The 72,089-nt window shown below is 34.0% G+C and overlaps 1 protein-coding gene across 1 annotated transcript; it reads right to left on the bottom strand.

Annotated features, from left to right (window-relative positions):
- Positions 33,236 to 40,854, bottom strand: LOC109830689. Its single transcript, XM_020398038.1, has 8 exons — positions 40,276 to 40,854; positions 38,516 to 38,704; positions 38,101 to 38,181; positions 37,835 to 37,936; positions 35,725 to 35,850; positions 35,509 to 35,646; positions 35,179 to 35,409; positions 33,236 to 33,769 (listed from the first exon to the last, which is right to left on the bottom strand). The coding sequence occupies exons 1-8, from the start codon at positions 40,693 to 40,695 to the stop codon at positions 33,377 to 33,379; spliced, it is 1,680 nt and encodes a 559-aa protein (XP_020253627.1). The 5' UTR covers positions 40,696 to 40,854; the 3' UTR covers positions 33,236 to 33,376.

Below are 72,089 nucleotides of genomic sequence, written 5' to 3'. Positions count from 1 at the left end.
TTGTTGTGTAGCAGAAGTGCTGCCGAAATTTTCACTGCGCACAACAAGTGTTTGATCTAGAGCTTGATCGATGGAGGAGATCATTAAGAAGTTGAACCCCACGGGGGTCTCAACTTTAATACAGCTGATGAAGTTGTCGGCTGGTGAGAGCGCGACAAGGCCACCGGCAAAGTTAGAGCTTCCACCCATCGATCTGAAGCTTAATGAACCAGCTACTTACCTGAGTTGGTCACGGCGGGTGAGATACACCCTTGCAGGGAGGAACCTGGAGGGGTACTTGACAGGAGAAAGGACAGAGCCGGTTGAGGGCTTAGCAGAAAGAGATGAGTGGAAGTCCATTCATATGTTGGTGTACATCTGGTTCCTCAACTTTTTGGTCCAGTCGGTCTCCGCCACAGTAGATGGCATCAGGAAGGTAAAGGATGTCTGGGAGAAGTTGAGGAGGACCTATGATGGGGTGGGGAATAACCTGAGGGTGTTCCAGATCCACAGTCCAGGGAGATAGGACTGTACAGGAGTATGCCACAGAGCTGGAGCGACTGTGGCTAGATTATGATCACTTCTCACCTCGGGCAAGCTACAAGGACCCGGAGTGCAAGGAGCGAGAGGCCTTTCTACAGGAAAGGACTACGGTGTTTCTCAAGGGGCTGGCATCAGAGTTTTCTCAGAGGATTGCATTGCTTCTAGCTTAGCCGAAGATTCCCACACTTGAGGAGGCAGTCTCGGCCATGATCCAGGAGGAGACTCGTATTAGGCTGCAGACAGGGACAGGTGGACTTCCAGTAGTGAAGTCAGCACTGGCAGCCTCCAACTCCGTGAACACTGGATCCAAGGGGGAAACTCGACAGTACTACAACTGCGGTGAAGTGGGTCATTTAAGGTATGCTTGCACTAAGCCACCCAAGGAAGGAGATTCGGGTGGACGTGGACAGTTCGGAGGTCGTGGTCGTGGTCGTGGCCGTGGGGGTCGATGAGGTGGAAGAGGAGCAAGCAACTGGGCGAATCTGATAGTAGCAGAGGGAGAGGAAGCAGCTGAGGTAGTCTTTACTAAGGAGGATCATGCACTCCTGGAGATACCCAGGAGGAAGCAGAGAGTAGCAGGAAATGGAGACAGGAGGAGTGGGATTGAGGAGGTATCCACTTCGTTCTTCGCCAGAGGCAACACTGCTACTTATGCTCATCCGACCAAAGATACTGATGACATACATGCTCTTGCTTCTATATCTCCTGATAGATCATCAGAATGGATAGTCGACTTCGGTGTATCTTGACATGTGACAGGTAATGCTAGTGAGTTCTCATCATATACTTACCTAGCATCGGCTGATAGTATCCAAACAACTGATGGTACATTTCAGCCAGTGATTGGTAAGGGTACAGTCAATTGTACAGGTTCTGTAACTTTGTCCAATGTTTTGCATGATCCTTCCTTTCCAATCAATCTTTTGTCCATTAGTGCTATCATACTCCAACTAAAATGCATTGTTTCTTTTGACATTCTCAAAGTGATCTTTCAGGAGAAGGGGACAGGACAGAGACTTGAGACTGGCACATGGAGTAGTGGGCTGTGGTACCTAGATCGTGAAGGGCTGGATTCATCATTAGTGTCAATGGTAGAGAGAGCAGGAGTAGGATCTGAGATGAGTGCTGAGAGTGTATTGATGCTTCATCACCAGTGCTTAGGACACTCATCCTTTAGTATTTTAAGTAGGTTGTATCTATCTTTATTTGAGAAAATAAATAAACAGAAACTTGTGTACGATGCATGTGAGTTTGGAAAGCTTACTAGAAGCTCTTATGTTAGTTCTGGTCATAGGAGTTCTCATGCATTTGACCTAATATATTCAGATGGGCTAAAATACCAAATTGGTATATTTATACGAACGCTTTTGCCAGTTTGGTATTTTTAAAAACTCCAGCGATGAAAAGGCATTAAAGCTCGTGCTTTTTGTCAATAAGACACTTTTCTCAAAACTCCGCCGAGAAATTTTGCATTTAACCCCCTTATCTCCCAAAATTATTAAATTTGTACCCCCTCTCTCCTCCTCCTTCTCCTCCTCCTCTCCCATTCCCCTCTCCCTCCAGCGCACCATCGTCCTCCTCCTCCTCTTCTCCGTCCCCATCTCCCTCCTCTTGATTCCATTCTCAGCCACCAATTCTCTAGCATTCTTCTCCAAGGATTTTGGAGTACCAACATGACTCTTAAACATAGATTTCTAAGAACCCAATGTACTTTCATTGCAGCTCCCCTGATCAAAGACTTCAACTTTGAATAGAATCTCATTGTCTTGCTGCTCTTGCTTAATGTTAGCTCCTGCAGATATCTTACATGGAAAAATGAAGAAGGAGGAAATCAAGGAAGAGAAGAAGGAAGAAGGAGAAAATGTTTCGGAGGAAGAAGTTATTGGGCCCTCAGCAAGCGAGGAAGAGAAGCCAATAGAAGAAACAGCAAAGGAAGTAAGTGTTGGGACCTCAGAGAAACCTATAAATGAAGCAAAGAGGGAAATTATCTAGACCTCAGAGAAAAATGAAGGAGCAGTGAAGGAGGAAGTTGCTGAGACTTTGGAGGCTGTCCAGGAAAGGAAACCTGCAGAGGCATCTCAAGTTGAGAATTTGGAGGCAGAGAAAGTTAAATCCGGTGGTGACGATGGTTCAACTTTGAAAATAGAAGGTAAAATGGCTTCAGAATCAAAGTCTGAACCTAAAGAACTGGGCAAGGATAGTGGTTTTTGTGTGGTCTCGAGCCAGATAGCAATGCAAGAAGAGGATGATCTTGGCTGGGATGAGATTAACGATCTCGGGGAACATGAAGATAAGGACAGGATAGTGGATGGATCCAGCGGTATTCCTAAAAAATTGGACTTTTGGAAGAGGCTAAACATCGCTGAAGATGATGAGGATTTGAGTTGGGATATTGAAGATGATGATGAACCTGCCTAGCCTTGATTGAGGGTATAAAGATTCCACATTTATCTAATCAGTTCTGGCATCTGAGGTTCTCCTGCAAGCATGTCAATAATCCATCTTTTATCTACTCTACTAACTTCATGTGAATATGAATTGTATGCCTCAATGGATTAAAGCTTATAGGTCATTGCTAGATTACATACATTTACATGTCCAATCGTGTTGTGCTTTTCAGTTATATTTTATATCGTTTTTAAACTAAGTCAAAACTCAAGCAACATGGTAACTATTTGGTGCTAAACTTTTATTTTCTTGCTTATAGCTTTTGTTACTATGTTCACTACCCTATTTGCAAACAAAAAAGCTTAACTGCTGTAGTTCATTGTCTGCAATTTTATATGCTATTTCCCATCTTTAATAGTTCCTGGACCCAATAACTTCTTCCTTCTTCTTCTCTTCCTTATTCTCTGTTCTTTCAGCAGCTGCCACTTTCAGCGTATGAGGAGGAGGAGGAGGGGAGGGAGGGAGGGAGGGGATGAGGGGGCCAAGGTTGACCCAGAGGAGGGAGATGAGGACGGAGGAGAGGAGGAGGAGGACGATGGTGCGCTGGAGGGAGAGGAGAATGGGAGAGGAGGAGGAGGAGGAGGAGAGAGAGGGCAAAAATTTAATAATTTTGGGAGATAAGGGGGTTAAATACAAAATTTCTCAACGGAGTTTTGAGAAAAGTGCCTTATTGATAAAAAGTATAAGCTTTAATGCCTTGTCGTCGTCGGAGTTCTTAAAAATACCAAACTGGCAAAAGCGTTCGTATAAATATACCAATTTGGTATTTTAGCCCATTCAGATGTTTGGGGGCCTTGTTCCACAAGCTCTATGAATGGATACAAGTATTTTGTTATCTTCATTGATTACTTCTCTCGCATTACTTGGTTATACTTGATGAAAAATAAGAGTGAAGTGTTTGGTTGCTTCCAAAACTTTCATAGGTATGTTCAGACTCAATACGAAATAAGAGTGAAGTGTTTGGTTGCTTCCAAAACTTTCATAGGTATGTTCAGACTCAATACGGAGCAGTGGTGAAGGTATTAAGGTCTGATAATGTTCCAAAACTTTCATAGGTATGTTCAGACTCAATACGGAGCAGTGGTGAAGGTATTAAGGTCTGATAATAGGACAGCGTATACCAACAGAACGCTTGCGAAATACTTGTTAGCTCAAGAAATACAGCACCAGACTACATGTCCATACACACCAGCTCAGAATGGGGTAGCAGAAAGGAAGAACAAACATCTTTTAGAGGTTGCTAGAAGCATGATGATCTACATGAATATCCCAAAAACATTATGGAGGCAAGCAGTGTTGACCGTAGCTCAGCTGATCAATAGATTGCCCTCGAGAGTGCTGGATTGGAAGTCTCTGTGTGAGACATTGAGGGGAGATAATGGTGGGATGCTTCCACTAAAGGTGTTTGGCTGTGTATGCTTTGTGAAGGACAACAGGTCATCCGTCGGGAAGCTTGCCCCTAGAGCGGTGAAGTGCATCTTTGTGGGATATTCTGCTACTCAGAAGGGATATGTTTACTGGAGCCCGGTGAAGAAGAGGTTGTTTGTGAGCGTGTATGTGCACTTTCGAGAACTCGAGCCATATTACACTCGGGAGGTAACTTCATCCGTTGGTAACTCGCCCGATACTGAAAGTATAAGGCGAGAGAGGGAGAATGGTGAGAGGCAAGTGAACAATGTGGAGAATAATGTCGAGAAATCAATTTCTCTATCGATTCCTTGGGAGGGAGAACTGGTTGAGGAGGAGCAGGAGAATGAAGAAGAAGAAAAGGAGGCAAGAGGTGTTAGGCTCACAGTTCAGGGGAAGCTACTTACCTATAGTAGGAAGGGGAAGCAAATTACAGGAACAGTACCTACAGTGCCACGGGTGCCAAGTCCCTTGCCAACGTCTGCCCCGACTCCTGAGATACCTACAGTGCCACGGGTGCCAAGTCCCTTGCCAACGTCTGCCCCGACTCCTGAGATACCTACACCACCACTAGATTCCTCCCAAAGTGATATCACTCCTCTCCTTACTCCTCCCACACCAATGTCAGTACGGAGGACTACTCATAGTAATGTGGCGATAGATATGGCTGGGGGTTTGCCCAGTTTGTATCATATTCTAACATCTCTACTGTACATGGAGCATTCATTACATCATTGGACTCTGTTACTGTACCTAACAATTGGCAGGTTGCTAAGAAGAACTCAAAGTGGAAAGCGGCTATGCACGAGGAGCTAGGGGCTTTTGAGAAGAACCGTACTTGGGAGTTAGTAAAACTATCAGAAGGAAAGAGAGCAGTTGGATGCAAGTGGGTCTTCACTGTGAAGTAGAATCTAGATAGACAAGTTGAACGCTACAAGGTTCGTCTGGTGGGTAAAGGGTATAGTCAGACATATGGCATCGACTATGATGAGACTTTTACACCGGTTGCGAAGATGAGCACTGTTCGGACCTTGATCTCTCTAGTAGTAAATGGTGGATGGAAGCAGCACCAACTAGATGTGAAGAATGTATTTTTTTATGAAGATCTGGTAGAAGAGGTATATATGGAGATACCACCAGGATTCAACACAGATCAAATAGTGGGCAAGGTCTGCAAATTGAAGAAGTCTTTCTATGGGATGAAGCAGTCTCCCCGTGCTTGATTCGACAGATTCAGGAGATCTATGATAGGTATGGGGTGCCAACAGATTAACACCGATCATACCGTGTTCTTTCGACAGAGTGTAGGCCACATTACCATGCTTGCGGTATATGTGGATGATATGATTATTACAGGGGATGATGAGAAGGAGATTACCCAACTCAAAGTAAAATTGGGTAAGGAATTCGAGGTGAAAGATATTGGCTTGCTTCGATACTTTCTTGGAATAGAGATAGCTCGAGGAGCGGAGGGGATTATCCTTTCCCAAAGAAAGTATGCAATGGATCTTCTCAAAGAGACATGGATGTTAGGGTGCAAACTTGCAACTACACTGATCGATAAAACTTCAAACTGGGTGCTGAGGCTGGAGAACCAGTTGATCGTGACAGATACCAGAGGCTGGTAGGCAGGTTGATCTATTTGAGTCACACACGTCCAGATATCTCTTTTACAGTGAGCGTGGTGAGTCGCTACATGCATGATCCAAGGAAGGGTCATATGGACGCAGTGTACCAGATTCTGAGGTATTGAAGAGTGCCCCCGGTAAAGGACTGATATTCAGGAAGAATGAACATGTGAGCATTGAGGGTTACTACGACTCTGATTGGGCTAGATGTGCTGATGACAGGAGGTCCACCTCAGGATACTGTATCTTTATAGGAGGTAACTTGGTCTCGTGGAAGAGCAAGAAGCAGTCAGTGGTGACGAGATTGACAGCTGAGGCAGAGTATAAAGCTATGACCTTAGGAGTTGCGGAGTTGTTGTGGCTGAAGAGTATGCTGGTAGAGCTGAAGCTGGATCAATGAGCCAAGATAAAGTTGTAGTATGACAACAAGTCAACCATCAGTATTGCCAACAACCCAGTGCAGCATGATAGAACCAAACACATCGAGATCGATAGGTTCTTCATCAAAGAGAAGTTGGACAGTTGACTACTAGAGTTAAGTCATGTTCCAACTAAGGATCAGGCAGCAGACTGTCTGACTAAGGGACTTAGCTCAGTAGATATGATTAGAGGATATGACAAGATGAGCTTAGTGGATATCTTTCGCCCATCTTGAGGAGGGGTGTTGACATATTAATAATATGAATGAGGCTATTTGTAAGTTTGTGAGGGCCTATATAAGCCCAAGAGATTTCATAATAAGATTAGGGTTTTCAATTCATTATTTGCAATTAACCCTTTTTTAGTATAGACCCATTGACATGTTCAAGAAATAAAAAAAATAGAGTTTGCATACTTCGTATTGTTTATACAATCCAAATTGACTTATCAACGATCAAGCACCAACTCCTCACAAGTGGCCTAGTCATTAGGGTTTAGGGCATTGTTTCAAAAAACTAGTGGTTGATCTGTGTATATGACATATTTATCTCCAATTTCTTATCATTAGGCATGAAGTACACAGGATTTACTTAGCTAATATCGAGCCAAGGTTCCTCGCACCCAAAAAAAATAAAACACTAATAAAAGAAAATATTTAACAGTCACCGGTTCACAAAATATATATCACCAAATGGGCATCTATCTTAGGAGCTATGACGCAGCGCGGAAGTAGTAGCATCGGAATCCACCAAGGACAATCTTCGAATCCACAAAAAGCTTCGAATCCACGAAGTAAATATTGAAGAAAAAACATAATTTTATTAATTAAAAGTTATGCCTCTAGGGCTTACAAGACTTTACTTAAATAGAAAAAGAAACGAGACTTATACAAGGACTCAAACTCCTACAAAGACTCAAACTTTACCAAAAATAGTAAAAGAATTCCTAAAATATTAAAACTCTTAAAAAGACTCCTTATGACTAAGAAAGTCCACTGGTCAAATCTGATATCAAATCGGATTTGTTTTCTAATCAATACAGACTCCTAAAACATTACTAAAAATAATAAACAACGGACAAAAATACAGATATCTCTCAAACCGTAAGGAATTTGGTAAAACGGAGAAAGCAAACCGAACCTTTAGGGTTAGTTTGGATGGCTCTGTCTCGTCGAGATAGTCGATTTTCATATATAATTCGTCCAATTCCAACATACGGTTTGAAAGTTATGATCGTTTCTTCGTAGCAAGTTATTTTCATCGACCGGGCCCGCGTTTGGGCTTGTGACTATCCCACTTTGACATAAATATGTCTATCGTGTGTTCTGCATCAAGCTAAGACTTCAAAACTTATGATGTGGTTCAAAGGAAGATATTCTTCGGTGCATAAATTAGTTGAAGTTAATAGATATTTTCTCCAATTAGCGCATACTACATGTTACCTACCTTGATAAGTGTGAAAACTAATTAATAATATCTTGATAATTGATATGTAGTGATAGGGAAATAGAAGTATTAGTCTTAGAAATGCACGGTGGCTGATTTGGATTGTTAGTTAGAAGGTTCCAATATAAATCTCACAATCTTGAGTTGGATCGGAGTTGGGTTATAAAAAATAAAATTTTCTTACAAGTAAAGAATTTGGATATTAATGCATGCCTTACAAGTAAAGTATTTGGATATTAATGCATGCCCTTATAAGGAATAAATTACCAGCAAATCTTTGCGTATCCTCTCTCTACACAACCCATATCTCTCTCTCTGTGCACGCGCACGTGTCAATGTCGAAATCTTTAGCATTAGTCAACTTAGACATTTTGGGTGTGCAATGAAGTTGCTCGTAACAAAATTTTCTAAGTGCAATAAGGGGGTGTTTGGTTCAATTTCTAGAAATTATAGGAAATGTTTTCCACCCAAAATATGATTTCCTTGTATTTCTTAAAAAAATTATAGGAAAAGTTTTGAGAAATCAAAAAGTACCAATTTTCTTGTTTTTTGTACTTTGCTTGTTTGGTTCAAAACAAGAAAATGGCTCATAACTTTATAGAAAATAACAAGATTTCCTTTTCTTTTGTTCGGTTACATATGTCAAATTTATAGAAAAGTGTCAACTACCATCTTTATCACTTTAATGGCTATGCACATATACAAAATTTTCACATCTTTAAATCTTATAAAAAAACCAACAATAGAGAGCTAAACAAGCTCGAATACAAATTGATAACTTGCCTCGAAGCTTGACAACATGCATGAATTGTTTTATATATTCAAGGGAAATGAACTTTGTTGTGATTATCTTGAAATTGCATGCATTTGTAAAAAAAATCAAGGTCCAGTCGAATGAGAAACACAAAATAAACTTCCTATTTTCTCACATCCAAAATAAACTCAATGAGCAACCGTCATTACGAGATGTTATCTTACAAACTAGATCTACAGTAGAAAATAAAAGTATACACACATCCTATTCGAGAAAATAAAGAAGGCTGGGGCGGACGGGGGTTTTTAATTAAATATGGTATGTGTCAGATTTCTGGTGATTTCCTCTCATTTTGAGAGGAAATTACTTTTTATAAAATTTGGTAGGTTTTGATATTTTATAGAAAATATTTCTGTAAATTTTTTATTGGACCAAACACAATTTACAGAAATCTCTGGAAAACTTTTAATTATAAAATTGCCATTGTCAGATATTTTGAGAAAAATTTTCTCAAAAAGTGTGCAACCAAACAACCCCTAAGTACAGCTCCCCCTCTATAATATACTTGTCGGACGTCGATAATAATATTTGAGTATCATAGCTCAACAAGAAGGAATTACATATGATTCTTTCACCGAAACGAGATGGAATTTTCATTCTTTTACCGAAAAAGTAAAATTTAAAAGACAAAAACCCCACAAGAGTAAATGTACTGTTTTTTTTAAATTACAATTTACATCTATGGAAGTATAATACAAGCCCCCCCCCCGCCCGCCCCCTCTCCCTTTTCCCTCTCCTCTCCCTCTCCCCTCTCGCAGAAGTAAAGGCCCGTTTGGTACCTGCCCTACGGAAGTGGCTCGAATTGAAATATTACTCACTTCTCATTCCCTCATACTCAAAACGAAACTAGTTTTAGATGTTGAATGGCCATTCCATGGGAATGGCCATTCCCACTTTTTATGGGAATGGACATTCTAAGTGAGAAGATAGTGAATGATCATTCCCATTCAAGGGGAGAATCAAATTAGTTAGGTTTTTTTCAATTATACCCCTATTAATAATAAGAATCAATTTAAAAAATATGGCTTTTGACTACGTATTCTCATTTTCTCCCTGTTTTTTTAGGCTCCACCGAAACAAAAAGGCCTCATTTCTATTCATCGCCCCTGAAATCGACGTGCCGCCGCTCTTTCCTTCCTGACTTCAATCCCAACCCTAATCCCTTCTCCTCCACCTCTTCCTCCGCCGCCTCAACCGCCTCTCGATCCTAAAGCCTCCGACGCCGCCTCTGCCCCAGCATCGCCTCTTTCACTGAAGTCATCGCCACACCCGGCATCACCTTTCTCTTCAACGACCGAGTCATCGGCTCTCCTTTGCTTGAGTTTCTAGGTACGATTCGGTGGTTTTTTGCTCGAATTTTCTTCATTTTTCGTGACTTTTCTTCTTCACTGCTTAATCTGTTGAAATTTGTTGAACTCTGTTAAATTTGTGACCATTATCCATATCATTTTTGCTACTTTAGCAGAATTCTTACAAGGCTAAGAAAAAAAGGGAGGAATATTCCTACAAAATAATCTTGAGTCATTCTCTTGCTTCAATTCTTCAATTCAATGGTAATGTTCGTTTTCTTAATTGATTTCAGTACATGCATAATAAGTCTTGAGGATAGAAAATCTGTACTGTACAATGTACAATGACCTGCAAACAGAATATTTCTTCTTGCATTAATATCGACTTCTTGTTCACATACGATGACCTGCACCAAGATCTTAATTTGTATTTCACGGTTATTGAAGCTCTGCTAGTTACTTTCTGATTATTGATTGTCAATAATTCCTTATTAATTTCTATGGTTTGATTCTGCATTTTGATCATAATATTATATTTCGATGATAATGAATATAATCTTTACCTCAAACCTTTGTGAATGAACTAAAAGTGAGTTCAGAAACCGCATAATGATAATGAATATAATCTTTACCTCAAACCTTTGTGAATGAACTAAAAGTGAGTTCAGAAACCGCATACAGGTCATTTAGTTGATTTCAGATTTGTTGGTAGAGATTATTTTGATTATTGTTAATACTTATGTTATTTAATAGATGAATCCATTGTGATATAACATATTAGGTATTACATATAACTAAATGACTTTCATCATTGCTTGTGTGAACTTCATAATTTTCAGTTGGAGACAGACTGTGGGGAAATTAAGTGCCGCTTCTTAAGATTTATGTGAAGGAAGCATGCCCATAAGATTGAAAGTATATAATACTAATGCAAGTTTACAAATTTTGTGGTTTAGAAGATTTTGTCAGATGACTTATAGTGAAATCTCTCCGTCTATATTGCTTTATTGGTTGGTTTTTTGACAGTCTTTCGTTGTTGGATGCTATGAAAATTATTACCTGTATTATCCTATGAATCTTGCTGCCTACGATCACACAACTCTACAAGCATTTTACGTGTATTATTCTCTTTTCATAATCAACAATATCCTTGTTATTAAGAATTCTCATTAAGAGTTTATTTAAATTGTTTACATTCCAAAATGAATATACTCTTTTACACTTATGCAGTCAAGATATATCATGTTATGGATTCTGATGACAAATGGAGAAAATTGAAGAAGTTGGTTGTTGTCCAAACACATATGGGAAATGTGCAAACTGTAGTGGCTTGGTGGTTCCTATTTTCATCTCACATAATGAAAATTTACATTAAAAAAAATCACTAAGAGAGTGATATTTGATAGATTTTTATTCTAAAAGGAAAAATGTATATCGTCTAGCATATGCTAGTGAAGTAACTTGTTATGACCAGCTTAGAATGTATATGAGCTCTTTTAGGAAGTTATGCACTATGCTGCAAAATGTAGGACTAAATGATACAAAAAATATATTGGTAGACGAGCAAGTAGCAATGTTTCTACATATCCTCGCCCACCATATGAAGATCAGAGTCATAAAACAAAATTTCCAACATTCAGGGAAAACTATTAGTCGGCATTTTACTCGTGTGTTACATGCCGTGATATGTCTACACGATATTTTGATTAAGAAACCCGAGCCAGTGCCGATTGACTCAACAGATACAAGGTGGAAATGGTTTAAGGTAATCTACAATATAAGTAGCATTTGTATTTATCAATTTTTATAAGTAATCTAACACATTAAAATTTTCCTAATGTCTAGAATTGTCTTGGAGCTTTAGAAGTGACTTACATAAGGGTGAGGGTAGCTGTGGAGGAAAAATCTAGGTATCGAACACGAAAGGGTAAAATTGCTACAAATGTTTTGGGTGTATGTTCTCAAGACATGCAATTCATATATATACTTCCTGGTTGGGATGGGTCAGCTGCTGATAGTAGAGTCCTTCGAGAAGCAATAACTAGAAGAAATGAGTTAAAAGTCCCACGTGGTATGTTACTTATAATTTATACTTCATTTGGGTTATTAATCATCAAGTCCACTGGTATTTAATTAAATACATTTTTGACATATCTACTCATAGGTCATTACTATCTAGTTGATGCTGGATACACAAACTGTGAAGGTTTTCTTGCCCCATACAGAGGTCAACGATACCACTTGAACGAATGAAGAGACAAACACCAACCTACAACTATGCAAGAGTTTTTCAACATGAAACATGCATCGGCTAAGAATGTTATTGAGAGATGTTTTGGATTGCTTAAATTAAGATGGGGGATCTTACGTAGTCCTTCATTTTACCCTATAAAGACCCAAAATCGAATAATCATGGCATACTGTCTTCTGCATAATTACATAAGGAGAGAAATGGAGATTGATCCATTTGAAGAGATTCTTGATATTATAGAGGAAACAACTCAAATGGCTAATAATGATTCAATCAACACCCTTGAAACTACAACAGCTTGGACTTCATATCGAGATAACCTTGCAAATTTGATGTATAACTAGTGGATAAGGGAAGAAGAGTAGCTTATCAGAGGATATCATTGTTGATGTGGTGTTAACACTATTTTATTAGTTAGTATTCAATTTTATGTTATCATGTTGTTTTCAAATTGTTTGACATTTATTTTAATTAGAATTAACATTATTGTGCTTTTTTTAGTTACTGGACGCATTGTTGTGCTTTTTTTGTTATAAGTTCATTATACTTGCTACAAACCAAAATATTCGCTTACTTTCATAAATCATCAAAGCAAGACTTATTTAAAAACTATCGTAATGATGTAAATTTGGAAATTATTACATGGTTTATAAACTATTCAGGAATGGATCAAGAAGATTAACGAGGACCTAGGAAGAATAAGCGAACATGGACAGTTGAGGAAGACCAGAAGTTGGTTGATGCATTATTGGAGTTACACCAAACTGGAAAGTACAATGTTGGTCATGGTTTCAAGCCTGGACACTATAATGCTATTGAGAGGTTACTTGCCATTTCACTACCTAATTCGGGGTTAAAGGCTGATCCACATATCAGATCAAGGATGAAAACTCTTAAGACACAATTCAATATTGTGTTTGATATGCTCAACTGTAGTGGTTTTGGATGGGATGAAACGAAGCAATATGTAACTGCTGAAAAAGAAGTATGGGATGAATATCTAAAGGTATTTAGTTATTCAAATTTTAATCTAGCATGTTAATTTTATTATATCCAGTATCTTCTTAATTAATGACAATTGATTTTTTAAACGAATTTAATTGCAGGCCCACAAAAATGCTACACAATTCAAGGAGAAAGCTTTTCCACATCTTGATACCTTATCTATTGTGTTTGGTAAGGATCGAGCGACATGAAAGGGAATGGAACACCCATATGATGTTATAGAAGAACTTGATAGGGAGGCTGGCCATGATGCTGATGTTGATGATATACCTGAGTCACATTCTCAAGAGGTAATACCTGAGAACACGAGTGAAGCTTCCTCCAAGCATAAAAAGAAGAGACAGTTATCGGGGGATAGCGAGTCATTCGAGATATTGAGGGAATCTTCTGCATATGTAGCAAGTGAACTTTTTAGGTCGAACCAGTTAATTAAGGATGAGTTAGATGAAGTGGCTTTGACTGAGAAGAGAAAGAGGTTTACTGAATACGTAATGAATATGAATTTACCTATGGAGCAATGTTTGACAGCGATAGGGATGATTGGTATTAACCGTGATTTGCTAGATTTGTTCTTCACACTTAGTGATAATTTGAAGAATGTTTGGGGTGAGGCGATATGCAAGTGGGCAATTTTAGATTGGCAATTTAGGCTAGTATATCATTTTGCCATTTCGAAACTTATTATTTTAGTTGATATTGTTTTATGGATTTTTTTATTATGATATGGGTGATTTTGGTACTTTATCAAATGAGTTAATTTATATATCTAGAACTGTGGATATCATTCTTTATATTTTTTGGACCTATGAAAGATGCGATAATCTTTTATTTATTTTTATTTAATTTTTTAAGACTAAAAAATGGTGAGAATTATTTAAAAAATATAAACGAAACATGCACCTGATCGATAACGTGCGCATTAGTATAAAACATACCTAGATTAATATAACATATGCATAAATAATTTTTTTAGTTATTATCATTAATGTTTATTTTTAACATACCTAGATTAATATAACATATGCATAAATAATTTTTTTAGTTATTATCATTAATGTTTATTTTTATCTTATTAAAAATTATATGCATAAATAATTTTTTTAGTTATTATCATTAATGTTTATTTTTATCTTATTAAAAATCTATGTTGCTATAAAGGCATTATTAGAAAATGAGATTCTATTCTCACTTGTGAACTAATGATACCAAACATGGGAATGAGAATTAGATTTTCATTCTAGCTTCATTCTACAAACACACCCAAACAAGAGAATGAGAATGACCATTCCATTCTCACATACATTCCATTCCATTCATTCTTCTATTTCATTCTCACTTGACTTTATTCCCACGTACCAAACGAGGCGTAAATCTGCCTTTCGTAACAAGCATATGACGTAAACTTATTTTCCAAGAAAAAAAAATGACAATCATTGCAACAGAGCCATGCATCTTAAAAACCCTCACAACCCTATTTGCGCTTGGACAAAGCATACACTAATTACATTTTGGTATATTTCGCATTCCATGTGAAGAAGAATCGTATGTAGGGGTGCATAAGGTCCAAATATAGCTCGGATATGATACTCATTATATTCGTATTTTTACCAATTATGAATATGAATACAGATATAGATACGTGCACAAATACTCCTCAGCAAGGAATAATCATATCCACATCTACTATAATTGGATACAGATACGAATATGCATATGAATATTATGCGTGTGTGTGTGTGTCTGTGTGTGTACACACACAACAAAACAGATATGAGAAACAAGAAAACATTGAAAAAAACATATAGCTCATATGATACAAGACAGTTACTTAATATGTTTATTATATCTAAAAGATCTAAAATTAGATATCTTTATCATCAAAATAAACCTTAAATCCATTGATCTAATGATTAAAACTGGTGCAACAGTATGACCAATATATGTCAGATATAAATCTGGATATTTCACTATATAACCATATCTATAATTATATCATATTAGTTATAGATTTTAGTAGGGCTGTCCAAAAAGCCCGTGGTCCGGTCCGGGTTTTGCCCGGATGCCCGGGCCAGGCCTGGGTCAGGGCCCGGGCCCGGGTCGATTTTTCAGAAACCAGTCCTGACCCGGGTCTGGCTCGAAACAGTCAGCCGGGCTCGGCCATATTGGTGTTTTGACCGTTTTGCCCCCAACAACGGTCATGTGAGGGTTTTTTGGTCATTTGCCTAGGGGGCTGCCTCTATAAATAGAGGGGGGTTTTCACTTCTTCTCCTCACACCAAAACTCTTCTACTTCTCTCTAATACTCTCTTATACAATATTATACTCTCTTATAATCTCTTATATTTTCTATTACTTCCATCAAATGGCTTCTGGATCTGAATATGAAGAGCTAAAATCTATCTCCTACTGATCCAGAAATGAGTCCTCCTACAACAACTACTCCTCCTACCGGTGTTAATCCTGAATATGGTGGCGACGAATCACCAAGAGCTCCTAAAAGGCCGAGATCCGATGTGTGGAATTTTTTAAAGAAGATAGACGTCACCAAAGATGAACACGGTAGGATCATCACCCAGAAGGCTAAATGTGCGTTGTGCGGCCAGATTTTCCAAGCTCATCATAAGAGCGGCACCAACCACCTCAAACACCATATTGAAAAATACAACATAGGCCAGAATCTTCAAGGTGATATCCGACAATTTATGATTTCTCAATCCTCCTCCTCTGGTAGTCTCGGTAGTTAGAATTATGACGCTGCCCAAGCCAGGAAATACGTAATCAGGTTTATCGTTCTTAAAAACCTTCCTTTTAGATTAGAAGAAGATGATGAATTTAAAGATTTGTTTAGAGATGGTTTTTATCCTGCATTTACCAAATTTTCTCGTCAAACCTGTCAACGTGATATTTTAAAATATTATCAGGAGGAACAAGAAAAAATAATTTCTTATTTTAAAAATTTAAACTGTAATTTTTTTTTAACTTCTGATATTTGGACATCAAGAAAAAATAATTTCTTATTTTAAAAATTTAAACTGTAATTTTTTTTTAACTTCTGATATTTGGACATGCATCTAGAGTGCAAACTGGTTATTTATGTATCACAGCACACTAGATTGATGAAAATTGGTAAATGTTTAAAAGAGTTATTTTTTTTATTGCAATTGAAGAGTCACATACTGGTATTAATGTTGCAAATTTAATAATTGAAGAACTTATGAAACTAGAAATTGATCAAAGAATATTAGAAATTAATCAAAGAATATTTTCTCTTTCCCTAGATAATGCAAGTAATAATAATGTAGTTGTTGATTTTATCAAAACAACTTTCTCATTGCCATGTCATGGTGAACTTTTCATATTAGATGTATCTGTCATATTTTAAATTTAATTGTTCAATGTGTATTTTCTGAAATTAAACCCATGATAGAAAGGGTTAGAACCGTTGCTAATATGCATAATGCTTCTGAAATGAGAATTAAAAGATGGAAATAATGTTGTAAAAGAAAAAATTATAAGCCCAGACTAATTCCAAAAGATGTTGACCATAGGTGGAATTCCACCTATGCAATGTTAAGTGTAGCAATAGAATATAAAAAATTTATAAATGATTTTATAAATTTTTATGCTTCTAATTCTAGTTCTGGTAGTAGTTATGGAATAACTAAAGATGAATGGATAATTATATGTAATTTAAATAAGATGTTACAAGTCTTTTATGATGCTACAATGTTATTATCTGACTGTTATTATCCAACAATTACTTTAGCTGTTTTACAAATTTTAAAAATTCAAAAGTTTTTTTAAAATATCGTATAGATGATACTTTTGGATCTATAATTTTTCAAATGGAAAGAAAATTTAATAAGTATTTTAGGCATATTCCTCATATTTTTGGTTTGGGGATTCTTATTGATCCATGTTTGAAGGATATTGGTCTTCGAAGTTTGTTACAATCATTATATGGTGGACAAATTATAGACTTAGATGATGGATCCACCATTACTGCTACTTCTCATCATTTAGCTATTAGAAATTATTTTCAAACATTATATGATGAGTATGCAGGTAGACATGGTGTAGCTGCACAACAGTCTACAGCTTCGACGCCTTCGAGCACAGGCCGAGGTAAAAGTGTAAGTTTTGATAGGTATGCAATGGTAGCTGAACTAACTGGTGGATCTGGACTTGTATCAGCATTAGAGGTTTCTGAAATAGATGAATATTTATCTGCTTCCTTAGTTAAATGTCAAGAAAATGCTTTAGATATTTTACAATGGTGAAGAGTATATGGATTAGTTTCATATCCTATACTTTTCACCATGGTTCGTGACTTACTAACAGTGCAGGTTTCGACGGTAGCTTGTATATGGATTAGTTTCATATCCTATACTTTTCACCATGGTTCGTGACTTACTAACAGTGCAGGTTTCGACGGTAGCTTTGGAATCCGCCTTCAGCACAGCCTAACAGTGCAGGTTTCGACGGTAGCTTTGGAATCCGCCTTCAGCACAGCAGGACGTTTGATCGACGACCCCAGTACATGTTTAGATCCGTATACTGTACAAGCGGTGATGTGCTTACAAGCTTGGTGGAGATATGAGAAGCGAACGCAAGGCATCGATCGGATGACTGGAATTGAAGATAAATTTAAAGAGTTGGGACTGGCAGATAGGTATAAAGATTAGATAATATTCATCAAATTATAATTTTTATTTCTTAGCTTTAAATTTGTAATGAATTATTTCGGAAAAAGTTACAAATGATAGTGATATAGGTGAGTACGTGCCAACCTAGTTGGGATGTACTCATCTATTGTGATGCGATAAATTCTGAAATAAATTTATACTTGTAAAGGATTTACTGATTATTAATAAATAAATTATTTTTATCATCTTTTATTTTTATAATTTTTTGTACTTGTAAGTTATGTCATTTCAAGTTAGTTAAAAAATTTATGTCATTTTATGTAATTTTTATGTATATTTTATGATTTATGGGGATTTTTAAAAATTTTAAAAAATTAAAAAAATAATAAAAAAACAAAAAACCCGGGCAGGCCCGGAGCCCGGCCCGCTCAGGCCCGAACCCCGGCCCGCTCAGGCCCGAACCCCGGCCCGGGTCCGAGCTTCGGTTTTGCCTGGCCCCGATGGATAGCCCTAGATTTTGGTAACCATATATGTATCCTAACTTATAAAGATATGGATATTTCCTCGAATACAGACATTTTTGTTAATCTATGCATCACTATTCGTATGTCTGTTTTGCTAAGAAAGTATCCAGTGGTCCAGGATCATATGATATGACAATACACTCCAGGATCATATGATATGACAATACACTAAGGGCCTGTTTGGATTTGTAGGGGGTGAAAGGAAGTTAAGGGAAACTGAGAGAAGAGAAGGGAAGGGAAGGGAAGGGAAGGGAAGAGAGTTCCCTTCTCCTTGGTTACACCCCAATTTGGGGGGTAACAAATTTTATACTATTAGGGGGTGAACCGAGGGGGAACTAGGGTGAATTAACTTCACCTCCTAAGTGTTCCCAAACAAGATGAATGGAAGTGAATGGTTCCCCTAACTTCCATTTACCCCAATTCCCCTCAATCCAAACAAGCCCTAAAGGAATGTCACCCACACCCACTATTAACATATAGTCTTGGAAAATAATGAGCATCGTTATTACTTTAATAGATTTTAACCACAGGACTAAGACGAATACAACATTTGACATTCATATAATGCATAATTAATGCAACAGTCTGGAATCACTGTATAATCTCTCCCTTTTTCACATGCTTAGTTGTGTCCCTTGTGGGATAAGGTGACGAAAATGAAAATTGAACTGAAGCGGTAGAGAGAGAGAAGAATCAATCATAAATTTAATAACACAAGCACTAAGCTAAATAAGGGTGGCCTAGTGCACGAAACACCTACCACCGTGGGCTCTAGAAAAGGTCAGATATATACAGCCTTACCAATGTTAGAGAAAGTACTAGACAGACTAGGCATTTGAGATAGCGCCTAGCGCCTATACTGTTAGATCTAAAAAAGAAAAACTTGAGATCTAAACCTTAAAGCCATGATTAATTCAAAGAGATTAATAATAATCAAAAGAATGCGGAAGCATATACCTGAATCCATTGAAGAAAACATGATTAGGGTTTTGATGATCTTCTAACCTTAGGGTTTCTCTAGCCAAATTTCTCTCTAGATGGGGGCGAAGAGAATTAGAGAATGTAACCCTAGATTAGGGACCATAACCACTTACTTATAGGTGTTGTACATTTGTAATTTGGCCCCTCGTCAAATTACAATTACAACCTGGTATCTGCACATATAACCCCATGATTATATTTAAATACACATTAACCCAAATTGTTTGATCACTTTAGTGGGTTATCCTGAAGGATAGCAATACACACAGATTAATCATATGTGCCCACAAATAATTAGATTAAATCCAACAATCTCCCACTTGGGCACCATATGATTCCTTAAATTGTGTATAACCTTATGAGCTCAAAATTGCTATCACTGAAAAGGTATTTCCGAACAATCTCGTCCATTGACTATATCAATATAGGATCAAAGCGGCCTTCGTCACATTTATCATGACTCGACCCATCAATGGTCACATATACCAATACAATCAAACGACATAGATCAATCATGGATGTCCAGCATGAAAATTACATGTAATGTGATCAGTACATGTCTATTTTTAACTGGTCCTACTTTAGTGAGGTCAAAACCAAACATAATGTAACAGAGTGTTTGAACTGAAAAACTTTATTCTGATCAGACAATACAACCTAACATAAAGCACCAAAAAATTACAAACTCTCACTAAATCATGATATCCTCGAATATCATCACACCCATATGAGCAGTGTGCTCATGAAAGACCTTTGGTGGCAATCCCTTAGTAAGAGGATCTGCTATCATGGAGTTTGTCCCAATGTGATCTATGGATATCTGTTCACTCTGTACCATTTCTTTCACAACCAGGAACTTAATGTCAATATGTTTTGACTTAGTTGAGCTCCTGTTGTTATTGGAATACATTACTACAGATTTATTATCACAATATAACCTTATTGGTCTTTCCATATTTTTTAGAATGCGCAGTCCCGTGATAAAATTTTGCAGCTATATTCCCTGATTTGATACCTCATAGCAAGCTACAAATTCTGCTGCCATAGTGGAGGAAGCTACAAGTGTCTGTTTAACACTTTTTCATGATATAGCTCCTCCTGCTAACATATAGATGTAGCCTGATGTAGACTTTCTGCTATCTTGGCATCCAGCAAAATCAGAATCAGAGTACCCAATGACCTCCAGCTGATCTGATTTTCTGTATGTGAGCATATAATCTTTTATTTTCTGAAGATACCTCATAACCCTTTTGACTGCTATCCAATGATCCATACCAGGATTGCTTAAGTATCTGCCTAACATCCAAACAATGTATGTAATATCCGGACGCGTACATACCTGAGCATACATTAGATTTCCTACAGCTGAAGCATAAGGAATCTTCTGTATTTTCTGAATTTCAAGGTTACCTTTAGGGCACTGATTGAGACTAAACTGTCTCCTTTAGCAACAGGGGTATCTCCTGGTCTGCAGTCTTGCATGCCAAACCTTTTAAGTACTTTATTGATATACCTCTTTTGTGATAATCCAAGTATACCTCGAGAGCGATCTCGATGTATTTGGATTCCTAATATAAAAGAGGCATCCCCAAGATCTTTCATCTTAAAATTCTTTGATAGAAATCTCTTGGTTTCGTGCAACATGCCTATATCATTAGTGGTAAGCAATATGTCATCGACATACAGAACCAGAAAAATATACTTACTCCCACTGAACTTATGATATACACAGTCATCAACAATGTTTATCTCAAAACCGAACGAGATAATTATTTGTTGAAACTTATGATACCATTGACGATGAGCTTGCTTGAGTCCTTAGATGGATTTCCTTAATTTGCAAACCATATTCTTCGGGTCTCCTGACACAAAGTTTTCTGGTTGCATCATATAAATCATCTTATCAATGTCGCCATTGAGAAATGCAGTCTTAACATCCATCTGATGTAACTCAAGATCATAATGAGCAACAAGTGCCATGATTGTTCTGAAAGAGTCTTTCGATGAAACCGGAGAGAAAGTCTCTGTATAATCAATGCCTTCCTTTTGCGTAAAGCCTTTAGCTACAAGACGTGCCTTATACCTCTCCACCTTACCATTTGCATCCCGCTTGGTTTTAAAAATCTATTTACAACCAATTGGTTTTACACCTTCTGGCAATGGGACAAGTTCCCAAACCTTATTGTCTTGCATAGACTTGTACTCTTCATTCATGACATCAATCCACTGTTGAGAGTTAGAACTTTTCATAGCCTGAAGGAAGTTGATTGGATCATCTTCCAATATTCCATTACTTTCCTCATGTTCTTGGAGAAATACAATATAATCATCCGAAATAGCATTTTTCCTTTCTCTCGTGGATCTCCTTAATGACACTGGTTCTTGAGGTTGTTGACTTTGTTCTTCTGGAACAGAGAGTTGTTCAACATTGTCATCTTGAGGTTCCGGATTTCCTTCTTGAGCAACAACAGGTATAGGAACCTGAATATTATCAAAAGTAATTGTATGGATTGAATCTGATGCCAATTCCTCCTCAAAAGCAATGTCTCTAACCTTATTTCTCCCCCCAAACTCAACATCCTCAAATAATGTTGTTGTTCCCGTCTTAAAAATATTCCTTAGTGTGGGATCATAGAACTTATAGCCCCTAGAACGTTCAGAGTACCCAATAAAGTAGTTGCTAACTGTTTTGGAGTCCAATTTTTTTTCATTTGGCCTATAAGGCATTGCCTCAGCTGGACATCCCCAAATATGTAAGTGCTTTAAACTGGGCTTTCGACCGGTCCAAAGTTCATAAGGTGTTTTAGCAACTGCTTTACTTGGCACTCTGTTCAGAATGTAAGCTGATGTCTTTAGTGCTTCTCCCCAGAGTGACTCTGATAAAGAAGAATGAGCAATCATACTTCTTACCATATCCTTAAGAGTCATGTTTCGTCTTTCAGCTACACCATTCATGCTAGGTGAACCCGGTATGGTGTACTATGGGACGATACCACATTCCTCTAGGTATCTAGCAAATGGTCCTGGACTTTGTTCACCTGAGCCATCATATCTGCCGTAGTACTCACCACCACGATCAGATCTAACGGTTTTAATTCTTCTATTGAGTTGATTCTCAACTTCAGCTTTATAGGCTTTGAACATGTCCAGAGACTCTGATTTCTCATGAATGAGATATAGGTACCCATAACGTGAGTAATCGTCTATGAATGATATAAAATATTATTGACCATTCCAAGATGCCGTAGGGAATGGCCCACAAATATCCGTATGTATCAATTCTAAGACGTCTGTAGATCTTTTGGCACCTAATCTCTTAACTTTGGTCTGTTTTCCCTTGATACATTCAACACATACGTCGAAGTCCGAAAAATCAAGGGAATCCAAAATGCCATTAGACACAAGACGCTTAACTCTACCTTTTGAGATATGACCCAAGCGCTTATGCCATAATGTCGTCGAATTTTCCTTATTTAATTTACGCTTAGTACCACGTAATTCCACGTGCAAGGATTCATTATAAGAAGCAATTGTATCGAGCAAATATAGGTTGTCATAAGTTACTCAAGTAACCAGTTCCCACAATATTTGAATGAAAAGATAAACTGAATTGATTGTTTCCAAATAAACAAGAATAACCTGATTTATCCAATACATAAACTGAAATCAAATTCCGTCTAAAAGACGGTACTACAAAAGTATCTTTTAAGTCCAAATAAGAACCAGATCCTAATAGCAACCTAAAATGCCCAATTGCTTCCACATCTACCGATTGACCGTCGCCCACAAAGATGTGTCTTTCAATATCACTTGGCTTTTGGTAGCTCAGGCAACCCTGCATAGAAACACTTACGTGAGTAGTAGCACCAGAGTCTAACCACCAAGTGTTTCTAGGTACTGAAGCTAAATTAACCTCAGAATAGACCAAAGTAAGGAACGTACCCTTATTAGCACGCCAGACGTGATATTTGGTACAATCCTTCTTTACGTGTCTAAGCTTGTTACAGAAGAAACAACCCTGATTATATTTATGTTGTTTCTTCTGAACTGGAGCCTTAGCAGCTTCATTATCATTCTTTCTTTTCTTGCCCTTATCCTTAGAGGCATAGGCCAAATGAGCACTTTCTATCTTATCTTGCTTCAACTTGTCTTCTTCTTGCACACAGTATGAAATGAGCTCATTTAGAATCCATTTCTCCTTTTGGCGGTTATAACTGACCTTAAACTGATTGAATTGTGATTTCTCCTTTTGGCGGTTATAACTGACCTTAAACTGATTGAATTGTGCAGGAAGAGACAACAGAACCAGATGCACCAATAACTCATCACAAAGATCGAGTTTCAGTGCCTTAAGCTTTGAAGTAATATGAGACATTTTCATAATGTACTCCCTGATATTTCCTTTGCCCTTATACTTCATTGAAATCAAGCGAGCTAAAAGCGTGCTTGTTTCTACCTTATCGTTTTTCGCAAAACGTTTCTCAATTTCGGTAAGGAAATCTTTAGCCTTAGTAATCCCTTCGGATTCTATGCCCCTGAAGGCTTCCGGAACGCCGTGCTTAATGATCATAAGACTCATGCGATTTGAACGCTCCCACTTCTCATACTCCTTCTTTGCATCAGGAGTGCTATCCGCATTGAGAGGTTGGGGTTGTTCAATTCTTAATGCAAGGTCTAGATCCATGCAGCCAAGAACAATTAATATGTTCTCTTTCCAAACCTTGAAGTTTGTCCCATTTAGCATGGGAATTGAGTTGATGTTAGCAGAAATTGTTGCAGCAGATGCATTAGCTGAAATAAAACAAAAATGCTCACATCAATAACCATAATTAGTAATCAATAAAATTCAAATAATGACAAATTCCATCCAAGATATCTGGCATAACATTAATATCAAGTCTTTGGACAGTAATATTAATTGTAAGTGATACCTTGTTGCAATGATCAAACATTGAAAATAACTCATGTCAAATAATGAAACTATCGTTGGATCGATTCATTATTCACATGTAAACCTTATAATTATCACACGTTTATCATCGCAGATGTGTATGCAGTCTAAATAAATATTAACCTTCTTTTGGGTCGATTAAATATTTACACGAAAGTATACATATAAACATCTCACATTCCTCATGAACAATCTACACAAGAGAGGTTACTTTGGCAACTTCTTGTTTCAATTACATCTCACATTCCTCATGAACAATCTACACAAGAGAGGTTACTTTGGCAACTTCTTGTTTCAATTAAACAATTGGAGTGAGAGATTGTTTCAATTAAACAATTGGAGTGAGAGACAACCTTAATACCTTAGTGTCATAATATTTGAATTAAATACTTGATTAACTGCCAAATTAAATTTAAATTAAATTAAATTTCCATAGCTTAAATAGGGCCCATAACTTAATTGAATAAATTAAGTATACCAAAGTGGACCCATAATTTAATATGAGAAGCCGAGGCTTAACCATAGTGAACACGAAGTTCGCTTAACTTCGAACGTGAGGTTCGTCTGTATTGAGTACGAGACTCACCTAAGCACGAACGCGAGGTTCGTCTGAAAATGAACGTGATGTTCAACTTGAGAACAAACGCGAGGTTCGTTTGAAAAAATGAACGTGATGTTCAATTTGAGAACGAACGCGAGGTTCGTTTGAAAAATGAACGTGATGTTCAACTTAAATTGAGCGCGAGGCTCACCTAAGAACGAACGTGAAGTTCGTTTAAATTGAGCGCGAGGCTCACCTTAGAACGAACGTGAAGTTCGTTTAAATTTAGCGCGAGGCTCACCTTAGAACTGAGCGCGAGGCTCACCTTAGAACACCTTAGAACGAACGCGAAGTTCGTTTAAATTGAGCGCGAGGCTCACCTTAGAACGAACGCGAAGTTCGTTTAAATTGAGCGCGAGGCTCACCTTAGAACTGAGCACGAGGCTCACCTTAGAACGAACGCGAAGTTCGTTTGAAGCTTTCAAGCCTCGCCAAAAAAATTAAGGTAACCACCTCCTTAATTTTCGCCACGTTTTCACGCACGAACCCTAAGGGTTTCAATCTGAAACCGCCGCCGTCATTGCTCCTGCACCCAAGATCGAAACCCTAGGGTTTCTTGACGCTGCCGTCGGAGTCGAGAGCGAGGCCGCTAGCGAAACTTCGTCGGTGAGGAGCATAGGACCGAAGACCAAACCCAAAAAATCCAAAAATTCCTCGATTTTATTTTTCAAAACCAGATCCAGAATCGGAAAAAACAAAGGATGATTTCTTGATCCAGATCCCAAAAAAATCGAAGAAAAAATCCAAAAAAATAAAAAAACTTTACTGTTCACGGAGATTTTTTACTGTTCATCCGAAAAAACGAATTATTCATCCGAACGTTATTGTTCATCCGAGAACAGTTCTGAATCCAAATCAGAGATTTTCTAAGATCAAAAAACCTAATTTTTAAGAACTTAAACCCCTAAGAATTAATCACAGATGGCTCTGATACCACTTGTTAGATCTAAAAAAGAAAAACTTGAGATCTAAACCTTAAAGCCATGATTAATTCAAAGAGATTAATATTGTTAGATCTAAAAAAGAAAAACTTGAGATCTAAACCTTAAAGCCATGATTAATTCAAAGAGATTAATAATAATCAAAAGAATGCGGAAGCATATACCTGAATCCATTGAAGAAAACCTGATTAGGGTTTTGATAATCTTCTAACCTTAAGGTTTCTCTAGCCAAATTTCTCTCTAGATGGGGGTGAAAAGAATTAGAGAATGTAACCCTAGATTAGGGACCATAACCCCTTATTTATAGGTATTGTACATTTATAATTTAACCCCTCATAAAATTACAATTACAACCTGGTATCTGCACATATAACCCCATGATTATATTTAAATACACATTAACCCAAATTGACTGGTATCTGCACATATAACCCCATGATTATATTTAAATACACATTAACCCAAATTGATTGATCACTTTAGTGGGTTATCCTGAAGGATAGCAATACATATATTTAAATACACATTAACCCAAATTGATTGATCACTTTAGTGGGTTATCCTGAAGGATAGCAATACAAACAGATTAATCATATGTACTCACAAATAGATTTAATTAGATTTAAATCCAACATATACGCCTAGACGTTACGCTATTTTTAAAATTATTTAATTATAATAAATGATAAAAATATGTATTAAATTCATACAAATTTACAAAAAAAAAAGTAGACAACAATCTTAGATCTACAATAAATCATGCATACTTAAATGCTAAATAGCCAAGATAATAACTAACAAGGTTATACAAATAATTAAGAGGCCTAGGCATTGGACCCCTCGCTTAGGGCCTAGGGGGTTTTCTTTTTAATTTTTTAATTATAATAATTAATAGTAAATATTAATGTTATAGAGAGTTCAGGTGCTAGACTTATGTCTAGGCGGATTTTTTTTTATTTAAGTGATGGTCGATGAGATTTTGCTAGAGGCCAGAGAAGGTAGTGGAGGTGTTCATATTTGGAGTTTGAAAGAGTTTGAAGGAGGTTGGAGAACGTGAAGGCTGCAACACAGAAAATCACGATCAATGTCTAAAGGGTGTACTTTACGTAAGCAGACAATGTTTCCACAAACACTCCCAAAACCTAGGTAGGCAACATAAATACTGCCTAGATGCTAGACGCTAGTTAGGCGGCTTAGGTACTGCCTAGGCCTAGGCCTAGGCATACGCCTAGACGAACTAAGCGGAGGCTTTCTAAAACAATGAGCCGCACACCCACATATGGAGAAGCTGTTTCCGAGATTAGAACCCGCGACTACCAAGTCACAATGTAGCAACCTTACCACTATGCCAAGGCTCACGCTCAAAGGGACTAAGCTGAATACATCCTCTATCAATCATTTCAAAATGCAGACAAATTTCACCACCTGATTATTTTGCTAGATTTCAGTTAGGCCTGTCCATCCGGGCTGGCCCGGCCCGGAAATCCGGGCCCGGGCCGGGCAAAACCGGAGCCCGGACCCGGGTACCCCGGGCCGGGTTCCGGACCGGCACGGTTTATTTTTTAAAAAAAAATTTTATCAATTTTTTTAATTTTATTTAAATTTTAAATTATACGAAAAGACAAAAAAATTAATAAAAAAAAGTTTTATTAATCACTTAAAATAACATAAATTACAAATAAAAATTATAAAAATAAATTCTTTATTAATAATTAATAAATCATTTATAAATTACAAGTATAAATTTATTTTGGAATTCATCGCATCACAATAGATAAGTACATCCCAACTAGGTTTTTTTAAATATCTTTTCTTTTCTTTTTTTTTGATAAAAAATGCTAAAAATTAGTTTAATATTATTATATTTTATATAATTATGTATTAGTATATACTTATAAATTATTATGTAACTCTATATTATATATACATATATTATATGTAAATATATTGTATATATTTATAAGTTATAACTTGAGAGAGAGAGAATCGCATAAGTAACCGTTGCCCGTTAGGCCAATGGGGAAGAAGTAGTCGTTGTAATATATTATAATTATATATACTTATATACTAAGAGAGAGAGAGTATACACACACACACATACACATATTATACATATATAAAAGAGAGTATACATATATAAGAGAGAGTATACTTACATATACTAAGAGAGAGAGTATATTAGTATATATATATATATATACACACATATATTATACATATATAAGAGAGTGTATACTTATATATACTTATATAAGAGAGAGTATACATATATAAGAGAGAGTATACTTATATATACATATATACTAAGAGAGAGAGAGTATATACATACATACATACATACATTATACATATATAAGAGAGAGAGTATGTACATACATACATACATACATACATTATACATATATAAGAGAGTATTCTTATATATACTTATATAAGAGAAAGTATACTTATATATATTTATACATATATATACTTATATAAAAGAGAGTATACTTATATATACTTATATACTAAGAGAGAGTATATATATACACACATATGACATATTATACATATATAAAAATATATTATATATACATATATTATACATATATAAAAATATATTATATATACATATAATATAATACATAAAAAATAAAAAAATAAAAAAACTACTATTCCGGGCCGGGCCGGGCCCGGGCCGGGCACAAAAGAGCCGGCCCGGGCCCGGCCCGGAGCCCGGACTTGGCCCGGGTTTAAGAGAGAGTATACTTATATATACTTATATACTAAGAGAGAGTATATATATACACACATATGACATATTATACATATATAAAAATATATTATATATACATATATTATACATATATAAAAATATATTATATATACATATATTATACATATTATATATATTTATATATACATATATAGAGAGTATACATATATAAGAGAGAGTATACTTATATATACATATATACTAAGAGAGAGTATATATATACATACATGCATACATTATACATATATAAGAGAGAGTATTCTTATATATACTTATATAAGAGAAAGTATACTTATATATACTTATACATATATATACTTATATAAGAGAGAGTATACTTATATATACTTATATACTAAGAGAGAGTATATATATACATACACATATGACATATTATACATATATAGAAATATATTATATAAGAGAGAGTATACATATATAAGAGAGAGTATACTTATATATACATATATACTAAGAGAGAGTATATATATACATACATGCATACATTATACATATATAAGAGAGAGTATTCTTATATATACTTATATAAGAGAAAGTATACTTATATATACTTATACATATATATACTTATATAAGAGAGAGTATACTTATATATACTTATATACTAAGAGAGAGTATATATATACATACACATATGACATATTATACATATATAGAAATATATTATATAAGAGAGAGTATACATATATAAGAGAGAGTATACTTATATATACATATATACTAAGAGAGAGTATATATATACATACATGCATACATTATACATATATAAGAGAGAGTATTCTTATATATACTTATATAAGAGAAAGTATACTTATATATACTTATACATATATATACTTATATAAGAGAGAGTATACTTATATATACTTATATACTAAGAGAGAGTATATATATACATACACATATGACATATTATACATATATAGAAATATATTATATAAGAGAGAGTATACATATATAAGAGAGAGTATACTTATATATACATATATACTAAGAGAGAGTATATATATACATACATGCATACATTATACATATATAAGAGAGAGTATTCTTATATATACTTATATAAGAGAAAGTATACTTATATATACTTATACATATATATACTTATATAAGAGAGAGTATACTTATATATACTTATATACTAAGAGAGAGTATATATATACATACACATATGACATATTATACATATATAGAAATATATTATATAAGAGAGAGTATACATATATAAGAGAGAGTATACTTATATATACATATATACTAAGAGAGAGTATATATATACATACATGCATACATTATACATATATAAGAGAGAGTATTCTTATATATACTTATATAAGAGAAAGTATACTTATATATACTTATACATATATATACTTATATAAGAGAGAGTATACTTATATATACTTATATACTAAGAGAGAGTATATATATACATACACATATGACATATTATACATATATAGAAATATATTATATAAGAGAGAGTATACATATATAAGAGAGAGTATACTTATATATACATATATACTAAGAGAGAGTATATATATACATACATGCATACATTATACATATATAAGAGAGAGTATTCTTATATATACTTATATAAGAGAAAGTATACTTATATATACTTATACATATATATACTTATATAAGAGAGAGTATACTTATATATACTTATATACTAAGAGAGAGTATATATATACATACACATATGACATATTATACATATATAGAAATATATTATATAAGAGAGAGTATACATATATAAGAGAGAGTATACTTATATATACATATATACTAAGAGAGAGTATATATATACATACATGCATACATTATACATATATAAGAGAGAGTATTCTTATATATACTTATATAAGAGAAAGTATACTTATATATACTTATACATATATATACTTATATAAGAGAGAGTATACTTATATATACTTATATACTAAGAGAGAGTATATATATACATACACATATGACATATTATACATATATAGAAATATATTATATAAGAGAGAGTATACATATATAAGAGAGAGTATACTTATATATACATATATACTAAGAGAGAGTATATATATACATACATGCATACATTATACATATATAAGAGAGAGTATTCTTATATATACTTATATAAGAGAAAGTATACTTATATATACTTATACATATATATACTTATATAAGAGAGAGTATACTTATATATACTTATATACTAAGAGAGAGTATATATATACATACACATATGACATATTATACATATATAGAAATATATTATATAAGAGAGAGTATACATATATAAGAGAGAGTATACTTATATATACATATATACTAAGAGAGAGTATATATATACATACATGCATACATTATACATATATAAGAGAGAGTATTCTTATATATACTTATATAAGAGAAAGTATACTTATATATACTTATACATATATATACTTATATAAGAGAGAGTATACTTATATATACTTATATACTAAGAGAGAGTATATATATACATACACATATGACATATTATACATATATAGAAATATATTATATAAGAGAGAGTATACATATATAAGAGAGAGTATACTTATATATACATATATACTAAGAGAGAGTATATATATACATACATGCATACATTATACATATATAAGAGAGAGTATTCTTATATATACTTATATAAGAGAAAGTATACTTATATATACTTATACATATATATACTTATATAAGAGAGAGTATACTTATATATACTTATATACTAAGAGAGAGTATATATATACATACACATATGACATATTATACATATATAGAAATATATTATATAAGAGAGAGTATACATATATAAGAGAGAGTATACTTATATATACATATATACTAAGAGAGAGTATATATATACATACATGCATACATTATACATATATAAGAGAGAGTATTCTTATATATACTTATATAAGAGAAAGTATACTTATATATACTTATACATATATATACTTATATAAGAGAGAGTATACTTATATATACTTATATACTAAGAGAGAGTATATATATACATACACATATGACATATTATACATATATAGAAATATATTATATAAGAGAGAGTATACATATATAAGAGAGAGTATACTTATATATACATATATACTAAGAGAGAGTATATATATACATACATGCATACATTATACATATATAAGAGAGAGTATTCTTATATATACTTATATAAGAGAAAGTATACTTATATATACTTATACATATATATACTTATATAAGAGAGAGTATACTTATATATACTTATATACTAAGAGAGAGTATATATATACATACACATATGACATATTATACATATATAGAAATATATTATATAAGAGAGAGTATACATATATAAGAGAGAGTATACTTATATATACATATATACTAAGAGAGAGTATATATATACATACATGCATACATTATACATATATAAGAGAGAGTATTCTTATATATACTTATATAAGAGAAAGTATACTTATATATACTTATACATATATATACTTATATAAGAGAGAGTATACTTATATATACTTATATACTAAGAGAGAGTATATATATACATACACATATGACATATTATACATATATAGAAATATATTATATAAGAGAGAGTATACATATATAAGAGAGAGTATACTTATATATACATATATACTAAGAGAGAGTATATATATACATACATGCATACATTATACATATATAAGAGAGAGTATTCTTATATATACTTATATAAGAGAAAGTATACTTATATATACTTATACATATATATACTTATATAAGAGAGAGTATACTTATATATACTTATATACTAAGAGAGAGTATATATATACATACACATATGACATATTATACATATATAGAAATATATTATATAAGAGAGAGTATACATATATAAGAGAGAGTATACTTATATATACATATATACTAAGAGAGAGTATATATATACATACATGCATACATTATACATATATAAGAGAGAGTATTCTTATATATACTTATATAAGAGAAAGTATACTTATATATACTTATACATATATATACTTATATAAAAGAGAGTATACTTATATATACTTATATACTAAGAGAGAGTATATATATACACACATATGACATATTATACATATATAAAAATATATTATATATACATATATTATACATATATAAAAATATATTATATATACATATATTATACATATTATATATATTTATATATACATATATTATACATATATAAAAATATACACACATATGACATATTATACATATATAAAAATATATTATATATACATATATTATACATATATAAAAATATATTATATATACATATATTATACATATTATATATATTTATATATACATATATTATACATATATAATACATATAAAAAATATAAAAAAAAAATTCACTATTCCGGACCGGGCCGGGCCGGGGCCGGGCACCAAAGAGCCGGCCCGGGCCCGGTCCGGAGCCCGGACTTGGCCCGGGTTTCCGGGCCGGGCCGGGCTTTTTGGACACCCCTAATTTCAGTGGCCAATCATGTATGTTACTGTAAATCCAAGTAGCAATTCTCTTGTAATTATAAATTACAAAACATAATAAATATGAACATAACGTACATGCCATTAATCAACTTTACATGAAATTGCAAGGTAACCCGAATCAGATCATATACACTAACAATTTAACTGTCAGAAGATTCTCAAGTTGCAGAGAAGCAAACCTCCAGAGTCTATCCTGTTTCTAAGGATCAGATGATCAAACACCAAGCTTTCAGATTTAGCACTCAAATCATATTCTTCAGGGTTGTATCTTGACTTCACATTCACATTCTCCAACCTGTCTTTCCTTTGTCCCTTCTCAAACTTCTGTATATAATGTCTGATATCATGGGCTCCAACAGCTTTCATTTTGTCTCGTGCAAACGATTCTTGCATATCTTCACTCTGAGGAAAATTATAAAGGAGACCGTTGTGGCTACCATTTGCGTGTATTAGGCTCCCAGCCTTGCTGCTACTGCAACTGCTGAGAGCTAAATCAGATTCTTGGATGCTATGTGAGCACTGAGTCTGGTTATCCAACTCCTGCAACCAAAATAATGGTATCATGTTACGTTTATTGCTATGGCTTCTATGAAATTAAAACAAGGGTTAATTGAGAATACACCCCCTGACTACCACCCAATTGTGGATAGACCCCCTGCTATTCATTCTGTGCAGACCTCAGTACTATTTGCCCAAACGCGGATAGACCCCTCAGTGAACTTTTTCAACTCTTTTAAGAATTAAAAAAAATTACCAGTTGGGGGTCTATCCCCACCAATAGAACTACAAGGGTTCTGCCCGTCAAAACTCTTTTTTACTGAGTCAAAAAAATTCACTGAGGGGCTTTAACTGCACAAATAGAACTACAAGGGGTCTTTCCACAATTGGGTGATAGTACAGAGGATCTATTCGCAATTAACCCTAAGCGCAAAATTCATAGGACCTCTGAAACTTTGTGAGAATTAGAGAAAACTACCAGGAGCTTTTACCATTATAGAGAAACCATCAACTATTGGAAATTGTTACAAACATCGTTAACATGAAGGATAACAGGTATAAACTATCCTTATTAATACCATACGAATCCTAACTCAAAAAACTCTCAGTAAAAGTAAAAAAGTAAAAAGTACAGAAAGATTAAATTGACTAAAACCTGTCATGTACTAATTCATATGACAAATTAAATTAACTAAATTGTCAAATGTGTTATTTTAGCCAAAAAAAATCATTGTAGCATTCTCTAATTTAGAAAGTTTTGAGGCTATTGTTCTGTGAGATTTACCCAAAATTATGTGAAAAAGTTAGGGTACAAGTTCGGTAAAATTTAGTAAGGAGGTGACAGACAGTAAGGTGGTGAGTTCAACAGAAAATCCATGGAGCCTTGATGTGTATGATAAAGAATCAAACACTATGCACTGCTGTCTAGATATTAGTATTAGCTTATGTTTGGAGTATAAAATTTGTAACTCACATCCTAATCCTTTCTCAAGTTCCACTTCCGTCTATGCTAGTTTGTTACAGACCATAGCTCTCAGTCAACTTTGTGTCTCATTAAACCAATCTATGTCTTATAGAGTTCTCCATGTTTCAATTATCTATTTATATGTTCTATTGACGAGAAATTAAAGTAAATGTGAGAATGGAAACAAGCCAGCAAACGTTACAAGCCAATTTGTTCAAGGCTAGAGATCTGAATACCCCAACTAAAGGAAGATAACACTTCTCTATTGGTGAGTAGATTTAGAGTTTTTTTTTATGTTTTTATTCATGGTTATTATTACCACTTGGCTTGATGTTGCTGCTACTGTCCTTACATTTGCTATCATACCCCTCGTTCATGTCCAAACAAAAATTCAGAATGGAAAAATCTGAGGTAGAATTGTTAATATAAATTTGAGTTACCAAGAAAAATAAAAACAGAAACAGATCATCACAGTCGAAAGTCAGACCTCATGATGATTAGTGAAATCAGAAACCGAGTGATCTTTTGACCCTTCACTTGGGGAAAATCTACTGCTGCCCATAGTAGCTATAGAAACACCAATAGTTGAGGTGGGCTGTGGATCCTCTAATGATGAGAAGTCTGAGCTATCAAAAGTTGATAATGACACACATTCATCAAAATAGTTCATTGCTTCTTCTGCCAAACGCCTTGACATCCTTTGGCGCTCTATGCTTGTCTAGAGACAAAGATTGCAAGTTGAGTGTCAACGTTCAACATTTTAAAATATTCAAGAAGCCTAAGTCACTTTCTGGCCAATGTTGAAGACAAATTTTACCTTTCTCTTTGGATGAGATTTTCGGCAGTCGGAGTTTCTTGGAGCATGAGCTATTTCCTCTAGGATTCTACTAAGTTCTTGCTCACGCTGCTCTTCGATAGCTAAGTCAGCCCGAAGTTTCCTTGCACGTTCCTGGGCCTGTGAATAAATAAAATCTCCTTCATCCGAATATATCAACAAAGATGGATGTATAGTTATACATAAAATATAGCAGACCTGCTCGAGCCTTGATACATATTCACTTCTCATATGTGTAACTATCTCATCAGTGTTCACAAATTCAGGTGAGGTATCCTCAATATTTTCTGTGCTGAATATAGAAGGTTGCTTTCTCCAAATGGCCTGATTAAAAATGATGATGTAATGCATTAAAAATGAACAAAATTGACTATGAAATTTGACATGATCACATGACATAGGCAACCCAGTAACAATGAAAAGCAAACAAGCAATATGATAAATAACTCTCTTACATAACTGACTTAATAGTCTTAAAAAGTTTTCTTGGAGATCTTTTATGGATAAAGTACACAACATAAGAAAGCCTCGTCTCCGAAATATGACCTCACGGCATAGGCTTTTTCTTCTAGCATAAAAACATTAAAAAATAAACAAAGAAAAGATACTGTGAGATTATATTACACATCATATGCGCTACGGCAGAAATCATAAAAAAAGTGCTTCAACTAGAAACTCAATAGGTACTGACAAACTATGGAAAGATTCTTTCACAAGGATCTTTGCTAACGCCCAATTGAAGGCACGTTCGATATTAGAAAATCACACAGCTAATTCTGTGTGTGTGCATGTGATTTCTAGGTGGCTATATCATTTTTAAATCAAAAGATAAAGATAATGAAGCTTATACTTTTTTCCTGGAGCCTACACTTTGCCAAACCAAGAAGCATACTTCCCCTTTTGACAACTGATGGTTGATTTATTAGTACAACTTGAAGTTCCCCACATCTCAAGACAGGAGACAAAGCAGTGAAATAACAGTTGCAGCATAAATATCAGCCGAAAGACTATTGTCAAGATTCCACAAAAAGTACAGATGGATTATGATGCAGCCATCTCATACTTACTGAAAAAAGTAAAATTCTTGCTTCTTTTTTTTCTCGACCATTTTGCTCCACCTCAATATTTGATGCAATAAATTATCGCATGCATAAACTTCCTTTCGAACTCTCCCAAGTTGTTTCTAACTTTTTGCTATCAATTTATTTTTGATTTTGTGCACTCTAGTTAAAAAACTTTGAGCTCATCAGTCAAAACCAAAGGAAAGAGGAGATGTAATAAATGAAAACGGGACATAGTCAATAAAATAATACATAACTTCATTTAGTTGTGTATAATATAGGTAGTTATCTAAAACCTAATGCATGGCACATAAATATATTAGATGAAACAACTCAATATGGCAATCATCGGGTTGGAACAAGAAAATATCTGCATAAGCTTCAATTTACACTACACCAAGAGTAACATTAAGTAAAAATCATAAGTGTTTAATTAGGTAGCAGTAAAAGATTTAACGCATTTCTTTTCTTTTACTTCTTACATTTTATATCTGTGTGGCGTCCCAGACAATTGCACTGTATTCTCCTTTTGCTAAGAAAATTACAAAGCCACATTGAGCTTGTCTCATCTTGCCAAATTTACCCATGAATTTTTACTGCTATAAAAGAGTGAACTACTTTATACTTATACACACAGTTGACTCTCTTAAGACTGATACTTGGGACACACATGTGGCGACTCATCATGACTCTAAATGGAAAATTTTAGGGTGCCATTACAAGTCGCTTATTAGCTGGTGGCCAAATAAATATACAGTGTAAGAAATAAAACGGATAGGGTCACAAGTTAGGATAAGATTACAGAGATTGTAATTATTTCTTAAATTGTCACTATAGCAACTGTCGTGACTAACGACCCTGATGCAACATTCTCGACTCTTCTATTTGTTCCTTTGGGCCAACTCTTTGATGACAGTTTATGCATATAATATACGCAGATTCTCAACCTACTTAACTTTGTATTCTTCTCCTTCAGATATTACTTCATCGTGCTTGAATAAGTTAAACCTCTACTCTAGAGTACCTAAGCACCCATATTAATAGGACGTGAACAACGAAGGTTTCATCCTTCAGGCAAATGTCATGATCAGCTCTAAAATTCATCAACAGAAAGCACCAAAAGTAAAACATATGCAATTATGCCATAATAGAACATATGCAAAGAGTTTACGGTAATATGTGCATCGAATCCATAATTAATTTCCAAGAAGAGGCCACTAAAGTTGGCTAAAGACAAAGTCACTTACATTCTCAAGGTTATCGCAAATCTCAGAAACAGCACGACATACTTCGGATCTAACAGTTTCATAAATTGCACCAGAACCAACATCAATTGGAGGATTGTCCCTCTGAAAAGTTTAAAGAGCAACAATTAGGAGGGAAATCCACTTGAAAGAGAAAGAAAACTGTCAACCAACAGAAAGGCCTATATACTTTTTTTCCGTCCATGGTGCATATCTTGCAAAAAATGCCAATTAATTAAAATTATAGGCAATTTCATATATTCACATACCTCTGAAGCAAGTGTCTCTTCTGCTTCAGAAAAAGAACTTGTTGAAATCCCATCTTCCCAGTTCTGACCTTGCGAACATGACTAGAAAAGAGTTGCAAGCAAGAAATTTGCATTATAAGTTGCAACTGCTGAAAAGAGTTGCACGTGCGCATGCACGCACACAAGCCCGCAAGCATGCGCGCATCAGAGAGAGAGAGAGAGAGAGATTAATGGGTATAATATCACATATACAATGATGCAGTTGAAGGTCAGCCAAGTGTGGTTATAAGGGATTTTCTCTCCCCCTTTATTCATTTGGTTGAGATTCAACCACATCAGTTTATATGATAGAATACCCTTGCACGCACGCACGCACACGCACACACACACACACACACACATACTTTATGTACTAAAGGTTCTATATGAAGCTTACACTGGATGCATCCCAGGATCCTGAAATAGGATGCCGACTTGTCCACTTCTGTAAATTCCTTGCTTTTTCCTTTGCATCAAATTCTGTATCAGTTACAACACTTTGTCTCTGACCCTTGGATGTAGTACTTCTACCAACCTCATTACTTCTCAAACTAGAAATAGAGTTGTAACGTTGTCCTACATCAGTCTGTTAAATCAAAGAAATTCAGAATCGTGAAACAACCTTTGGTTAAGCTAGGATTTCCCCACCACTTAATTGAGATAATGGCGTAAGTGAAATTTCAATCAACAGCAGTAACAACAGTAACCATGATCTTCAGAAATTTTGGTTTAAGGTTTGGATGTTTTTAAACCGTGATCACAAGGCAATTATTTGTGATGTTAAAATAGAACTAAAGATACATAGACAATAAAAAAGGCTTGGTTTTTTTTAGCAGTTTAGTGTTTCCTTATAGACCAATAACGTAGTATTAAGGCCTGGCACTAGTAAACCATGATCACAAGGCAGGTCCTAGGTTCAAGACTTGGATACAACCTTTCTTCAAAAAGAAAAAGTATCTGATGCTGTAAACGAAGTCAACAATCAGAAATTTGACATCATATAATTCAAAATAACAAATAATGAACTTAAAACAAATCATTGTCTTTACATGTTTCTAAACAATAATCAATCAAATGATTATCATGCTTGGAAAACGATCAATTCGACAATAACCATCCGCAAACCATTTGCACTTTTCTTTATGCAAGTTATATTATAGCAGATAGTCATAACTTTTTCCCTATCAAAATGATCAATCTGGATTGATCCTCTACCCAAGAAATAAAGGTCAAAGTATTAGGCCTTAGTTTCTAGGCATTTACTCTGGAAAAATTACGCTCGACATGTATAGGAAATAAAACTCAAATATCAAGAACTAACACGGATACTATCTGCGCGGCGCCTATATAGTGACTTTAATTCGTGCCAAAAATACCCCAGACTATGTGAACTAGAATGCATAAAATTAAATGAACCAAACAACTTAAAACAAAACAACTTCATAGGCCAAGGGATTTGGAGGCATAGGGATTTGGATGCTTGCAGATCATGCGATTCAACCAAATAGTTAAGATGCTTCTTATAATCTTTCCTCCGCAAGCTCCAAAACATCTGATTTTGTTTTTCAAGAGTTTTGCATGTTATCTTGTCTCTCAATTTTCACTAATCCACCATAAATTTTGCATTTAGTAGTTGACGTCAACTTATGTTTCAACAAAGTCCATCAGATTTTGATGTTCCAAATAAATTTGAACGACATTTCTATTTCAAGTTTCGTCAAGTTATAAGATTTATACTCACATATGTGGTATATCTCAAATTTCAACGTCTTGATTCCAGAGAATATTTTCTCCAGCCATATTGCATAACCAAATATTCCTTTTCCATCACTATAACCTCTACAATATTCGATCTTCTCTTCGTGCATTTTACGTATCAGAAAATTTTAGATGCAAAATACATCATCAATAATACATTTGTACCATGCGAAACAAACTTTAAAAGGTTATCGTAGCCAATCCCAAAATTTAACCAAAGTCCGAGTAGACTTTTATTCAGAATTGATCAATTTGAACTATTTTTACAGCAATCGAAATGCGTAAATATCCCTTCTGAAACAAACTACTGAAAAAAAAAATCTCCACATGTTTAGAAGGCTTCAAATTCTACTAATATCATTCAAGTAAACAAACACCGTGAAAAAAAAATCAATATACCTCCAATTTCCCATAGCGCCCTCTGGAAACCGACCTCATCCTCCTCCTCCCCGGGTCAACCCTCGACAGACTCCTCACCGTCTTCTCATTCCTGCAGCCCCCTGAACCCTGTTTCCCCACTTCCGAGCTCCTCGAAAACGACCTCCCTCTCCTTCCAGAACCTTCTAGAACCTCGTCAGGCGACGATGAAGAAGAGGAGCTAGAGCAGCAGTAGAGTGGGTTATCCCTCTTAATCAAGAACTCGTCGGAGACCGACAAATTCGATGAAGAAGACTTAGAAGAGGATGGCCCATTAGCCCTTGACACTGCGCTCACGCTCCTAGACCGACGATTTGCGCCCTTGTTGCCTTGTTTCGATGGATCCGGCCCATTTGGGTTTGTTCCTCGTTTGGTCGTGGATTTGAAAGCGGAGAGAGCCATTTTCGGATGATTTGGGAGGGGATGAAGAGAACCCAGAAAGAGCTTTGGGGGGGAAATTGAGGGGCGGAGGAATCAAAGTTTAAAGACTCATAGAATAGAGATGCGTCTCTTTTGGATGGAGGTCGAAGACAATGGAGGGGAGCAGACCAAAGGAAGAAGGTTTGGTGATTGATTTACCATTTTACCCTTCATTTAATTTATTTATTTTTTAATGGGCCATCTGTTTGCAACCCTGCTCCCTTTATTAGCCCGGAATATCATTTATTTTCCTGTGGGTTTAAAGAAATTACTCCTTACTAAATAGATAGGAGAATCAGTAAAATAAAAAACCCCAAAAGAATGCCTAAATTGGAAACTTATAGTGATAACATAATTTTTTCTAGAAACTTCTAAAATCATTGTGCAGATTTTGCTAAATTATGATTTTAATTACAATGTATTTGTATGTTTCTGTCATACGCTATATTGAAAACTGAAATGCATGTACTGTTACAACAAGAACATTTTGCTGCTGAAAACCAGCTTCAAATTTAATATCTATAGTTTTATTCTGAAAATTATATTTATAATACAAATTCAGTGGTTGAAAATAATTGGCACAAAAAGTATATGGTTTATAACGAGGTGATATTTATTTTTATTTTTAAATTTATTTTTGACAAAATTGCTTATTTTTCTCCCATTAAATTGACTACAATGTTTTCTCAATCTTTTGAAACTATAAGTTCTAATTTTTCTCAACATCTACTATGCATATCTTTGTGAAATATAATTCTAGCTAAACCAGTTTCTAGCTACCATTTCCTCACAACCAAGCAATCCAATATATGTTATTTCTTAGCATCTATTACGCATATCTTTGATATTCCTCCTTTATATAAGAAAAATTGGTGGTGCTTCCAAATTAAAGCACAGAAAATTGACATGTGTTATATGAAAAATGGATACACCTTATCCTATCTATGCGGACACTAATCTACATTCACCTAAGAATTCTCATCAAATTAAATCTTTCACAATCCCTAGACAGGTAGTTATCTAATAGACCAAGGAATAAGTAACCCAACTCATCTATCCGTTATTAGCAAATTATAATCACATTTTTAGCAATCCTAATCAAATCATAACAATGCATTATTTTAAAAAATTGTAATCATAATCATAATCATATTTTAATTCCCTTTTCCTTTACATATGAAAGAGATATTAGTGGTTTAATCTAAGCCTTACATCCCAAAAATTGTCGTGTGTTTGTCCCTAAGTTTTTAAGGCTAAATTTTAGTAAACTCCTAAAAAAATTGAAATTCACTAAATTCACAATAACAATCCTTTCTTTATTTATGTAAAGAGAGATTAAATAGTGGTTTACCATTGGCTTTACATATTAAAAGACTGTCATGTGGCCCTTCTTAATTTTTTTTTAAAGCTTAACTTTGACTAAACCTTCAATAAGTTTGGTTACTTGGTACTAAGCCCCAAAACTTTTTGAAACTCTTAATGAGCTTGGAAACTTTAGAAAACCTCCAAAATATTTTGATATTTTACGGTTAACAATGTTACCCTATAATTGTAATTTGATGACTATTGTCTTTTAAAGCTTATTTTTTTTGAAACTAAGAAACAGGGTGAGGTACCCTGTTCATTTTAATATATAAAAGAAGGTCAAGGAGAATATACATACTTCTTCTCTAGATGGAGGAAAAACAGTGGGAGAGGTGGGTAGGGAGCGGACCATTGTCGTCACCTACCACACAACACCTACCTTTTCCTACATCAGAGTAAAACAAGAGATCTTTTTTTTTAAAGCTTATGTACAGTTGTCAAATCATATTTCTATTTACAAGTTAACCCATATAATTACAAACGACCACTGAAAAATATAACAATTACAAATAACTCCATTAAAATATAAAATTACAATTGACCTCTTAAAAAAACAAAAAATTACAAACAACCCTTTTAAATTCTAAAAATTATAGACAACTACCTAAATTTTTTGAAAACTATAGACACATCTCTAAAAAAGATAAAACTATAACAATACCTTTAATTAAAATACTAAAAATTATAAACAACTCTCTAAAAAATCTAAAATTGCAAAAAGCTAATTGAAAATTCTAAAAATTGTAAGGAAACCCTAAAATTCTAAAATTACAAAAAAAACTACCCTAGAAGTTTGAATATTACAAATATCTCACTGTAGAAACTAAATCTTACAAACAATCATTATTGAGGATTTTCCCACCAAAATTATTGGGGGTTAAGTGACAAAACTAAAAAAATAGTACTATTTAAGTTTTAGAAGCATGATGGGCATAATCAAAAAATAAACTCAGAGAGAAAAAAGATGTCAAATACACAAATGAAAAAGACTGCATCCATCCATGCAAGCATGTACATAATGCATGTATCTCTGATATATAAACAATATCGAGTCAAATCAACTAAGGTATCAACATTCTGATTCTTGTATAATAATTTTCAAATCCAAATTACTGCAGGATAACTTTTTTTTATTTTCTTTTGTTTACTTATTTATTTATTTTGAAAGAAAGATCTATACAAACTAGAGACTCCCACGAACACTTAAATAGCCTTATCAACAATCAATAGATGGGAAAGTCCTTCAAGTAGCTCCTCTAACCATAATTTCTCCTCCAAATATCTCTTAAATAGTGCTCCATGGTGCGGCATCTTATTTGCTTCACGAGGAACATATGAGATCTCTGGCGATGAGCACACAAGGCAGAGCTCGAACGATTGTTATTTTTTTACTTATTCCTTCTAATCAAACATTTTAACATTTCATGAGTTATTATTTTTTATATAAAAATTCATGCATTATTTTGTTGAACACTTATAATTATATGATTTATGAAGACATTGATTCTACTGATAATAGAGCAAAAAATTGGACTAATGGGTCAGTTCTACCTTTAATTTTTTTTTTTAAGATAATAGTCTATTAAATCTTCCATAATTTCTATATAGTCTCTTAAATCTTGAAATCTGCATAATAGTCTATCAAATCCTATAGGGTCTTACAAAATGATCTCTCTAGTTAACGCATGTTAGATTTGATGGGAGGAATATCCCATCAAATCTAACGATTATATTCCCATCAAATCTAACGATTGTAAGCAAAGTGATCATTTTACCTCTCAATCACATTCATTAACCTATTTCTTAATGGATTTACCCAATTCCCACTTTCAAATAAAATTCAAACATAGTTAAGCTCCTTTTCCCAACAGTCAAAGAAGACAGAAGACCCTAACCTGAAGCTGAACTTCACAATAGTCATAATCCCCTAAGATCTATATAATCTATCATGCCCTGACTGTGGGTAAGGACCTGGTAGGTAGGATTTTAGGAGTATCATAGCCGAGGCTTGATATACATTCCAATCAAACATAATATCACATCTAATACAATACATTACATTATTCATTCATTGATTTTTATCTCCATTGGAATCCTTATCCTTCTTTGACAATTGTTCAAGACTACGTAAGACATGGCTAGGGATACAGGATCAAGCAACACAAAGGCGAACTCGAATGCAAGTGGGCAGGATGCAAACAAGATATTGGTGGCTCTATGAGAGATGTTTGAAGCTTGAGAAAGACAAGAGGAGCTTCACATGAAGGAGGTAGAAGAGATGGGAGCAGCCAATGAGAGGCGAGAGACATTGCTTTAGCAACAGATTGAGCATGCTCTCAATCAATGCATCGGTTTTAGTTGAAGGGAATCAGAATGCAGCACATGCTGGTAGCGTAGCGGATTTTTAAAGATTGGAACAGATTTCCTAGAGCTGGTTCAGTGAAGTTTTGCTCAAGATTGGCTTTAGGATACCAAGGGAATCTTGGATGTGGCCAAGATAACTGATGCGGATCGTGTGAAGGTTTAGTTTGGTGGTCAAGCTAGGTCATGACGGGCAATGGAGGAAGCTCATGCGAATGGACCGAAAACTTAGGTGACTCTCACTAAGATTTTTCTAGAGAAATATATGACCAAAGTGACACTAAGGGCATTTCAATGCTAGTTTATGGATCTAATTCAAGAGAATCGATCAGTGGATGAGTATGGCTTAGAGTTCAAGAGACTCGATCGATATGCGTCGAGTTAGACGAGAACTGACAAGGATCATGCTAAACATTTTTTGGATGGGCTGAACTATGAGGTAAGTCTCATATCATCACATACAGATTTGAGATGTACAATGAGGTGCTAGAGATAGCTCGACTATTCAAGCAAATGGCAGCATTAGATAGGACGAGGTACAACTATGAATGTAACAACTTGTGGAAAACATCTAAATGCTAGAGGTATTCAGCAAGCCAAAGAAGGCAATAATGGCGGGCAAGCCAAACATCCGAATATGCCATAGAAACTACTAAGGAATGAAGCTAAGTTGACGTGCGACTTCTGTGGGAAGTACAAGCATAAGCACATCATGGAGCGGTGTTGGAAAGCTCAAGGAAAATGTTAAACTCGTGGGGCTATAGATCATAAAGCCACTTTTTGCCCTAAGTCTCAAGATTTTATCCCAGTGCAGCCCTTGAATCAATAGGTAATTAGCAAAGAAATTATACCTTACCAAGGAAAATAATTCAAGATTTTTGGCAAGGTGTACAATATGAAGCAGAAGAGAGCGCAGAACAATAATGCAAATCAGAATGGTGAAATTGACACATCCCTTGGTCAAGGGGAAGCTGAAGAAGCTGGTGATGTGATTACAAGTATTATTCTTGTTAGTGATATACTTACACATGTTCTATTTGATTCTAGAGCATCTTGTTGCTTCATTTCTACTAAGTTTGTTGATGGAAATTATATTTCCTATCATAAATTATATGAGGGTAGGAATATTATATCGAGTAGAGGAATCTTAGTATCTTATTGAGAATGTCATAGGTGTCCTTATAACGATATATAGTCCAGAACTCTATGTTGATTTCCTTATGATAGGCTCGAGGGGTTATGATGTCATATTGGGCATGGAATGTTAGGTGTTTTTGAAGTATGTATTGATTGTCATCGTAAGAGAGTTGTGTTTACATTCCCTAATCATCAAAATCTTATAGAGATTCTCATAGGTGTGCCAATAACTATATATAGTCGAGAACTCCATGTTGATATCCTTGTGATAGACTCGAGGAGTTATGATGCCATATCGAGCATGAATTGGTTAGGTATTTTTCAAGCATGTATTAATTGCCATCGTAAGAGGTTTACGTTTAGATTGTCTAATCATCCAAAATTTATATTCCACTGGGATGTAAATCAGTTGATCCATCAAAGCATCGTGTAGTACCAAAAGAGTTACTGACCTTCATGAGTTTGAAGAAGGAAATGTAGCATTAGAGGCATTAAAGGAGGGGAAGCCAATTCGACTGATTTTGCATTAGATGTGTTTCCTAATGCTCTTCCTAGATTACCACCTCGACGTGTGATTGAGTTTACTATCGATCTCATACCGAGGATGGTACCTATCTCGAAGCCATCAGATCATGTGGTGCATATCAACTTGATGAATTGAAGGTTCAGATTGAGGAGTTGCTTGACAGAGGCTTTATCAGACTGAGTGTTTCACCTTGGGGAGCTCTAATTTTGCTAGTTCGAAGAAGGATGGTAGTGACAGAATTTGCATCAATTATCAAAAGTTGAACCGAGTCACTATCAAGGATAAAAGTCTATTACCAAGGATTAACAATTTGTTTGACTAACAAGCAAGGGCAACCATGTTTTCCAAACATGATCTTAGATCAGGTTATCACCAATTAAGGATAAAGAAAGAAGACAATCTGAAGATACTTTTAGGATGCATTATGAGCATTTTGAAATTTTTTTAATGCCATTCAGTGTGAAGAATGCACCATTAGTCTCAGTAGTCTTATGAACCATGTAATTTGTAATACTTGGATCAATTTTTAGTAAATTCATTGATGACATCCTAATATACTCAAAGACACTGAAAGAGCATGAAGAGCATCACAGGATGATTTTTAAAAATTATGCAAAGAGAATGTCCATTGAGGCAAGTTGAGTTTTGGCTAGTGAGGATGTTTTTTCTAGGCTATATTACATCTTCCAAAGGTTTATCAGTTAATTTGAGCAAGTTAGAAGCAGTTTTGAAGTGTACGCCATTGATAAAGGTAGGAGATGTTCATAGTTTCTTGGAAATGATGGACTATATTGGAGACTCATTAAAGATTACTCACACATTATAGCTCCAATGGCAAAGTTGATTCGCAAGGGGGAGAAGTTCAACTAGATAGCAGAATGTCAAAAGGCATTTGAAACTCTTAAGATTTGCCTAATGGTAGCACTAGCATTAATGTTACTTGAGGGAAGTGGTAAATTCAAAATTATCGGTGATGATTTAGGAATTGGTTTAGGATGTGTATTGACGCAAAACGAGAAAGTGTTGTTTATGCTTCTTGATACTAAGACCTCATGAGAACAATTATCCTACTCAAAACTTGAAGCTAACAGCAGCAATTCATGCATTACAGATTTGGTGACACTATAATCTAGGGGAGCATAGAAGGCTTCAAAGATCACAAGAGTCTCAAGTATATTTTTATACAAAAGGACCTTAATATAGGACAAAGGCGCCAAAGGTGATGGTTAGAACTCATTACAAATTATGATATCGATCTTTAGTATCATCCGAGTGAGGTGAATATAGTAACGGATGCACTCAGCAGAACACCGAGCACTATGAGGCTCACAAAGTAGAAGAAGTTAGTTGTGGAGATTGAGAATCACAGTATTGATGTTATTCTATCTGGTAGTTGCAAGCAATTGATGAATATGCAAGTACAGTCTTCATTAGTCGACTGTATTATGAAAAAAGGTACTCATTTATGTCAGAAAATGAGTACTTAAAGGCAAGAGAAAGGACGTCTGGATTCACCAAGATGATTCTTTAACGTAAAGTAACCACTTGTGTGTTCCAACAGGCAAAGTTCTCTAATAATTACTTGATGAAGTTTATTGTTCGATGTTTTCGACTAATCCAGGAGGAATGAAGATATATGAAGATCTAAAACATTCACTTTTGGTGAATGGTACGAAATGTGACATCGCCAAATATGTATCCAAATAACTCACGTGTCAACAAGTGAAGGCGCAACACTAAAAGACTGTCAATCTATTGCAGCCATTGCCAATACGAAAATAGAAGTGGGAGCACAATACCATGTATTTCGTGATGGTGTTGCCTAGGAGGCAGAAGCAAAATAATACTATTTGGGTGATTGTTGATCGAATTAATAAGAGCACTTATTTGATACCCTTCCAAGTTGGACAGACTATTGAATGGTTAGTGCAACGTTATATGCAAGAAGTAGTATGACTTCATGGAGTGACGGCTCCATTATTTCCGGTCAAGATACTCGATTCTTCTCTCTATTTTGATAAAGTTTATAGAAGAGGTTAGGCTCTAGATTAAAATTTAACACCAGTTATTATCTACAAACGGATAGACATCAGTGAAAACTATTTGAATATTAGAGGTGCCTCAAGCGTGTGTTTTAGATTTTAGAGTTTTATGGGAAGATTACTTGCATCTTGTAGAATTTTCTTACAATACCAGTTACCAAGCTAGCATTAAGATGTCCCCATTTGAGACGTTGTATGGGAGGAAATGCATATCATTGTTATGTCAGGATGAAGTAGGAAGAAGAAGTGATTAGGTCATGAACTCATCTAACTATTCGAAGAGAAAATTAAGGTGGTTCTCAAGTATCTCAAGACGGCTCAGGACAAATATTGCAGCTAGTCAAATACAAGTACAAAAACTTTATAGTTCAAAGTCGGAGATTATATATTTCTTAGGATTTCACCGACTCGTGGAGTTATTCACTCTGGTCCTTGTTGCAAGTTGAGTTTATAGTATATCAGACCATTTGATATTATAGAACGAGTAGGCATGGTAGTGTACAAGCTAGCTTTGCCATGATCTTTGGAAAGTTGTCCACGTGTCATAGTTGAGCAAGTACATACCCGACAAGAGCCATATTTTAGATCATTTAGAACTGACGATCGGAGTGAACTTATCTTACACTGAACATCTAATTTCAATTGTCGATTGAAGGGAGAACCACTTGAATAATAAGGTCATTCATTTAGTACCTGTGCAATGGATATCATACTCACCCATGAAGCTACTTAGGAGTGGGAGGATTCAATAGTAGAGAAATATCCAAATTTATTAGAGGTACATATCTATCCTATTTAGAAGTTCTCAGATCAAAATTTATTTCCAGGGGGTAGGATATAATGCCCTAGTTTTTTTTATTAATTGTATATTTAATTGAGGAAATTTTTACAAATTGTGTAATTATTTTTACTCGTTATGGTGAAATTCCCTAAAATATAACTTTGTTAAAATGAGATTCATGAATTAATTATGAATTGGACTTAATAGTAAATGAATTTGCATACATAATCCTGAGGGTTATAAGAATAAAAGAACTAATACTTGCAAATAGGTCCAATGCCTATAAATATACATATCCTTAGGGTTTTTCTTCTTCTTCTAAACATAATCTCTAGAGCAAGACTTCTATAGTAGAGACAACCAGAGAGAGAAAGTGGAGATTAGGTAGGAGAAAATGATCTTCAATTTAGGTAAGAATTTTCTTCATTTTATTCACTTTTATGCGGTTTCTTTAAATTTTTCTTTCTTTGAATCTTACATAAATCCTAGAAAAATTGTGCCAAGAATATTAGGGTTTATAATTGATGTTTCGCAGATGATTTTGATGAGTAAATATGAGATCTATTAGGCTTTTGCGCCTACACCACTGATGGCATTGGAAAACATGCACAAAACCTACATGAAACACTAGTTCTTCAATTCTTTTTATGTTTGTTGATCTTAGAAAATGTGTAAAAACATGGTAAATAAGTCCACATAACATTTTTAAGGAGTTATGAAAAGACTAGAGGTGAAACAATGAAGAACAACATCGTAGTAGATCAATCGTGCAAGAGAAGCATCGATTGCTTGATCATGTAACATCAAATGCCTGAATAAAATTCAAACGTCTAGTCATGCGACATCAAACATCTAGTTTAGTATCTAGTAGAGTGAAGCAACAGTCTGATCAAGGTTTGACAAAAAATTAAATTTTAGGTTTCAAAGACGTCTAGGCATTCTGGGAGATGTCTAGTTTGGTATTTTCAGACGTCTGAGGTTACTTTTAGCCATCTGATTTGTTCTGTTTGCATATTATCTCTCTATTAGGTCTCATGTTTATAAGTTTACTATCTAATGTAGTTTTTATGATTAACAAATAATTCCTAACATTGTTTGTCGAGTGTTTGTATTTGCTTGTTAGGTATTCTACACAAAGATCCTCCACTAACGGTTGGATGAAATTAAGCTTAACGACGACATCCTTTGGAGGTTAGAGGAAACCGAAATGAAGCCATTTGTATTTCAACTCAAAGACTCTATTGTACTTCATCTATGTCACTAAGATCGAGCGTCACGAAGAGATCATTAGCTTGGGTATAGTTTTGTAGTCTAGGTTGTTTATACTTTATGTGTTTAGACTTACAAGATCAATTCATACACGTACACGTTTTTCAAGAAAATATTAAGTTTTTAGATTATCGACTTTATGCAGTAGTTTTGCATCTTTCCCCAAGTCTATAAATCCATTCATAAGAATTTCTAAACTTGTTTTGTCAAAATCAAGTATTTAACAAAACTCGTATTTTGAAATTTTTGCAAAATAGTAAGTTTTCACAAACGAGGAATGCGTTTTTAAAAATTTCTTCTTTAACATGTTTATCTTCATGTTTATAAACATTTCCCAAAAATTTATAATTTTTAGAGTTGATTTATTATTTTTAATTGATTTTTTAAAGTTAATATTTTTTGATAAACTGGGTATCTGATGTATCATACATCAGTCGACCGACCTATGTCAATCTATCGACTGATAGCATCGAGTATATAAGGTTTGGAAAATTGGTTTAGCATGTCGACTGCTACCACACTACTGGTTGACCGATCATCTACCATCAGTCGATCGATACAATACCATCAGTGGACCGATAATATATCCGTTGCAAATAACGGCTAGTTTTTCGGATTTTGTTTTTTATTAGTTTTGCCTTGTTGTTTGTACTTTCCTCTGGTTTGGGCTGATATGCTGAGAGACTATATACAGTCCTCAACACTTAGATTTTGTTATGGTTTTTAAAAACAAGCTTTGCAAGTTTTGTTTAAAAGTTTTAAGAAAAATCAAGTGTTTGTTTGTGTGAAGATAGTTTCACAAAGAGGAGAATCAAAATTTTGTTTTGAGGCGCTCTACCTCAAGTCATCATCTACAACTCTTTTTTTTTACATTAGAGAAGTTTTCTAAACTTAATTATCTAGCTTGTTTATATTTCAATTGTCATATTTATATTTGCTAGATTAATTCGAGTATGTTTTTATTTTTACTTATTGATTTCATACACAACCAATTTGAGCTTAAGTATTTTTCACATATTGTATATTTGGGTTGTGGTGAGTGATTCATTGAGTATGATCTTTATTTCATTCTCATTCTTGTTAGAGAACAAATATTTTGTATGTGTGCCTTATTGTTGAGAGAACACGTTGTAATACACAATGATACTTAGAGAAGTGGTTGGTGAGAGACGGGGTCAATTATAAAAGGAGTAGCGTCGGTTGTAAATCCTATGGAGATGTAGTAATTTCGAGCACTTGAGAAACGTGACACGAGCTAGGCCAATACTTAGAGGAGTGTATTGTGTGATTGCAATTGTGTGAGTTGTAAACGTTATCGGTGAGCGTTGAAAACAGTTTGTGTAGTTGTTTTTGTGATTAGTGAAGAATATACTCGAGGATGAGGAGCAGAGACGTAGGTCAAGGGTGACCAAACTCCGTGATCATATCGTTTTGTTTACATTTGGCATTGGCGTATTTTATTATCTCATTGTTTATATTGCTTATTGCTCATTGTATATCCTTGTATATCTCATTGTATATCACATTGTTAGGATTTACTAGTTAATAAGTTTTAATTTGGCATCGATATCGGATTATATTAGCAATTACCATATTCAACCCCCTCCCCCCCCCCCCCCCTTTTTAAGCAATATCTAAGAGAATATATGATTATTTGATAATGTAGGAGCAGTCCTATGACGTACCTACACAATAGATGAAGTGCTTTGATCACTTGAATAACTTAGCATGTGAATAAATGAATGTGGAACCCCTATAAGGTGAATGAATAATAATAAAAACATCATTATAAATAAAATGGTGCTAGAGTTGATATAGTAGGTTCTACATCGTAATCTTTGTACATGTAAATGGGTGTATAGACCTGTATCCTAGGATATAGATTTAGTTAGTCATAATACATGAGTCGACAAGGCAGCTAATCCCTGACCTGGACTGTTTTGGTTAGCATTAACTAGGTTGCATGAGGTTATTATAGGATATGAATTCTAGTGCATAACATTACTTATACAAATTAAATAATAGTCAGTCTGGGGGATAAGTATTGAGATGAATCACGCCTTAGTATTAGTTGATTGGCCAGAGGACGCTAAGACGAATGCCTTTTTTATTATTATGAGTTTTATATGTGTAACCATCTTAAGAGGACAATCCCAATCATGTCATATCCAAATAAAGACGTAATTAGTTTCTTTAATATGTTGTTTTATATTTATGAAATACATTGCGTGCACAACGCTTTATGCTATATCCTTTTGAGACTTATGATCATTTCAATTGATTTTTGTTTTTATTCTTGTCTAGCTGATAAACGATATTATTATTGTGTAACTAACCCTTGATTCTTGTACTTCCCTATATTTTCCTCGCTTAGACCTTACATCTAATCCTTTTGGGAACCCCCTCCTTCAGGTAAATAAGTTAGTCTTGTTGGCCTTTTTGTTTTGATGATGTTTTAACAAACAATTTATAACTAATATTATTTGTCTAGTGTTTGTGTTTTTGTATTTATTCTAGACAAATAATGTGTTAGAGAATGGATGGAATCGATCTTTCATGATCATATCTAATGAAGGTTGGTGGAATAGTGGAGTGAAGTAATGCAATTCAAGTTAAACATCCAAGTTTAAGCTTCATCCACAAGTTTACCAAGAAGAGCTTATTGAAGATCAAGATCATTGCTTGGGTAAATAGTTTCCACCAAACTTTATATCCACTCATTTAACATATAAAAAGTCACTTCATATCATGCAAGGATCCCTAGGAAACATCTAAGGGTTAAAAAGTTTAGTGGATGTCCACTTAAGTGGACACAAGTTTTGCTCTATATATATATATACATTTTGCTTTTTTAGTTCTCAAGTTTATATTAATATAAATTTAAAAAATATTATGTTTTTGGTTCATAGACTTAACAATTATAGTTTATACTTTTTACCAAGTCTATCAAGCCATACAAGAGTTTTCAAAACTTTGGTTTATGTCAAAACATCATAATTCAAGTATCTCACATTTTTATGTTTTTGGACATATTTGAAAAATGATGATATTTTACAAATGGGAGGTGCTTTTTAAAAACTAGCTTTTGTAACATGTTCATTTTCATGTTTACAAACGTTTCTCAAAGTTTTATATTTTTCTGATTTTATTTGATATTTTTAAAATGAGTTTGAAAATTAGTTTTACTATTTAAAACAGGCTGATATCACGTTATCAGTCGACTGATGAATGTGTTCAGTCAACTAAAGAAAACACCTGTAATAGTCAAAAGTTTATGTTTCTTATTCAGTCGACTGATCAGTCGACTGACGAGGTCATCGGTCGACTGACGAGTTTATCAGTCGACTGATGAGGTGTTGCTAGCATGTAACAGTCAGCTCATTAGTTGGCTGATCAGTCGACCGACGGCATAACGACTAGTTTTTTCTGATTTTCATGTTGCCGTTATTTTTGTCTTTTTACTGGGTTTTGTTGGTTTCTTCTTGGCTTTGGGGCTTCCTATAAATACCCCCACATATCCTCAGTTCTGAAATTAATCAAGAAGTTTTAAAAATAAGTTTACAAGAGTTTAGTTTGTTTTTAAAGTGTGTTTAAGAGTTTAGTTTGTGAAGAAATTTTCACAAGGGCTTGAGGAGATAATCTTTGGTGTTTGGGCATTCAACTCATCTCCCTCTCTCTCAATCTATAGAGAAGTTTTTCTTGAACTCAATCCTAGCTATTTTATACATTTGAGCATAATTTCATAAGCAAGTTTTACATTGAGTTTATATTTATTTTATCTCTTTATTACACACACCCACTTGAGCTTTTAATATTTTCATACATAGTATATTTGGGATTGTGAGTTTGTAACATTGAGTTGAGCTTAATTGAGTTATCATTTTGTTTAGAGAACGATCATTTGATTTGTGAGCCTAATTGTGAGTTATACTTTATAATACACTTGTACACCGAGAGGAGTGTGTGGTGAGAGACGGGGTCATCCCAAGAGGAGTGGGATAGATGATAATGCCTAGAGGTAGGTTATAATTCCTAACACTTAAGGGAGACACGGGCTAGAGACCAATACTTAGAGGGTGTAAAGTGGGATTGCAAGAGTGTGAGATTGTAAAGTTTTCGATGAACTAGAAAACCGAGTGTGAGGTGTAAATGTTATTCGGGTGAGCGTAGAAAACCCGGTTATGATAGTGGAGATCTCCTCGAGGTGAAGAGAGGAGACGTAGGTCGTGGGGACCGAACTTCATGATCATATCATTTGTTTGCGTTTGTTATTGGCGTTCCTTTATATTCGTGCTTATTATTTATATCGTATTTGTCAATTGCTTGTTGTTTATATTGCCCTATCACTTTAGTAGTTTGTTTACCCTTGTGTTACTTGTATATCCTTGCACATATATTTATAGTATATCATTTGCTAGGATATATTTGTTAATAGTTTTTAATTTGGCATTAAGTCGGATTAGATTAGCATAAACCCTATTCACACCCCTAAGGTTCTTTCCTAGTGGCATTAGGGTGTTTTCAAGTCTGACTACATTGGACCAAGCAAAATCTGAATAAACAAGTTATGAGGAAGTAGTTATGTCATGTAGTAGCTCCTATAACTAATAGCTAGATTATTCATTTATGATCAGTAGATACTTCATAATATCTCTTTTAGACAATTTATCTAGTATCTATGGATGTGTTTGAGCTGAGACTTATATTTATTTTTGGATATTAAAGTTTCTCTATCTAGTGGAATTGAAATTTTATCTAGTGGATTGAAACTTTGAACAATTGTTATATCGTTTTCTTATCTCTACTTGATGTTTTATTGTTATGTTAAGGTTGTTCTAATAAGACTTGTACTTTTATGTATACTAGTTAGATTGCGCATGCAATGCATGTGGTCGAATATTATAATTATTTAAATTGATAAAAATAGAATAAAAATAAAAGAGAAAATAAATTATTTTGCGGGATTGATTATCAACACAATAATCTCTCTTTCAAATAAAATATTATCATTGTTTCCTTCAACCGAGACTGTTGTCACGTGAGTTATAAATACATTGATCTAGTATAATATTTTTGTTTATTAGTATCTTGAAGGTTTTAAAAGATGGGTGATCATTCAATTCACAAAGGAATTTTGCATATGAATTTTTCTTGTAATATGTCCATTAAATTTTTAGTTATGGTTTGACTCATATTCACATTAACTTTTAGTTGTGATTTAACTCATATTTACATTATCTAATACTCTCATTCAATTTTATAGCTCATTCTCCATAACATAGAAGTAAAACTGAAAGTATGAAGAATTATTTTCTTACGAAATTAGAGCAGGGAGATTATGATATATTTCATCATGTACTTTAAATATAAAAAATCTCTTTGATGCAAGGTCTCTATCAAATCTTACCCCAAACAATGTGAATGGAAATTGCTATTATAACTCACTTGCTTGGAGAAATTATATTGTATATAGGACATAACAGTAGTCTTATGTATTTTTCTGGTTCTGATTGCAAAATACGCAAGAGTGGTAGTCCTGTGTATTTTTTAACTTTAATTACTTTTGTAATTAATATTTTCTAATTACACGGGACTATTAGTACCGTGTATTTTAAAGATGAGTTTTATACAAAATCGACCTCTTTGTTGCTAGTCTTGATGGTGTGGTAAAAAAAGAGGTCAATTTTATTAATAAACTCTTAATTCAAAATATGAAATGGGCAAAAAGACCTAAACATTCTAGTGATTAATTGACTCATAAAATAGGAAAAAATAATAATTAAAATAAAAGTATATTTAAATTGAATCTAACAAGGCACTTCACAGAATGAAGCATAAAATGGATCCAAGAAAATATTTAAAAAAAATTAAAGAAACTAATTTTAAAAAATATAAGATGGAGGGATAGAGGGAGAGAAGACTTCACCGACATGAATTTTATTTTTCTTCAAGCGTGACAACAAAATTGGTGGAGAATGAGCAAGGAGAAAAATGAACAGAATAGGTGATTAATTGGGCGTGCTTATATAAATAGATTATAAAGATATTCGTCCTGAAATCTTAAATACATACATGTTAGTCCCTAACATTTTTGTAATTGCTCATTTATAATGATATTACTATTCAGTATTAAATCAATTTTATTATATAAGATTATATACCATTTTTAATAAATTATAAAGTATATATATATGAAAACCTTGATGCTTATAGCCAGTAGTTGGGTTCCACAAAATAGGTTAACTTTACATTATAGTTTGCTATTGGTAATACTATTGGTAATGTCATTACATTTCCTCTTTATCTTATTATTCACAATTTTCTGATGTAAGTCCTCTTTTGCTAGTCACTCAATTGGCTATATTTTATTTTTATAATATCAAAAGTTAGAATATTCTTTTCTGTTTAAAAAGTATCGACATGATTTTCTTAAAAATATATACATATAGTAGCAATAGCATATACTTCAGTTCAACTCAAAACATTGGCTTAAAGTCATTTAGAATGAGGTCATTTCTACGCTAGAATGGTGACATAGTGATAACATAATCCAAATGATACGAGTCGACGTGCGAGCACCTTTGATCGCGGAATTATCAAAGGTGGATTGAGAAGAAAATAACAAGAACACAAGAACAATTCAGTGGTGGCAAAGGAAAATACCTTCTTTAGATTATGAGAATAAAATAGTTTACAATCTCTCACAATCTCACTAGAATTGAAAATACCTTCTTTAGATTATGAGAATAAAATAGTTTACAATCTCTCACAATCTCACTAGAATTGAAGAACAATCTCTCTCAATAGTTTACAATCTCTCACAATCTCACTAGAATTGAAGAACAATCTCTCTCAATTCTCAAATACAATCTAGTCTCTCTTGATTGCTTTCTCCTTCCTTGTTTTAAAACCCTAAAACAATCCCTTATATAGGTGTAACAATGTGGATGACAAAATGGTAAATAACCAAGCCCAAACCCCATAGGAATTCGTGCAAACAGAAACCCAAACAAACCAGGAAACCGTCGATGAGTTGACTCATAAACATGCATGAGTCGACTCATAAACATGCATGAGTCGACTCATCAGAAACTTTCGACAAAACGGTTGGGTTTCGTGAGTCAACTCATGACAGGCATGAGTCGAGTCAACCTGATTAGTCGACTCATGTACATGTATGAGTCGACTCACGGGCTAAAAACAGGATGCTTCGATTCTTCGATTCGCCGTCTCGTTCCACACTTCAACCTGCGTTTCACTGTGTTGTTTTACACCTCTATTCTCAAGTTATCATGAGAATCATCTATCCTCAAGCACTCATGAGGATCGCTAAGTTCCGAAGAGAAGATACACTCGTATCACCAAAAGTCAAAGAAAAATTTCTACAAAGGAAAAATAATTTATTATATCAAATTAACAACTAATTTATAAAATATACATGTGCAGTGCAAAGAGATATGGAAAATAAGGTATATATTTTCATAAAAATTTTATAGTGAGTGACCAACTACAGTCATCCTAATTTAAACATAAATAATTATTATTTTAGTTACTAATTTGATACGCGTAACTATAAAATAAATCTCAAGCAAAAAATAGGAATTAAATTTGTACTATCCTGTGGGTAAATAAATAAATGTAATTTAAAAGTAATAATTTAAATTATTAAGTGCCAAATATTAGTTCACGCAAGAAAGTAAAGTAATCTATGGTTTATATACCTATAGTCAATCGATTAAACATATTAAAATTATAATGACCACAGTTAAAATTATATGGTGGTTCACATTAAACATACTATATAAAAAATAGTACATTAAAATCAAAAACCTTTTAACCACTATATAGATTGTTTAAAAAAATTTACATGTATAAACTATACTGCCTAGGAATAGTGATGTGCACACTTATAGTCTAATACATCTTAAGAATGACTTACTCTTTAATATCATTATTAATTGATGTATCTATGCATTACACTAAAAACATAATGAAACTTTAGAAAACTACAAAAGAAGTACCCTCAAAAGTCTTTAAAATTGTAAAAACAAATACCCTAAACTTTTATAATTTACAAATACACAAAACTATTAAAAATTACATTAAAATCAAGGAACTATAAAAAAGTATTGAAAATTTTCAAACTTTGGAGGGGTAATTTGCAATGTACTAAACTTTAAGTTTGTTTTTTAGTAAATTTTAAATCTAATAGATTTTTAATTAGTTATGTTCTTTTTAAAAAAGTTATGGGTAATATTGACCATGAAAAGTTTTTTCTAAACCTAGACTTTAAAGCGAGTATGATATTTTTTTGTAAATTTTTTTATTTTCTAGAGGTTTCTAGTAATTTTATATATTCATTTTAGTATCTATAGGTTAGAAATTGTCATGGTGTTTTTTTATAAATTGTGAATATTAGGGTTTTTTGTAATTTTTAAACTTATAGGCCATTTCTATAGATTATAAACTATTTATAGACTATTTATAATTCCTATATTTTTAATTTACTAATGAGTTTGAAATTCTCAGGGTGATTTTTATAAAATTTGAATTTTGAGTGTTTGTTTGTAATTTTTGAAACTTTAAGGGTGTTTTCTATATATTATAAATTATGCAAGGGATATTTGTAACTCCTATATTTCCAATGTACTATTAGGTTGGAAATTATTAGGATTTTTATAAATTTTATAATCTTGAGGGTTTTATCTTGCAATTTATAAAAAGTTTAGTGTTTAATACAAATTTTATAAAATTTTGGGGGTTGTTTGTGTTATTTGTAGGTTTTTAGTGTGTTTATAGGTTTGAAAATTTTAAGATGTTTTTTACAAATTTTGAATTTTAGGAGTGTTTTTGTATTTTTCAAAACTTACAATATACTTTCTCCAATGTCAAAAACTTTCATTTTTTAGCTAGCATATATTTTTCAGATTTCTCATTGAATTGAAATAAGTAAAATTTATAATTTTTAAGATGTTTTAATAAAATTTTAAATTTGTAGGGGTGTTTTTACAATTTAAAAACTTCGAGGGTATTCTTTACAAGGTACAAAATTTTTTAGGTGTTTACTAGCATATATTTTTTAGATTTCTCTGCAAACTAAAATAAATAAAAGATTTAAATTATATCAAACATATCATCTTTATCCAATAACATGTTAAATCTCATTATGGATAGGATAAATTATTTAATTATAAATTCAAAAAAATAGAAAAATTAGAATAGATTAGGATAATAATATAATATTTAAAAAAAGGTTTAGGGTAATATTGATCATGGAAAGATTTTTCCCAACTCGTACTTTTAAAGGGAGTATGATTTATATTACGAGTGGTTATAAATATATAATAAAACAAATTAAATGATATTTATAGACACTTTATATATATATATATATATATATATATATATAATATATATATATTATATTATATATAATATATATATATATATAATATATATATATACATATATATATATAATATATTAGAGAGAGAGAGAGAGAGAAGAGAGAGAGAGAGAGAGAGGAGAGAGAGAGGAAACTTATGACAATTAAGTGATCATCGCACCAAAAGTTTCATCCATTAATGATACCTAGAGATCTGTGCATCATATGAAGAGACTTTTCATCAATGGATAGAAATTTGGTGATGATCCACTTAAGTTGACATAAGTTTTTTTTCTCTCTCTCTCTCTCTCCTCTCTATTATATATATATAATATATATATATATATATATATATATAATATATATTATATACTATATATAATATATAATATATATATATTTCTATAAATATTCTATATACCAGGTCAGTTTTTGTGAGTCAGGGCGTGAATAATCTCCTTAAATTTCTTCTCTATCCTATCTTTCCATCCTTCCATTCAATGTTTGAACTTTGAACCATGGGAGAGCGATAGTTTGGTAAATGCAGGTGTCTAGTTGGAGTTAAACCGATCATGATTGGCTTTTTAACTAAAACAATAACAAATGACTATGTTGCAAGATTCTATGGGATTTGAGAGACTAATATGGAATTTACAAACTTTGAGGAACTAATATAGAAATTATTGAAGACTCACTGGACAAATATCTTTATTAAAAAAACCAAAGAGAAAAGAGAACTAAAAGATGCCCTCAATTACACCCAGGGGTATATTAGGAAACCAATTTATATGAGACAGAACACTTGGCTCCATTAATGAGTATTCCATCATGACATGACAGCATGTCATGAAGATGAGACGACAATTGATATCGGAATCCACGAAGAAGCACGAACATCTCGTGAATAGTGCAGAAAACGATGCTCGGCTTATTTCGCAATTAGTCCCCACATCTAAATATTTTGCAATTAGTCCTCCAAAGTGTTTAAATATTTTTGATTAGTCATTCTAGTTAGCAGCTAACTTGGGAGGCTAAATACAAAATATGAGAGATTTAGGGGGATAATTTCAAAATATGTATATTTTGAAACTAATTTCAAAGCACTTAAAATTGAGATTGACACTAAAATATTAAGATGCGAGTGACTAATTTAAAAATATCAAAGTGTGGGGGAGCTGATACTATAAAAATCCAAGATGCTTTCATGTCTTTGGATTATGTAACTTTTTTCAGTGTTGATATTTCTTAGAGCATCTCCAACCTAAAAACCCAAAATGATGTAGTTTTTACACCAAATCACTATTTCATCTCCAACCAGTTACACCAAAAACAATATTCCTTTTATTATTCTTATCTTTTAACATTATTATCTATTTAAAATATTTAACAAATTATATAATTATATAATACATTACATATAATTAACTATAATAATATATTTTATGAAAAAAATAAAAATATAAAAATTAAATGCTAAATCAAATTAAAATATTACTTTCATAAATTCAGCTAAAGATTACATTTAACATCACAAAAGAAAACATCACACTTGCAAGCAAAAAATAAAAAAATAAAAGGTATTACATTTAACATAAAATAAAATACAAAGACACAGTCCATATTGATAAGGCAAAAAATAAATAAACAAATAACAACGACGGGAGAACCACCGCCACAACCAGAGGAGAGATTAAAGAAAATTTAAGGTTTTGATTCAATTCATGGAGAAAGAACCACCGTCACAACTAGACTCCATCCGTCCTCATCCCGCCATGGAATCCAGAGACGAGATCCCCCAACGGGTTTCCCCCCAATTCGAGGAAGTCGACATTCGACAGTCGATTCGATCCGCCGACGAACCCATCACAGAGGAATTCGATCGGTCAGATGAGGAGGAATCGATTCCCGTTCCCCTAAAACTTGACGATGGAGGAGAGCGGCGATCGTCGACTACAGAGGAGGAAGAAGTGAAGATTGTGGAGGAGAATCCAACGGCGGTGGAAGAGGATGAACCATAGTGTTGCGCAAATGCTACAGTGTTGCGTCATTCCTAGCGCAACACTATAGCATCCCGCTATTTTAGCGGAAGCTTTCGCGTTCTGTTGGAGTGAGAAATCACGCTAACACGGAGTTTTAGCGTCTTCGCTGGAGAGGCCCTTAAGCGACTTTTGGTGCAAATTTAATTTGTTGTACTTGGAGTGGGATAAGTTGCGATTGCACGGTATCCAATTCAATTTTAAATGGGTCTTTTAGTTATAAGTCCCTTACATCTTTAGTAATTGTATACTAGTCCCTCAAATCTTAGGAATTGCTTCGTCCCTCAAATCTTATAGAGTCTTCCAAAATGGTCCTAATAGTATTTCAGTTAAAAACCTAACTATGATTAGGTAAACTCTTAACACAGTATCTAAAATTACCAAACTCCCCTCTTTCTAATGTTTCAAACATTTGTAAAGCTCAACTTTAGATTAGAGTTCTTTTCTAACTTTGGAAAAGAACTCAAGTGGGTATAGGTTCTTAAGCGAGTATTGAGTTTAAACCCATTAAGAAATAAATTGGGGAATATAGTAGAGAGGTAACATGGTCACTTTGTCTCTGACTATGAGATTTGACAATGTGGTTTAACTTGATGGACCATTTTGCAAAGCAAGATAGGATTTGAAGGACTAATATGTACTTCGCAAGATTTGTGGGACTAATATTATTGAAGATCTAAGACTATCTCCAGCAGGAGTCGAAATTTTAACCTTCTCTCTCCTGCCACATCACTTTATTCCCCCTCCACATAATTCAACAATCTTCATTTTCTATCATCTCTACAGCAGGAGTTTTTTCAAAAGATTTTTACTTTATTTGGGACCCACTACTACCCCATCCCTCCAACATATATACCCCACCTTATTTATTCATTTCTTTATCTTATTTCATATATATTACTACTACTACTATTATTATTACTAATATAACTCATTTATTTATAATTATAAATTTTTAATATTTACATAAATAATATATATTATTAATTTAAGTTTTGATAATATTTTTATATTAACAAAAAAACACACGATTTTATTAAGCATACGAAAAAGTCAAACACACACAAATTATTGAAAACATTAAAGAAAACACACATTAAATTGGTAAATCTAATCAGAGGTTGTTCCAAATTTCTGCCAAATGTGCTCGATGAGATCCTTTTTCAACTGAATATGTTGGCTCCTATCTCGTAGTTCGGCTCTAATATGATTATCCGATCCGGATCGGTCTCGAACATGGACTTGAAACTCAGGTAATACTTCTATTTGAACACTGGAAGAGGCGGAAGAGCTAGGATTGTTTGACAGTTCAAAGTCGATATTTTCCCAGTTTCGCGAATACGAATCTCGTTCATCTTCCACTATCATGTTATGTAAAATAATGCACGCCCTCATTATTTTACCTAAGACTTCAAGATCCCACGTTCGAGCTGGTTGGCGCAAAATTTGGTGGCATCATATACGGCATTTGAAAATTGGGTTGCATACCAGCATTTTGAGTATTTTTCGGGGCTTGCATATTTGGATTTTGAGGGTTGGTATTTTGAGGCTGGTTAGGAAAGTTGTAGGAGAAATTAGAATAATTTTGTGAAGGATCCATTTGAAAAAGTTTGAAGAATATAGAAGCAAAAGCAAAGAGAAGGAGAATAAGGTGTTAAAAACTCAGATTTTTTTTGGTGTCCAAATTACACAAGACTAATCTCTATTTATAGAGGTGAAAAAATAAAAATTATTGATATAAAAATTATAAATTAATTCCTAGTATTTATCTCCCAAAATATCATTTAAAAATTAGGAATAAAACAAAAAAGGCCAACCAACCAAGCCTTGACACATGGCTCCAAGCATGGGCTAAGGACAATTCGCGGGACCCATGAGGTTAGAAAAACCGGAGGTGAAAAATTCACCCATCCGATTTCGGTTTTCCAATTTGTTGGCCTTCTTGTTTTGATGATGTTTAACAAACAATTTATTACTAATGTTGTTTGTCTAGTGTTTGTACATTCCTATGTTTTATAGACAAACAACGTTGTTGGAGGATGGATGGATTGCGCCATAACGACGATATCAAATGGAGGTTGGCGGAATGTCGGTGAAGCCTTGCTATTCAAAGTTCAAGATCCAAGTTCAAGCTTCATCCGCGAGATTACCAAGTAAGCTTATTGAAGATTCAAAGATCATTGCTTGGTAATTAGTTAGAATTTATATTATGTGTGCTTTAGTACTTTAAGCTCAATCAATATAGCACAAACAGCCTCGTTTTGGATTTGTATATGATATAGTTATATATTCATATATTGTTTTGGTTTGATAAGTTTTCAAAGTTTTACTAGGAAACATATGATAGAATTGGAAAATACTATTTTGTTTCTGCTTTAATTGCTATATATGATTTTCCCTTTTAACACGACTTTAATATTTAATAAATCATAATTTAGTGTTTTTGAATCAATTGGCATGAGAATATGCAAAATTTATGAAATATTGTATTTCTAAGCATTATAGACTTCATAATCAACATGTTATAGTCTTTGTATCAAGTCTTAATACATCATTTCACTAAGGTGTTTAAATGTTGCTTTGAAGTCAAAATAATCAAAATATCAATTTTTCATGGTTTTCATGTTTTGGACCTATTTTGTAAAACTGATGATATTTTTCATGTTGGAAATCCCTTTTTCGAACGCGAGTGCGTTGTAGCATGTTTATTATCATGTCTATCAAACATTTCTCCCGCCAAAGTTTTACCACTTTTTCTGAATTATTTGATATTTTAAACAAGTGTTTTAAAAATCAGCAAACAGGTTTTTCTATGTATCAGTATCGGCTTGACGCGGACCGCGTCGACCGAACATTTGTTGCATTTGTTACCATGGGCGACACGAGAGCTCCATCGGTCGACCGCACCGGTCGACCGGATAAGTGTTTGCTTGATTTCCTGTTTTCGACCTGGATAACGGTCGACCGAACTTTCCATCGGTCGACCGAATTTTTCCATCGGTCGACCGACGGAATTTTCGGTCGACCGACAATATAGCCGTTGCTTTTTAACGGCTCTTTCTCTGAGCTGTTTGCTGGGGTTTTTGGTCATTTTGTTTTGGGGGTTTTTGCTGAGATTTCTAGTGGGTATATATACCCCATTGCTGATGTCTTTTCAAGTTGATTAAGAGAGTTTTAAAAACAAGTTTAAGAAAGTTTTAATCAAGGGTTTATGTTTGGTTTAAGTGTGTTTATAAGCTTTTAAGCATTTGAGTGTTTTGGTTTTGTGAATCACTTCCACAAGAGCTTGAGGAGATCATCTATTGGTGTTTGAGCATCCAACTCTTCTCCTTCCACTCTTGATCTATTGAGAAGTTTTCTAAACTCAATCTAGCTTCATATTTTATATTGTTTGATTATCTTTTTATTAAGCTAGTGTTCATATTGAGTTTAGTTGATTTTATTATCTCTTTGTTCACACACAACCTATTGAGCTTATTGTATTTACATTCATAGTATAATTTTGGGTTGTGAGATTAGTGACTTAGAGTTGTGCTTAATTGAGTTCTCACCTTGTTTAGAGAACAAATCATTTGATTTATATTGTGCTTATTGTGAGGATTCACTTGTAATACACTTGTACACCGAGAGAAGTGTGTGGTGAGAGACGGGGTCGAATCCAAGAGGAGTGGCGTCGGTTGACGTGCCTAGGGAGAGGTTGTAACCGAGCACTTGAGGAGGAGGACACGGGCTAGGACCAACACTTAGTGTGTGAGGTGTGATTACATAGTGATTGTATTGTGAGGTGTAAACGTTGTTCGGGTGAACGTAGAAAACCCGGTTGTGATAGTGGAGATCTCCTCGAGGTGAGGAGCGGGGACGTAGGTCGTGGGGACCGAACCTCGTAAACATATCGTTTTGTTTGTGATTGCATTGGCGTTCTTATTCTCGTTTTCATATCTTATATCGCCTTTGTGTATTGCTCATCATATTACCCTATCACTTGTGTAGATTGTTTATTTTACCCTTGTGTGAGTTTATATATCCTTGCTCATATTCTTGTAATATCTCTTTGAAAGGATATATTCGTTTGGTCATATTGCTTATCCTAGCTTACATATCTTGTTGTAGTTCATACTTGCTAGGATAACGTATTAATTAATTTTAATTGGCATTTAATCGGATTAGATTAGCATAAGACCCTAATCACCCCCCCTCTAGGGTCTAACACAATTCACCCCTCCAAAAACCCCCTGCTGGAGCCAAAAAACCCCCAAAAAAACCCCTGCTGGAGATAGTCTAAGGGACTAATATCTAAAAATGTTTTTTAAAATTTAGTAATTTAATAAGAGCTATAGTTATAGGTACTTGTTTTGGGATTTAGGATTCAGATTTCGGGATTTAAATAAAAATGGTTGATACGTTGCTAGATTAAGCACAATCTATTTGGTTGTACAAAAAACAAGAAACCACATTATAAAAAAAAATGCTACAGACACACCTCCGGCCACACCACCAGTCACAACCCTCACCTGCTACAGTGCAGGGGGCCCCACTTAAAATTTTTTAAAAAAAATTCAAGTGGGACCCCCTGCACTGTAGCAGGTGAGGGGATGTGGTTGGTGGTGTGGCCGGAGGTGTGCCTGTAGCATCACTCTTATAAAAATGCTTTGAGGCCTCAATTGTAAACGGAATGCGTCTAAGCCTCTTGACTAAGTCAATGATTGACCAACCCCCTAAAGTGAGACAAAAATACAATTAACCCCCATTATACAATGTCATCTCATCAAACATCCAAAAAAACTTTTTTTTCTCTATTCTATCCCGAATCATAACTCATATCACGTGGCCCCTTTTCCTGGAGTTCATGCGAGTGCACATGGTTCTCTCTCTCTCCGCCCCCCACCACCACACACACACACAATCCTTTATCTGTTAAGGTTAACAACCAACATGTTAGGAGTTTTGCGCAAGCTATTTTTGGGGTTAATAGTAATTTCCAGAACTTTTAGGGTTTTTTTGCAAAAAATTAGAGGATTATTTGTAATTTTTAAATTTTTTTGTATTAGGGCGTTGTTTATAATTTTTGTAACTTTTTAGTAGTTTTCTATAATTTTTTAGGGCTAGCTGTTTGCCCTTTACGAAATTTTTGTGGTGTTTTCTACAAAATTTTATGGTTATTTCCAATTTCTAAAACTTTTGGGGATTTACAATTTTTAGGGGTTATTTGCAATTATAAAACCTTTAGGTGATTATTTGCAAATTTTAAATTTTTAGGGGTCTACTGGGATGTTAAAGTTATGAGTTAGTTGTTAACTATACACATTACTTCTTAACTTTGAAATTTAGCTATATATTAAGCTTAATTGTTAGTTGTTAAGTTTAACATTGTAGTTGTTAAGGTTAAGTTAATTGTTAAGTCTAACAGTTAGTCCTTAAGAATAGTTGTTAGTTATGTATATATGTTGTAGGGGGTAGTCACCTAGAACTTAAAATTGGAACTGAGATAATCTGTGAGATAAATTTTTAAGGTGTTAGTCACATAGAACTAAAACTAGAAAAAAATTTACAGTGTTAGTCAAGTAGAACTCTAACAAGACTAGAATTGGGATAATGGTACAAAATTATCTCACTTTTTTTTTTAATTTTTCTATACAAAAATGAGAGTTCTAGTCTCTTAAATTATTCCAAGTTTTAGCTTGGAACTAGGTGATAAAAAACTAGAACTCATATCTATTTTGTTATTTTTTATATTTCTTTTTTTTCTTTACTTCGTTTCTACTATGGTTATCACCATCATTAGACCATCGTTATAATAATAATTGTCAATATCTTATAGTCTAACCAAAAGTTATTTAATTAATAGTAAAGAACATTCTTGTAAGCAATTATCAATCAATAATAGTAAGTTTAAAATACATAATAGTATTTATATATTCAAAATGCATAAATATATATTTCATGATTATAAAAATTTATCCCACGTTATTTTATCAAAATATCTATCCCACTAGCAAAAAATTATTCCACTTTAACAATTATCCTATTTTGCATAAAAATATCCCAATTGACTAACACCCCCTAAGTTTCTTGATTTTTTGTTAACAGTTAGTTGTTTGTAAACACTGTGTTGTTTATATTTAGCATGGTACTTAACAATATTTCATTTTATTTAATGTTATTATCTAATATTTCTGTGCAATATATGATATAAATATTTAGTTTTAATAATTGACTCTTGATCGAGCTTAATAATGAATATTTAAATCTAGCATATAACTATTAAGTTTAACGACCAATCCTTAAGTATGACAATCGATGTCTAACATTAACAACCAATACTTAAATCTAATAAATAATTCTTAAGTTTAATAACTGACGTATAATATTAAAAATAAATGCTTAAATGTAACAAGTAACTTTTAAGTTTAATAGTTAATCTTTAAATATGACAACTAACTCACAACATTAGCAACTATACTTTGATACCAGATTCTTTAACTTTAAATGTTCAAGCAAGTCTATTAGAATATTCTCTACTGTAGTTGTGATTAACTCTTAAGATTAGTTGTTTTGAAACTACTTTGTTGTGGTTATGATAACTTGGGTTAATATTTGTTTTGTAATGTATATTTTCTCTGCATTAAATGATGTAATTCTAACAACTAACTCATAAGTTTTAGAACTAACTAGTAAAATTAACAACTTATAATTTTAACAACTAACTAATAAAATTAACAGCTAACTCGTAAGACTAACATCTAACTCATAAGTTTTAACAGATAACTTACAAGATTGACAGCTGATTCTTTAACTTTGAATGTTCAACCAAAATACTTCAGAATATTCTCCAAAATACAAAATATTTCCAAAATAGCAAAATATATTATATTAGCTCATTGCTTCAGAATATTCTCCAAAATACAAAATAGTTCCAAAATAGCAAAATATATTATATTAGCTCATTGCTAGTCGCTCAGACTAAGAAAAAAAAATTCTAAGAATGGGAATACTAAAAAAATCATACTTGCCATTAATCAAAACAATAAAAATTCATAACCCAAGGGATGTGGCTAATTTTTTAGATTTAAGAAATTATATTCTTTAACTTTAAATTTTACGAAGATATCCTAAGTCCTGCATCTTTATTCAATAGAAACCAAACTCTTACCGACATTTTATTGAATACTCTTCTCATCACCACAATCATACCCAATCAAGGATAACCTGTAATCATGGAATTGTAAGTGTTGTGGGTCAAGCCTAAGATAAGGCCTACATAAGGAGATCTACATGAATTAGAATTATATCTATAAGAAGTCTACATGAATTATGATTCTATGTAGAAGAGGATTTGGAGGATCTATTTGAAATAGGAATAGGTTTGAAGAATTTTATATAAGAGAGCCTTGAGATCAATATTTAGATAAACAGTTTTTCAGGTGAACAATACTTCGATGCTACAGTAACTGTGGGTTTGCTATAGTGTCGCGAGGAGAGAGAAAAGTTCAGATTTCGGATAGCTCGGGTGTCTGATTGTAGTGATTTAATAGCCATTGTCTTCAGAACGACGACGCCGTCGAGGGTACAATGCTGATTCTCCATGAGAGTTGGAGATTTTTGGTGAGACAAGTTTTAGGGTTTTGGTACCCTAGAGGTAACACTGTATCTTTCTCTTGTGATTTAATCCTCAAGTTCAGGTGTAACTTGGAGGGATTATACTCTTGATTCATAGTTAAATATTTCTCGCTGGATTGCCCCGTGGACATAGGAACGATTTGCCGAACTATGTTAAATCTTGGTGTTTGCTTGCTTGTGGTATTTTCATTGGTACCGTTATTCGTTTAGTGTTTAATTCCTGTTAAATCTTGGTGTTTGCTTGCTTGTGGTATTTTCATTGGTACCGTTATTCGTTTAGTGTTTAATTCCGCAGATTAATCTCCATAAAATCCCTAATGGTATTTTCATTGGTACCGTTATTCGTTTAGTGTTTAATTCCGCAGATTAATCTCCATAAAATCCCTAACAAGTGGTATCAGAGCCCTGGTTCGAGGCATATTTTGGGATAGAAAAGATGGAGAGTTTTGACATAATAATGAAATTGGATGGTTCCAATTGGCAAGTATGAAAGTCCAAGATGGAAGATATTCTGTATTGTAAAGATTTACATGACCATATTGAGGGAGATGAATCCAAGCCCGAAAAGATGACTGATAAAGAATGGGAGAAACAACACAGGAAGGTGATCAGTTATATTCGGATATGGATCGATGTTAGTGTGTTTCATCATGTATCGGGTGAGACTAATGCGGAGTTTCTTTGGAAGAAGCTTGAGGATCTTTACGAGTAGAAGACCGCGGGAAACAAGATATTTATTATGAGTTGGTTGGTGAACTTGAAATTCAAAGAAGGAACCAACATAGCAGGGAACTTGAATGAGTTCAAGAGTTTGATTAATCAGTTACCTACCATGAAGATGACTATCGATGATGAGCTACATGCTTTATTGCTATTGGATTCTTTGCCAGATAGTTAGGAGACACTAGTTATGACAGTCAGCAACGCATCTCCAGATGGTGTGTTATCGATGAGTATGGTTACTAGTAGTTTATTCAATAAGAGACTCAGAGGAAGTCTACCAGCACAAATAACCCACAGCCACTTGTCACAAAGAATAGGGGCAGGAGCAAGTACAAGGACCAGTCCAGAGGTCATGGCACATCCAAGGGCAGATCAAAGTCTAAAGGGAGAGGTTGTTTTTATTGTGGGAAGCTAGGTCATATCAAGAAGAATTGTTGGCATTGAAGAAAGAGCAAGCTAGGAACAAAGATGAAAAGAAAGATGACAAGAAGAAAGCTGACAGTGACACTACAGCTACTTTGTCTGAGACTGATATTATTCTCATTTGCAGGTAAGAAGAATGTATGCATGTTGCAAGTCAGAATTCCGAGTGGATAGTGGATACCGGAGCTACATGTCATGCTACCTCCAATCGAGACCTTTTCACGACGTATAAAGCAGGTGACTTTGGCAATGTGGCAATACCAGCTACTCGAAGATTGTGGGACTTGGTGATATACACTTGCAGACAGATACTGAATGCACATTGATCTTAAAGAATGTGCGACATGTTCTCAATTTATGGCTCAACTTAATTTCGGATCTTACTTTGGACCGAATGAGATATGAAATTCAATTTGGTGGAGGAAAATGTAAAATCACCAAAGGCTCTCTTGTGATGGCTAAAAGAAGTGTATGTTACAATTTATACAAGACTCAAGCGAAGGCTTCATATGATTCTTTGAGCATGGCTCAAGATGGTGACACTCTCAATTTGTGGCATAGGAGACTTGGGCACATAAGTGAGAAGGGGTTGCGGATATTGGCAAAGAAGTCTCTTATTCCCTTTGGCAAAGAAGTCTCTTATTCCCTTTGCCAAAGGTTCGTCACTCATTCCTTGTGATTATTGCTTATTTGGCAAATACCATAGAGTTTCTTTTAGTAAGCCTTCTAAAAGAAAAGATAATATTATGAATTTGATTTATTCTGATGTTTATGGTCCTATTGAGGTGGAGTCCTTGGATGGTAATAAGTATCATATTTATTGATGATGCATCGCGAAAGATGTGAGTCTTCTTATTAAGGATAAAGGATCAAGTGTTTTCAGTCTTCCAGTAATTTCATGCCATGGTGGAGAGACAGACACGAAAGAAGTTGAAGTGTTTGCGCACTAATAATGGAGGAGAGTACACTTCCATTGAGTTTAGAGATTATTACTCCAAGCATGATATTCGACATTAGAGGACAGAGCCAGGCACACCACAACATAATGGAGTTGCAGAGAGGTACAACAGGACTATTATGGAGAAAGTCAAATGCATGTTGAAGATGACAAGGTTACCTAAGAGCTTCTGGACTGAAGCTGTTCGCACTGCATATGCTACATAATCTATAGGTCTCCTTCAGTTCCTTTGAGTTTTGATATTCCAAAGAGAGTTTGGTCTGGAAAAGATATTTCCTATTCCTATCTGAAGGTGTTTGGTTGCAAGGCGTTTGCACACATTCCAAAGGAAAAGAGACAAAAGCTTGATGATAGAGCGGTGTTCCTTGCATCTTTCTTAGTTATGGAGAAGATGAGTTCGGCTACAAACTATGGGATCTAGAAAAGAGACAAATTATCAGATGAGCAGATGTGATTTTTCAAGAGGATCAGACTATTGCATATCTTGGGAGAGCAGAGCAGTTAGAGAGTGTTGCTAATGAGATTCCAGATATGACACCCGTTTTGTCTCCAGTACAGTTTCATCCTACAAATATAGAGCATGTGCATGATGATAATATTTATGATGATGGTCAGACACCAAAGCAGGAAGATGGTGATCAGGATCATGAGCAGGAGGCTCCTCAGCAGGGGGAGCATCACCAGCAACATGAGTTTGCAGAGCCACAACTTAGGAGATCAGCTAGAGAGCATCGACCATCCACGAGATATCCT

This window comes from Asparagus officinalis, chromosome 2, assembly GCF_001876935.1.
Source record: "Asparagus officinalis chromosome 2, Aspof.V1, whole genome shotgun sequence".
Classification (NCBI taxonomy): domain Eukaryota; kingdom Viridiplantae; phylum Streptophyta; class Magnoliopsida; order Asparagales; family Asparagaceae; genus Asparagus; species Asparagus officinalis.
The sequence above is the reverse complement of the archived record's forward strand: the minus strand, read 5'-3'. Positions and strand labels throughout refer to the sequence as shown.

What these genes read in the sequence shown, in the direction of transcription:
- LOC109830689 (XM_020398038.1), bottom strand. Translation starts at nt 40,695, where the DNA reads ATGGCTCTCTCCGCTTTCAAATCCACGACCAAACGAGGAACAAACCCA. An exon ending in AAGAGACACTTGCTTCAGAG is followed by an intron (nt 37,937 to 38,100) that starts GTATGTGAATAT and finishes TAAACTTTTCAG; the next exon opens with AGGGACAATCCTCCAATTGA. An exon ending in TTTGCGATAACCTTGAGAAT is followed by an intron (nt 35,851 to 37,834) that starts GTAAGTGACTTT and finishes ATTTTTAATCAG; the next exon opens with GCCATTTGGAGAAAGCAACC.